Raw genomic sequence first — 72089 nt, forward strand, 5'->3', positions numbered from 1 at the left:
TCTGTCAACTGTTCCACAAAGCCCCCCAGCAACTGTAATTTGCAGCATCTGCCAAACCAAGCTAAGAAGAGGCAAGAGCACTGCCAACCTGAGCATCATAATAAAACAAACCCAAAATGAAAGAAAAAAATCCAATGTTCCTCCACATACTCACAACCACAGTGGGGGAGTATACCAGGAAGACATAATTAAAGAAACAAGGACACTCCTAAAGCCAAGATTAATAAAGCAGAAAAAATGGAGTTCATGTCCGAAAATAGTTGCATCATTTTTTATTCAAATACAAAAAATACCAACAAACATGTAACAATAGATAAAAATTCAAGATAATTTAAAGTGGAGGATTGTAGCACAGACCAAAACACGGTGCAGCACTCAGGCTGATGCCATATACTGGAAGATAAAATGCATAGTGCAAAGTCTAACGCAGGTGTTGAACCGGGGGGCATATGGAGCTATATAAGGAAGTATAGTGAGCCCTGTGCACTGGCTCATATCCACACAAATTCATACCATCATTCCAAAACCCGGATGCTTACCCAAACACTGGCACCAGGACTGGACCACACCGTTGCCCCAACGCGCGTTTCGCGTCGGCTTCGTCAGCAACCACGTCCACTTTGCTGTCCCAGTGCAGTGTTCATTTGTCCCTGCCCCGGACATTTACTAGAAAACAGAAATATCCATCTAGCCACCCACCCACAGGCCCAAACGCTAAACACCTACTTTGCCAGATTGCTAGCCCTGGAAATGCTGCCATTTTGACTTGTGGGAACTGATTTTTTCCGTCACCTCTTGGCAGTAGCAGTCCCATGGTACTTGATTCCCTGCCAACACTGTTTTTCCCTGTGTGCCGTCCTCGCTTTACATAAGCATATGTTACACAATATCAGCCATGCTCTGGCCAACGCAGTTACAGGGAAGGTCCACCTAACCACAGACACGTGGACAAGTTCTTGTGGACAGGGACAATACTTTTCCCTGACTGCACACTGGTTTAACCTGGTGGAGTCTGGGACAGAGTCAGAGGCTGGGACATCACACATCTTACCAACATCAAGAACATCGGGCCCGACTTCCATCAGGGTTTCAGTCTCCTCGTATTTCACTTCCTGTCTCTCCTCCTCCTCTTTAGCGTAATTAGCCTACCCATCACTCTCCAGCTGGGAAATCTGCAGCATGGCCTTGACAAAGCAGCAGCACGCTCTGCTGAAGCTCATCTGTTTAGGTGACATGGCTCACAATGCAGCCAAGCTGTTGAAAGGGAGAAAAGAACAGACTGATCAGTGGCTCTCCCCACTGAACCTCCAACCAACTGGTTGTGTGCGATAATGGTTGTAACTGGCTGGCAGCTTTAAAACTCGGCAAGTTGGTACATGTTCCATGCATGGCCCATGTGCTGAACTTGATTGTACAGCGTTTTTTTTAAAAAACACACCCTGACATGCCTGACCTACTTGCCAAGGTATGCCGTGTCAGTGATTTGTGACTTTCCCACATGCTGAAATTCTATTTTCCATATGTTGGAAAGGCTTAGTGAGCAGCAGAGGGCAGTCTCTGAATTTCAGCTGCTCAGTGCCTGACAGAGCAACACTCAGACCCCCATACAAAACAACTACCAAGTGGCTGTGAATTGCTGACCTATGTGAGGTTCTTCAAAGTACTGAGTACTCTGCACCAAGATGGTGAGCACTGATGATGCTATTATGAGCGTAGCCATCTGTGGAGAAACGGGGTCAGTGGGTGCTCTCGTCCGCTGGCCCGGCTGTCTTTAGCAAGACTGCATGGACCATGGCTCATACCACTGAACACCCGCTCTATCTCCCCGTGGGTGATACACTACACAGACAACACAGGGTTAAGGTAAAACAGTGTGGCAATACTTTATTGAACCACAACACACAATAGCAAACAGAACAATCCCACCATGGCTGTAATTGTTTGATTACATGGGTGCATATAAAATATCACTGTGTCTCCACGTATTTCCAGTATGACATGATGTCAGAGCTCCCAGGGTCACATGGGCGCATATAAAAGATCACTGCGTCTCCATGTATTTCCAGTATGACATGATGTCAGAGCTCCCAGGGTCGCTACTCCATCTGTGGATGAACGCACAGAGAAGGGGTAACGTCAAGCATAGGGAGATGACCAAGAACTGTCCATAGAGTCCATACAAGGTCCAAAACCAGTTGCCACGAAAGTCACCACCTGGCTTATCTGACCATCTCCATGGAACCAGGCGACCAGCGGGTCCCAACCCTGGCTTTCTCCAAACATATCCATGGTTCAGAGATGGTCACTGGATCAGATCTGTGTCCTTCCAACCGGAGCCGACAACCCCTAGGTTGTTTCCTATAGAATCCTAGATCAGTGTCCCTCATGATGGTGCCATGATGAATTGGCTGCAGTCCTTTCTCTTGTCTGTTGGTTGGTTTGCAGAATGTCTGGCTGGTAGCGCTGTATTACTTCAGACTCTCAAGATGTGAACTCTGAGTCATTTTATACCCCAGGCATGTAAGCTATTTTTAGAATTACCCAGGGTCTTTCAGTCCAACATCAAGATAAGGTAAACAATGGTGATGGGATTAAGTAGCACTATTAGCATATAAGCACACATCAATAAACAAAGCTTAACCCACTCAATGTACAGTCACTATTACAGACTTAGGGTACCGTCACACAGTGCCATTTTCATCTCTACGACGGCACGATCCGTGACGTCGCAGCGTCGTATGATTATCGCTCCAGCGTCGTAGACTGCGGTCACACTTTGCAATCACGGCGCTGGAGCGATGCCGAAGTCCCCGGGTAACCAGGGTAAACGTAAAAAAAACAAACAGTACATACTTACATTCCGGTGTCTGTCCCCCGGCGTTCTGCTACTCTGCACTGTGTAAGCACCATAGCCGGAAAGCACAGCGGTGACGTCACCGCTGTGCTCGCTTTCCGGCCGGCAGGCGCTCACAGTGCAGAGAAGCTGAGACGCCGGAGGACAGACACCGGAATGTGAGTATGTACTGTTTGTTTTTTTTACGTTTACGCTGGTAACCAGGGTAAACATCGGGTTACTAAGCGTGGCCCTGCGCTTAGTTACCCGATGTTTACCCTGGTTACAAGCGAACACATCGCTGCATCGGTGTCACACACAACGATACAGCGATGTCAGCGGGTGATCAAGCGACGAAAGAAAGTTCCAAACGATCTGCTACGACGTACGATTCTCAGCAGGGTCCCTGATCGCTGCTGCGTGTCAGACACTGCGATATCGTAACGATATCGTTAGAACGTCACGAATCGTACCATCGTAGCGATGAAAATGGCACTGTGTGACGGTACCCTTACACAGTATGTTAGATAGTATATCAGTGGGCAAGTCTGTCTTCTTGACCCACCAGACATAAACACTTAAGGTACCTTCACACTAAGCAACTTTGCAGTGAGAACGACGACGATCCGTGACGTTGCAGCGTCCTGTATAGCGATCTCATTGTGTTTGACACGCAGCAGCGATCTGGATCCCACTGTGATATCGCTGGTCGGAGCTAGAAGTCCAGAACTTTATTTCGTCGCTAGATCACCCACTGTCATCGCTGGATCGGCGTGTGTGACGCCGATCCAGCGATGTGTTCACTTGTAACCAGGGTAAATATCGGGTTACTAAGCGCAGGGCCGCGCTCAGTAACCCGATATTTACCCTGGTTACCATTGTAAAAGTCAGACTCAGAATGTGAGTATGTACTGTTTTTTTTTTTTACTTTTACAATGGTAACCAGGGTAAATATCGGGTTACTAAGCGCGGCCCTGCACTTAGTAACCCGATATTTACCCTGGTTATCCGGGTGCTGCAGGGGGACTTCGGCATCGTTGAAGACAGTTTCAACGATGCCGAAGTCGTTCCCCTGATCGTTGGTCCCTGGAGAGAGCTGTCTGTGTGACAGCTCCCCAGCGACCACACAACGACTTACCAACGATCACGGCCAGGTCGTATCGCTGGTCGTGATCGTTGGTAAGTCGTTTAGTGTAACGGTACCTTTAAATTCACAAGACAATATACAGTATACAGATAAAAAAGCCCGTTCTTTTGTTTTTGCAAAACATGGTTGTTTGGGAAATTAAGATACAATCTGGTTTCTTCACACCATCCAACTGCTCTGTCTATTAAAATGTTTGCTGCAGAATCTGAAAGAGGAAGCTTTGAATGCCGAGCAGGTGGCTATGAAGAAAGTTTGTACAGTGGCTGATACCACACAGCCCAGCCTCACACAGTATTCTCCAGCCACATTGGGTGACAATGAGGAACAGAAGGAGGATGAAAAGGATTTTTTGCTCTGCGCTACAGAGGGGACTCCGAATTCCAGCTTCATGCCTGTCCAGCATGCATGGCCTGAAGAGGAGGAGAAGGAGGCTATGCATCATGAGGAGTAGAGGATGGTCACTGTTCTTCCATTTTGTCCACCATGAAATACTGGCTGTGCACTTTTTTTGACCCATGGTACAAGGAGAAATTTGCTTCTCTATTGTCGGAAACATACATGTCATTCTCAGTGCATGCATGCCAGAGGGCCGTATTGGAAGACTTGCTCAAGAGATTATTCTCAGACAATGCTGGTGGAAGAGGAATCGGCTCTTTTCACCAACAAGGATTATAGGGAAGGGCCACAAACACCAGGTGCAACTCACTGGGTGGGGGGAATGTCCACCAACTGGGCCATTTTCATAAAACCATCACATCAGCAAGGGCTTTCTATGACAAGGAGGGAGAAGTTGACCAAGATGGTGAAGGACTACTTAAGTGACCATAACAGTGTCCTTCTTGATTCTTTAGTGCCCTTTAACTATTGGTTGTCCAAGCTGCACACTTGGCTCGACCGTTGTATGCCTTGGAGGGGCTGCCATGCCCTGCAGCAAGTGTTTGGTCTGAGTGGGTTTTTAGTTCGGCAGGTGCAATCATAATGGATAGGCGCACACAGCTGTCAACGGAAAATGCAGACAGGCTGACTATTCTAAAATGTAACAAGGGCTGGATTTCCTTTGACTTTGTAAGCCCTACGGATGACAACAACGTTATGTAAATGTTCCATTCGTACCCTTACATGAGGCTCGGTGACAATGTAATGCTGGATGACGGAGGTACGATCAGGTAATTCCGAGAAAACATGTGCATTCTCTTGGACAAATTTTCAAACCTCTCAATGCTGCTGTTTCAAGACAGTGTCTCCTATTTTTCCCTCTGTCTCAGTCTTGTCCTTGGCCGGTGACAGAGGGTTCCCTGTTGGTACAACCGGGGTCGCCTCCGCTACCAAACATTCCCGGTCCTTCCACACTTTCAACAGGCTGACATGATACAGCTGTTCGGGTTTTCTTTTCCTGGGGTCGTAAACTCTGTAGATTACTTCCCCCACTTTTTCCTGAACTTCATATGGCACTTGCCACTTGGCCATAAGCTTGCTTTCAGTGCACCAAGACCAAAACCCAATCTCCTGCTTTAAAGGAGCGGACTGTGGCCTTTTTGTTATACATGCAGCCCTGCACTGCCTGAGCATCCACCAAATGCTCCATTACGATAGGCATGACCGCTCCTGCATATTTGCCACATGTTCTATCACGCTTTTATGTGGCGTATTTTATACTGCAATCACAGCTATGCCTGTGACTGCAATGCTCTCCCGTGGCCTCAATATGCTTCTGTGCACATCCTGGGGGACACATAGCAACCATCGCTTATAACATCGGTTACTGCCTTACAGTCTGTTCACAAATTGTTAGTTAGATAGTGCATACTGTACATGTTAGTTAGTAATTTACATTGTCCGGTGCTGGACAAAGACCATTGCTGACTTTTCCAGGCTCCTAAATGAGACTTTTGTATCTTTATTAACTGTTGCTTCCCTTACATTTTCTAAATTTGGGTCCTTACAAAAAAATGGTGGTGGGGTATTGGCCAGTTTCTGTATATTTTTAGCACGTCTAAGAGACTGGGTTAATACGCTCCACAGACCTATTCAGGCTGCAGCCTTACACATATTGGAACATGGTCATTGCCACGCTAAGGCCTTTACCTGAGCTCTGTAGCCTGGCTAATACACTCCACAGACCTCGACACTCACTCAGACATAACTGTAATTACTCCATTGTTGCTCAAAACCATGCAAAAGAGAAATTCTGCCTGGTTGGGTAGTTTCCAGAAGTGCGTAGGCCTGTGCAGATTGGTCAATGGCACTCCTATCTCTTTCCCTTGAGTAGGCTGCTTCCAAGTAAAATGAGGCTTGTACATGTTCCCAACATAGGTTTCAGGCCTGACAGACTGACCCCAATACAGGTGTAACACCCCAGGTGACCGGTTGCTACACTGATTTTGTCTTCCTTTTGGGGAGGGGGATATCACGCTTGGAGGCAAGGAGGATTCTCTTTACCAGGTAAGGTACTCACATTCAACACAATCTGAATCCAGGCCAGAAGGGGGAGCTCTGGACCCAGATTCAGGGGAGCTTCTCTTAGCTATAGGCTTCCTGGTCTGGAGGAAGAGTTAGCCAGTCTAGAGGAGCGAGTGAGAGGAGAAGGACGTCTGGAACAGACAGATAAGCCGAGCAGCCACGTGGGAGCTGCGACCCCTGGAAAGAGTGAGAATTTGATGGAGTTGAATAGTGGAGGAGCTTAGAGGAAAGAAGCACAGAGGAGGAAGAGGTTCATTAGGGGAACAGCGGAAGGACATCCTAGGAGCTGGAGCGCAGAAACCGGGTACCGGGAGCCCGAGGTCGTGTTGTTCTCCAGGACGCGCGATAGAACCAGAGGGCATAGGACTGTATGTCAATTGCCCACATCAAGTCTGAGGTGAAGCAGTAACCTGAGAGCCCGGGTCGTGATAGAGACCCTATAAACGGACTCGCACTGCCTATCGTACAGACATCTGTCTTAGGAAAGGAGAGAGGGGACTTTGCAACCAAGCTTCAAGTGGCAGGGACCTCGCCAACTAAAGTAGCGCAAGTAGGAAAGTCTTATGGACCTCACCTGGGAGAGGGATCCCCTATCGCCTCCAAGCCGGCAGGACCCCAGCTACCTTGCACTTGGTACCCTGGACTGAGGACTGCTATCATCAGTAGACCAGGTAAAGACTGCAAACCTGTGTCCTCGTTCTTTATCGCACCATTCACCATCTTCACCTATACACCGGGAGCCCTGGGGACCTACTTCACTTGTGGGAAGTTATTCCATCTAGCTGCCATTCATCTCCCCCAGAGGACCTCTTTAAGCAGCGTCTGTCCCTACTGACCGAAAATCACAGGTGGAGTCATGATCATGAACATAGAAAAAAGAAAGACAAAAGGAAACTGCTTCATATAAATGCACACCACAAAGATAAATATGAATAAAAAGGTAAACTTTTATTGACATATCATTAAAACCAATTAAAATGGCATCATACCATCATCCCCACACATGCCCGCCAATGTGATACAACATGGACAGATAAAGGCGCAAATGTACCAGAAACTACTGAATAACCATAGGTAACACAACACATTAATCAATAACCTGTAAGGTGCAACATCAGCCTGTCAGACATGAAAGGTAAAAGGTAATATAAGCACCCCCACAAATTGAATAAACATAGCCAATTGTGAGACAAAAAATAAACCTGTGCACGCTAGTGTAGCGTGTACAGACAAAGGGGTGCCCGTGCACCAGGACCTAGATCCAAAGATGACAAAAAATATATATAATGATAAATACCCAATCGTACTTATGCCCATGTGAAAAGGGTAACAACCACATGGAAGGAAGGTGTATCCAGGTCCCAGGTCTAGCCAGTCAGAACTGAAGGATGTGCTTGGAAAAGAAACCCAATTAAGGGTATGAAGCGCCAAACGGTAAGGCGGGCGTGGGGAGGAAACCCGACGCGTGTCGCCGTCACAGGGACGGCTTCATCAGGGGAAGATGCAATACGATGGCCAATGCCAGTTTAAATACCTTGTGTAAAGAGACGCTGAGGGACGAGCTGCGCCAGAAGCCGGAACCGGAAATGACGACGAGAGGGCGGAAGTGTATGTGATGGCAGACGTCTCTGCCCGTACTGCACAATGCGCATGCGCCGGAACTTTCCAGCGCCGCGCATAATGCAATCCAAATAGGGAATAACGCAATAGCAAAATAGGTGGACAACATAAGGACAGCGCTTGGCCAGAGCCCATGACCATGGTATTGAAGTTGAAAAACATGCTGGATGCATAAGACAACCAAGACATATAACATAAAACACCTGGACAAGACAGATACATGATGGATTACACAAGGGGACATACAACATAATGAAATAGGGTATATTAATACCCAAATGCATACAATATGGGGGACGGATGTACCCATTATAATGTGACAAACAATCAAATGTCACACACCTAGGCGAAACAGAAAAAATGAAAGAAAATTTTTTTTCATAATCATAATACAGACAGACAAACCACATAATTCTGATAGTTTATTACATGTATTGAAACGGAAACCCTGTCCCTCCCGCTCAATATAAAAATCATTGTATAGGAGCACTGCTGACGGGAATTAAAGCAGTAAAAAGAGGGAAAGACCTAGGTAACGTACCACGTATAACGGCATGGCCAATGGGCCTGGATACACAAAAAAAAAAAAAAAAAAGGGAACAAATTATGCATGGCGAAAAACATAATAAAACGATATATATGAGCCAAGAGGTAAGGTACGCCAACTCCAAAAAACGCCCCAAAGGGTACTGAGCCTTTATGGATCTGCCAGATGAGTTTAACCTGGACACCAAAGCCATAGCATGTAATGGCGCTCCGGTCCTCCAAGAGGCATGGACCAGTAGTGGAGAGAAGTCTTATTAGAAATCCAAGCGATCCCTACATTGCTTGTCACCAGAAACAAAGTCCTCATCCAGGAACCCAAGAATATGTATCAGGGGATCCCAAGGACCTCCACTCCTATAGAGCTTCATACTTCAAGGGGTGCAGGTAGCCTCTCACAGGTATATAAAGGATGCAAAGACAATCCCGGTCGTTGTCTGGAGACAATTGAAACATCTGGATTGGACATCTGGAACAGAAAGGCACCATATTAGTTTAACCCAAGAATCCAGTGAAAAGAAGATCTTTATTAATACCAGAAGGAGCCATAGAGTGTAATAGGAAGATCCAACGGGCCTCTGCTTGTAGAAGCCTATTCTCCAGTGATCCCCCTCTGTCAGACCCACGGATATGCTCAAGACCGACTACCTTAGTGCCAGAATATTTACCAGCATGATGTCTCAAAAAGTGGGCTGCCATAGTAGTGAGCATTTTGTTCTTATGGGAGTCAGCCGCGGCCATACCAATGGTGGAAAAATGCTTCTGTATGCGCCGACGCAACTCCTGGGACGTCTGTCCCACGTAAATCAGTGGACAGGGGCATATAATAGCATAAATGACATTTGTGGTCTTACAATTAATATAGCTCTTCAACCGGTGCTCCTTCTGGTCAGTTGGATTACAAAAATAATCCCTGACGGGATATAAAAACTGGCAGACATTACAGTCACCACAGGGGAAGGAACCCCTCAACGAAATGCCCCTGTTCAATTTTACCGTGGGCCTAGCATAGTGGCTCCTTGTGAGAATATCACGGAGATTAGGCGCTCTTCTCGCAGTTATCAATGGTCGCTCACTGACAATCTGGGACGTTGACAAGTCCGTTGTAAGGATGCCCCAGTGTCTCTGCAGAATCTGTCTTACCTGAGACCAATGTGTGTTAAAGCCGGTGATGAAGCGAACAGATCTATCCGATATTTTTTCTCTTGGCTGTAAGAGGGCAACTTGTGACTGCCCCTTAGCCCGTTGGTATGCCCGAGAGATATGTTTATTGGGATAAGTCCTCTTCTTGAATCTCTGGGTCAAATCCTGTGCCTCCCTGTAGAAATCCTCATCTCGCGTGCAGTTCCTCCTGGTTCTGAGGAACTGTCCTACCGGGATGCCTTTTTTCGTGTGGGATGGGTGGAAGCTCCGAAATTCCAACAAGTTGTTAGTGGCCGTAGGTTTACGATATAAACATGTGGATAGAACACCATCCTGGCACATCACATTCAGGTCCAAAAAGGTCACTGAAGAGGAAGAACATGAGGGTGGTGGGAGTCCACTGTTGTTTATAAGTCTGTCTGGTTCTTATCAAGGGTACGATGTTGGCGTAGATACATCGATGATTTGTTTTTCATTTGGACGGGGGATGAGCTTGAGACTTTCATTGGTTTTCTCAACGACAACCCGTATAACATCTTCCTTATCTCCTCATGTTCTTCCTCTTCAGTGACCTTTTTGGACCTGAATGTGATGTGCCAGGATGGTGTTCTATCCACATGTTTATATTGTAAACCTACAGCCACTAACAACTTGTTGGAATTTCGGAGCTTCCACCCGTCCCACACGAAAAAAGGCATCCCAGTAGGACAGTTCCTCAGAACCAGGAGGAACTGCACGCGAGATGAGGATTTCTACAGGGAGGCACAGGATTTGACCCAGAGATTCAAGAAGAGGACTTATCCCAATAAACATATCTCTCGGGCATACCAACGGGCTAAGGGGCAGTCACAAGTTGCCCTCTTACAGCCAAGAGAAAAAATATCGGATAGATCTGTTCGCTTCATCACCGGCTTTAACACACATTGGTCTCAGGTAAGACAGATTCTGCAGAGACACTGGGGCATCCTTACAACGGACTTGTCAACGTCCCAGATTGTCAGTGAGCGACCATTGATAACTGCGAGAAGAGCGCCTAATCTCCGTGATATTCTCACAAGGAGCCACTATGCTAGGCCCACGGTAAAATTGAACAGGGGCATTTCGTTGAGGGGTTCCTTCCCCTGTGGTGACTGTAATGTCTGCCAGTTTTTATATCCCGTCAGGGATTATTTTTGTAATCCAACTGACCAGAAGGAGCACCGGTTGAAGAGCTATATTAATTGTAAGACCACAAATGTCATTTATGCTATTATATGCCCCTGTCCACTGATTTACGTGGGACAGACGTCCCAGGAGTTGCGTCGGCACATACAGAAGCATTTTTCCACCATTGGTATGGCCGCGGCTGACTCCCATAAGAACAAAATGCTCACTACTGTGGCAGCCCACTTTTTGAGACATCATGCTGGTAAATATTCTGGCACTAAGGTAGTCGGTCTTGAGCGTATCCGTGGGTCTGACAGAGGGGGATCACTGGAGAATAGGCTTCTACAAGCAGAGGCCCGTTGGATCTTCCTATTACACTCTATGGCTCCTTCTGGTATTAATGAAGATCTTCTTTTCACTGGATTCTTGGGTTAAACTAATATGGTGCCTTTCTGTTCCAGATGTCCAATCCAGATGTTTCAATTGTCTCCAGACAACGACCGGGATTGTCTTTGCATCCTTTATATACCTGTGAGAGGCTACCTGCACCCCTTGAAGTATGAAGCTCTATAGGAGTGGAGGTCCTTGGGATCCCCTGATATGTATTCTTGGGTTCATGGATGAGGACTTTGTTTCTGGTGACAAGCAATGTAGGGATCGCTTGGATTTCTAATAAGACTTCTCTCCACTACTGGTCCATGCCTCTTGGAGGACCGGAGCGCCATTACATGCTATGGCTTTGGTGTCCAGGTTAAACTCATCTGGCAGATCCATAAAGGCTCAGTACCCTTTGGGGCGTTTTTTGGAGTTGGCGTACCTTACCTCTTGGCTCATATATATCGTTTTATTATGTTTTTCGCCATGCATAATTTGTTCCCTTTTTTTTTTTTTTTTTTTGTGTATCCAGGCCCATTGGCCATGCCGTTATACGTGGTACGTTACCTAGGTCTTTCCCTCTTTTTACTGCTTTAATTCCCGTCAGCAGTGCTCCTATACAATGATTTTTATATTGAGCGGGAGGGACAGGGTTTCCGTTTCAATACATGTAATAAACTATCAGAATTATGTGGTTTGTCTGTCTGTATTATGATTATGAAAAAAATTTTTCTTTCATTTTTTCTGTTTCGCCTAGGTGTGTGACATTTGATTGTTTGTCACATTATAATGGGTACATCCGTCCCCCATATTGTATGCATTTGGGTATTAATATACCCTATTTCATTATGTTGTATGTCCCCTTGTGTAATCCGTCATGTATCTGTCTTGTCCAGGTGTTTTATGTTATATGTCTTGGTTGTCTTATGCATCCAGCATGTTTTTCAACTTCAATACCATGGTCATGGGCTCTGGCCAAGCGCTCTCCTTATGTTGTCCACCTATTTTGCTATTGCGTTATTCCCTATTTGGATTGCATTATGCCCGGCGCTGGAAAGTTCCGGCGCATGCGCATTGTGCAGTACGGGCAGAGACGCCTGCCATCACATACACTTCCGCCCTCTCGTCGTCATTTCCGGTTCCGGCTTCTGGCGCAGCTCGTCCCTCAGCGTCTCTTTACACAAGGTATTTAAACTGGCATTGGCCATCGTATTGCATCTTCCCCTGATGAAGCCGTCCCTGTGACGGCGACACGCGTCGGGTTTCCTCCCCACGCCCGCCTTACCGTTTGGCGCTTCATACCCTTAATTGGGTTTCTTTTCCAAGCACATCCTTCAGTTCTGACTGGCTAGACCTGGGACCTGGATACACCTTCCTTCCATGTGGTTGTTACCCTTTTCACATGGGCATAAGTACGATTGGGTATTTATCATTATATATATTTTTTGTCATCTTTGGATCTAGGTCCTGGTGCACGGGCACCCCTTTGTCTGTACACGCTACACTAGCGTGCACAGGTTTATTTTTTGTCTCACAATTGGCTATGTTTATTCAATTTGTGGGGGTGCTTATATTACCTTTTACCTTTCATGTCTGACAGGCTGATGTTGCACCTTACAGGTTATTGATTAATGTGTTGTGTTACCTATGGTTATTCAGTAGTTTCTGGTACATTTGCGCCTTTATCTGTCCATGTTGTATCACATTGGCGGGCATGTGTGGGGATGATGGTATGATGCCATTTTAATTGGTTTTAATGATATGTCAATAAAAGTTTACCTTTTTATTCATATTTATCTTTGTGGTGTGCATTTATATGAAGCAGTTTCCTTTTGTCTTTCTTTTTTCCATGGTTTTGTACTGCTTCTTTTGCACCCCTTACATATATTTTTCTATATTTGTAGTGCGCTGGTATACATTCATTAATATTACATGATCATGAACATAGACATTACAAATCCCCTTAAAGACCTTCCCCTTTAATTGGGCACCCAGGGCTACGGACCGGGTCACAGCCACTGTGACGTCCCCTTTAATTACCGGACCCGGTACCGAGTACCCCACGGCCCTGGCGAGCGACTCATAGGCCCTTGCTTGCATATACTATATTCTGAATTTAATTCTAATGCTTTTGGTGTCTGGTAGAATCCAATTTACTGACACTGAGCATACAGCTTCCACATCTCCTGTATGATATTCACCTTACAGCGGCTTCACCCGTTATGACAGTGGTTCCATTGAGATTCGGTGGCAATAATAAACTGTAGACCTTACACAACGCAGGTTTCACAGCACCTGGTAGTCCTCTGAAAATTAAGTGATAATGACATGGTAGTGGACATGGTGGTGGGCAAAGCACAATATTCAAATGGGCATGTTTGAAATGGCACTGAAAAGTGATGAGGAATATGTATTCCACTATCTGGCTAATTATTTGACATGAGGGAGGAACTTCTTGAATGCAGGAGTGAGAGGTCTCCCAAATGTATGATACAGGGCCCCTTGAGGGCCCTTTCCGAACTCAGGTTTCATGGCACCTGCTCACACTCTGCTAATTGTCAACAAGGGCTGCATAATGACATGGCGGTAGATATGGTGATGATGGCAGGCAAAGCACATTATTCAAATGGGCATGTTTTAGCTGGCATTGTAAGGTGTTGGGGTATATGTATTCCACTATCTGGCTAACTATTTGGCATGAGGGAGGGACCCTGAATGTAGCAGTGAGAGCTCTCACAAATGTTAAAGTACAAAATAAAGCCAAAATGTTGTGAACATATGCTAAAGGGGAGGTATAATTTTTTTTTATTTTGCGTTATATACATGTAATTATGAAGGACATTAGCAATTTTTCCTTTAACCCCTTTCCTACATCGGGCATACATTTACGCAGATGTCAGACTCCATCTTTCCCGATACATGTCAGCTGTTTTGAACAGCTGACATGTGCCCAGAACAGCCGCAGGTGGAATTGGGATCCACCTGCGACTATTAACCTGTTAAATGCTGCTGTCAAATGCTGACAGTGGCATTTAACTCGCGCTTCAGGCTATCGGGCCGGAAATCCACCCAACAGTGACCGCCATCATGTGATTCCAGGTCACCGGTTCATTGGCATGACAACCAGAGGTCTCCTGGAGACCTCTATGGTTGTCACTGCCAGCTTGCTGTGAGCACCACCCGGTGGTCGGCACTCGTAGCAAGTGAGTAATTCTACTACATAGAGGTGATCTGATCATCGCCTCTATGTAGCAGAGCCGATCGGGTTGTGGCAGCTTCTATTGAGGACTATTGAAGCATGCCAAAAGTAAAAAAAATGTTTTTAAAACTATAAAAAATATATAAAAATTAAAATCACCCCCCCTTTCGCCCCATTTAAAATAAAACAATAAAAAAAATCAAACACACACATATTCGGTATTGCCCCTTTCAGAATCGCCAGATCTATCAATAAAAAAAAGGATTAACCTGATCGCTAAACAGCGTAGCAAGTTAAAACACCAGAATAACTTTTTTTGGTTGCTGTGACATTGCATTAAAATGCAATAACGGGGGATCAAAAGATCGTATCTGCACTAAAATGGTATCATTAAAATCATCTGCTCGGCTCGCAAAAAATAAGCCCTCACCCAAGCCGACATCAAGAAAAATGGAGATGCTACGGGTATCGGAATATGGCTTTTTAACAAAGTTTGGAAACATTTTTCACCACTTAGATAAAAAAGAACCTAGACATATTTGGTGTCTATAAACTCATAATGACCTGTAGAATCATAATGGCAGGTCAGTTTTAGCATTCAGTAAACCTAGTAAAAAAAAGCATTTTTTTTGCAGTTTCGCCGCATTTGGAATTTTTTCCCCTGTTTTATAGTACAACACATGGCAAAACTAATGGTGTCGTTCAAAAGTAGAACTCGGCCCACAAAAAACGTGCCCTCACATGGCCATTTTGACCAAAAAATAAAAAAGTTATGGCTCTCGGAAGAAGGGGAGCAAAAAATTAAAATGCAAAGCCAAAAGTATCTCTGGTCGTTAAGGGGTTAAAATAAAATTACCCGTATATACTCGAGTATAAGCCGACCCGAGAATAAGCTGACCCCCCTAATTTTGCCACAAAAAACTGGGAAAACTTAAGGACTCGAGTATAAGCCTAGGGTGGAAAATGCAGCAGCTACCGGTAAATTTCAAAAGTAAAAATAGATACCAATAAAAGTAAAATTAATTGCGACATCAGTAGGTTAAGTGTTTTTGAATATCCATATTGAATCAGGAGCCCCATACAATGCTCCATAAAGTTTGATGGGCCCCATTAGATGCTCCATGTTAAAATATGCCCCATATAATCCTGCATAAAGGGTAATAAGGGCCCCATAAGATGCTCCATAGAGATATTTGCCCTATATAGTGCTGCACAAACGTTATGGACCATAAGATGCTCCATACAGACACTTGCCCCATATAATGCTGCAGAAACATTATGGCCCCATAAGATCATCCATACAGTCACTTGCCCCATATATTGCTGCACAAGTGTTATGGTCCCATAAGATGCTCCGTACAGTCACTTGCCCCATATAATGCCGCACAATCGTTATGGCCCCATAAGATGCTCCATACAGTCACTGCTAGGGTTGAGCGAAACGGGTCGTTCATTTTCATAAGTCGCCGACTTTTGGCAAAGTCGGCGTCTCATGAAACCCGACCCGATCCCTGTGCGGGGTCGGCCATGCGGTACGCGATCTTGGCGCCAAAGTCGCGTTTCGTATGACGCGTTTAGCGCCATTTTTTCAGCCAATGTATGAGCGTGGGCAGAGTGATGACATAGGTCTTAGGGGAGTGAACGCCTATCGTCATGTTATCGCTTGTGCGCAGTAGGGATTTGGAATGTGCAATACGAAATTTTCTGTGCTGGGACGGAGGGGGAGAGAGAGAGAGAGAGAGAGATAAAAAAAATATAATAATTTCCTTCATTGGTTTCGTGTTTCGGCCGAAACCCGACTTTTCACGGTGGTCGGCCGATTTCACTCGACTCGACTTTTAAGACAGTCGGGTTTCACAAAACCTGACTCGACCCTAAAAAACTAAAGGTCGCTCAACCCTAGTCACTGCCCCTTATAGTGCTGCACAATCGTTATGGCCCCATACAGATGCTCCGTACAGTCACTGCCCCTTATAGTGCTGCACAATCGTTATGGCCCCATAAGATGCTCCGTACAGTCACTGCCCCTTATAGTGCTGCACAATCATTATGGCCCCATACAGATGCTCCGTACAGTCACTGCCCCTTATAGTGCTGCACAATCATTATGGCCCCATACAGATGCTCCGTACAGTCACTGCCCCTTATAGTGCTGCACAATCGTTATGGCCCCATACGATGCTGCGTACAGTCACTGCCCCTTATAGTGCTGCACAATCGTTATGGCCCCATACAGATGCTCCGTACAGTCACTGCCCCTTATAGTGCTGCACAATCGTTATGGCCCCATACAGATGCTCCGTACAGTCACTGCCCCTTATAGTGCTGCACAATCGTTATGGCCCCATACAGATGCTCCGTGCAGTCACTGCCCCATATAATGCTGCACAATCGTTATGGCCCCATGCAGATGCTCCGTGCAGTCACTTGCCCCATATAATGCTGCACAATCGTTATGGCCCCATACAGATGCTCCGTACAGTCACTGTCCCTTATAATGCTGCACAATCGTTATGGCCCTATACAGATGCTCCGTACAGTCACTGCCCCTTATAGTGCTGCACAATTGTTATGGCCCCATACAGATGATCCATACAGTCACTGCCCCTTATAGTGCTGCACAATCGTTATGGCCCCTGTTATGGTTCTCAATGGCAAGAGAACATAGCCCAGCAAACATACGAACTAGCTCTTGGAAGGATGGAAACTAAACTGACCATGAACTAAACCTGCCGCACAACTAACAGTAGCCGGGTAGCGTAGCCTGCGTTTTATCCCTAGACGCCCAGCGCCGGCCGGAGGACTAACTAATCCTGGCAGAGGAAAATATAGTCCTGGCTCACCTCTAGAGAAATTTCCCCGAAAGGCAGACAGAGGCCCCCACAAATATTGGCGGTGATTTTAGATGAAATGACAAACGTAGTATGAAAATAGGTTTAGCAAAATTGAGGTCCGCTTACTAGATAGCAGGAAGACAGAAAGGGCACTTTCATGGTCAGCTGAAAACCCTATCAAAATACCATCCTGAAATTACTTTAAGGCCATGTGCACACGTTCAGGATTGTTAGCGTTTTTTTCGCGTTTTTTTCGCTATAAAAACGTGATAAAAACGCGAAAAAAACGCTAACATATGCCTCCTATTATTTACAAGGTATTCCGCATTTTTTGTGCAAATGTTGCGATTTTTTCCGCGAAAAAATCGCATAGCGGAAAAAAAAGCAACATGTTCATTAAAAATGCGGAATTGCGGGGATTCCGCACACCTAGGGGTCCATTGATCTGCTTACTTCCCGCACGGGGCTGTGCCCACGATGCGGGAAGTAAGCAGATTATGTGCGGTTGGTACCCAGGGTGGAGGAGAGGAGACTCTCCTCCACGCACTGGGCACCATATAATTGGTAAAAAAATAAGAAATAAAATAAAAAACAGTCCTATACTCACCCTCGATGTCCGGCGCTGTGTTCCCGCCTCTGTGCTGCACGCTGGCTGGTTCCTGTAGCTGGTGTGCGCTGAAGGACCTCGCCGAATGACGTCACTGTCCTGTGATTGGTCGTGAGCGGTCATGTGACCGCTCACGTGACCGGACCGTGACGTCACGGAAGGTCCTGTGCGCACACGCCAGCTAGAGAAAGAGGAACGGACGCCGCTGAGGAGATGTCTGGGTGAGTATAAGCATTTTTTTATTTTTTTTATTATTTTTAAACATTCTATCTTTTACTATAGATGCTGCATAAGCTGCATCTATAGTAAAAAGTTGGTCACACTTGTCAAACGCTATGTTTGACAAGTGTGACCAACCTGTCAGTCAGTTTTCCAAGCGATGCTACAGATCGCTTGGAAAACTTTAGCATTCTGCAAGCTAATTACGCTTGCAGAATGCTAAAAAAACGCGAAAAAAACGCAAAAAAAACGCAAAAAAAAAAATGCGGATTTCTTGCAGAAAATTTCAGGTTTTCTTCAGGAATTTTCTGCAAGAAATCCGCAACGTGTGCACATACCCTAAGACTCTAGTATTAACTCATAACATCAGAGTGGCAATTTCAGATCACAAGAGCTTTCCAGACACAGAAACGAAACTACAGCTGTGAACTGGAACAAAATGCAAAAACAAACAAGGACTAAGTCCAACTTAGCTGGGAGTTGTCTAGCAGCAGGAACATGCACAGAAAGGCTTCTGATTACAATGTTGACCGGCATGGAAGTGACAGAGGAGCAAGGCTAAATAGCGACTCCCACATCCTGATGGAAACAGGTGAACAGAGAGGATGATGCACACCAGTTCAATTCCACCAGTGGCCACCGGGGGAGCCCAAAATCCAATTTCACAACAGTACCCCCCCCTCAAGGAGGGGGCACCGAACCCTCACCAGAACCACCAGGGCGATCAGGATGAGCCCTATGAAAGGCACGGACCAAATCGGAGGCATGAACATCAGAGGCAGTCACCCAAGAATTATCCTCCTGACCGTATCCCTTCCATTTGACCAGATACTGGAGTTTCCGTCTGGAAACACGGGAGTCCAAGATTTTTTCCACAACGTACTCCAACTCGCCCTCAACCAACACCGGAGCAGGAGGCTCAACGGAAGGCACAACCGGTACCTCATACCTGCGCAATAATGACCGATGAAAAACATTATGAATAGAAAAAGATGCAGGGAGGTCCAAACGGAAGGACACAGGGTTAAGAATCTCCAATATCCTGTACGGGCCAATGAACCGAGGCTTAAACTTGGGAGAAGAAACCCTCATAGGGACAAAACGAGAAGACAACCACACCAAGTCCCCAACACAAAGCCGAGGACCAACCCGACGCCGGCGGTTGGCAAAAAGCTGAGTCTTCTCCTGGGACAACTTCAAATTGTCCACTACCTGCCCCCAAATCTGATGCAACCTCTCCACCACAGCATCCACTCCAGGACAATCCGAAGATTCCACCTGACCAGAAGAAAATCGAGGATGAAACCCCGAATTACAGAAAAAGGGAGACACCAAGGTGGCAGAACTGGCCCGATTATTGAGGGCAAACTCCGCTAAAGGCAAAAAAGCAACCCAATCATCCTGATCTGCAGACACAAAACACCTCAAATATGTCTCCAAGGTCTGATTCGTCCGCTCGGTCTGGCCATTAGTCTGAGGATGGAAAGCAGACGAGAAAGACAAATCTATGCCCATCCTAGCACAGAATGCTCGCCAAAATCTAGACACGAATTGGGTACCTCTGTCAGAAACGATATTCTCCGGAATACCATGCAAACGGACCACATTTTGAAAAAACAGAGGAACCAACTCGGAAGAAGAAGGCAACTTAGGCAGGGGAACCAAATGGACCATCTTAGAGAAACGATCACACACCACCCAGATGACAGACATCTTCTGAGAAAAAGGAAGATCCGAAATAAAATCCATCGAGATGTGCGTCCAGGGCCTCTTCGGGATAGGCAAGGGCAACAACAATCCACTAGCCCGAGAACAACAAGGCTTGGCCCGAGCACAAACGTCACAAGACTGCACGAAGCCTCGCACATCTCGAGACAGGGAAGGCCACCAGAAGGACCTTGCCACCAAATCCCTGGTACCAAAGATTCCAGGATGACCTGCCAACGCAGAAGAATGAACCTCAGAAATGACTTTACTGGTCCAATCATCAGGAACAAACAGTCTACCAGGTGGGCAACGATCAGGTCTATCCGCCTGAAACTCCTGCAAGGCCCGCCGCAGGTCTGGAGAAACGGCAGACAATATCACTCCATCCTTAAGGATACCTGTAGGTTCAGAATTACCAGGGGAGTCAGGCTCAAAACTCCTAGAAAGGGCATCCGCCTTAACATTCTTAGAACCCGGCAGGTAGGACACCACAAAAATAAACCGAGAGAAAAACAACGACCAGCGCACCTGTCTAGGATTCAGGCGTCTGGCGGACTCAAGATAAATTAGATTTTTGTGGTCAGTCAATACCACCACCTGATGTCTAGCCCCCTCAAGCCAATGACGCCACTCCTCAAAAGCCCACTTCATGGCCAAAAGCTCCCGATTCCCAACATCATAATTCCGCTCGGCGGGCGAAAACTTACGCGAGAAAAAAGCACAAGGTCTCATCACGGAGCAATCGGAACTTCTCTGCGACAAAACCGCCCCAGCTCCGATTTCAGAAGCGTCGACCTCAACCTGAAAAGGAAGAGCAACATCAGGCTGACGCAACACAGGGGCGGAAGAAAAGCGGCGCTTAAGCTCCCGAAAGGCCTCCACAGCAGCAGGGGACCAATCAGCAACATCAGCACCCTTCTTAGTCAAATCAGTCAATGGTTTAACAACATCAGAAAAACCAGCAATAAATCGACGATAAAAGTTAGCAAAGCCCAAAAATTTCTGAAGACTCTTAAGAGAAGAGGATTGCGTCCAATCACAAATAGCCTGAACCTTGACAGGATCCATCTCGATGGAAGAGGGGGAAAAAATATATCCCAAAAAGGAAATCTTTTGAACCCCAAAAACGCACTTAGAACCCTTCACACACAAGGAATTAGACCGCAAAACCTGAAAAACCCTCCTGACCTGCTGGACATGAGAGTCCCAGTCATCCGAAAAAATCTAAATATCATCCAGATACACAATCATAAATTTATCCAAATAATCACGGAAAATGTCATGCATAAAGGACTGAAATACTGAAGGGGCATTTGAAAGACCAAAAGGCATCACCAAATACTCAAAGTGGCCCTCGGGCGTATTAAATGCGGTTTTCCACTCATCCCCCTGCTTAATTCGCACCAAATTATACGCCCCACGAAGATCTATCTTAGAGAACCACTTGGCCCCCTTTATGCGAGCAAACAAATCAGTCAGCAGTGGCAACGGATATTGATATTTAACCGTGATTTTATTCAAAAGCCGATAATCAATGCACGGCCTCAAAGAGCCATCTTTCTTAGCCACAAAGAAAAAACCGGCTCCTAAGGGAGATGACGAAGGACGAATATGTCCCTTTTCCAAGGACTCCTTTATATATTCTCGCATAGCAGCATGTTCAGGCACAGACAGATTAAATAAACGACCCTTAGGGTATTTACTACCCGGAATCAAATCTATGGCACAATCGCACTCCCGGTGCGGAGGTAATGAACCAAGCTTAGGTTCTTCAAAAACGTCACGATATTCAGTCAAGAATTCAGGAATCTCAGAGGGAATAGATGATGAAATGGAAACCACAGGTACGTCCCCATGCGTCCCCTTACATCCCCAGCTTAACACAGACATAGCTTTCCAGTCAAGGACTGGGTTATGAGATTGCAGCCATGGCAATCCAAGCACCAACACATCATGTAGGTTATACAGCACAAGAAAGCGAATAATCTCCTGGTGATCCGGATTAATCCGCATAGTTGTCCAGTATTGTGGTTTATTGCTAGCCAATGGGGTGGAGTCAATCCCCTTCAGGGGTATAGGAGTTTCAAGAGGCTCCAGATCATACCCACAGCGTTTGGCAAAGGACCAATCCATAAGACTCAAAGCGGCGCCAGAGTCGACATAGGCATCCGCGGTAATAGATGATAAAGAACAAATCAGGGTCACAGATAGAATAAACTTAGACTGTAAAGTGCCAATTGAAACAGACTTATCAAGCTTCTTAGTACGCTTAGAGCATGCTGATATAACATGAGTTGAATCACCGCAATAGAAGCACAACCCATTTTTTCGTCTAAAATTCTGCCGTTCACTTCTGGACAGAATTCTATCACATTGCATATTCTCTGGCGTCTTCTCAGTAGACACCGCCAAATGGTGCACAGGTTTGCGCTCCCGCAGATGCCTATCGATCTGGATAGCCATTGTCATGGACTCATTCAGACCCGCAGGCACAGGGAACCCCACCATAACATCCTTAATGGCATCAGAGAGACCCTCTCTGAAATTCGCCGCCAGGGCGCACTCATTCCACTGAGTAAGCACAGCCCATTTACGGAATTTCTGGCAGTATATTTCAGCTTCGTCTTGCCCCTGAGATAGGGACATCAAGGCCTTTTCCGCCTGAAGTTCTAACTGAGGTTCCTCATAAAGCAACCCCAAGGCCAGAAAAAACGCATCCACATTGAGCAACGCAGGATCCCCTGGAGCCAATGCAAAAGCCCAATCCTGAGGGTCGCCCCGGAGCAAAGAAATCACAATCCTGACCTGCTGAGCAGGATCTCCAGCAGAGCGAGATTTCAGGGACAAAAACAACTTGCAATTATTTTTGAAATTTTGAAAGCAAGATCTATTCCCCGAGAAAAATTCAGGCAAAGGAATTCTAGGTTCAGATATAGGAACATGAACAACAAAATCTTGTAAGTTTTGAACTTTCGTGGTGAGATTATTCAAACCTGCAGCTAAACTCTGAATATCCATTTTAAACAGGTGAACACAGAGCCATTCCAGGATTAGAAGGAGAGAGAGAGAGAAAGGCTGCAATATAGGCAGACTTGCAAGAGATGCAATTACAAGCACACTCAAAACTGAGAAAAAAAAAAAAAAAATCTTCAGCAGACTTCTCTTTTCTCTCCTTTCTCTGTCAATTAATTTAACCCTTTTAGGCCGGTCAAACTGTTATGGTTCTCAATGGCAAGAGAACATAGCCCAGCAAACATATGAACTAGCTCTTGGAAGGATGGAAACTAAACTGACCATGAACTAAACCTGCCGCACAACTAACAGTAGCCGGGTAGTGTAGCCTGCGTTTTATCCCTAGACGCCCAGCGCCGGCCGGAGGACTAACTAATCCTGGCAGAGGAAAATATAGTCCTGGCTCACCTCTAGAGAAATTTCCCCGAAAGGCAGACAGAGGCCCCCACAAATATTGGCGGTGATTTTAGATGAAATGACAAACGTAGTATGAAAATAGGTTTAGCAAAATTGAGGTCCGCTTACTAGATAGCAGAAGACAGAAAGGGCACTTTCATGGTCAGCTGAAAACCCTATCAAAATACCATCCTGAAATTACTTTAAGACTCTAGTATTAACTCATAACATCAGAGTGGCAATTTCAGATCACAAGAGCTTTCCAGACACAGAAACGAAACTACAGCTGTGAACTGGAACAAAATGCAAAAACAAACAAGGACTAAGTCCAACTTAGCTGGGAGTTGTCTAGCAGCAGGAACATGCACAGAAAGGCTTCTGATTACAATGTTGACCGGCATGGAAGTGACAGAGGAGCAAGGCTAAATAGCGACTCCCACATCCTGATGGAAACAGGTGAACAGAGAGGATGATGCACACCAGTTCAATTCCACCAGTGGCCACCGGGGGAGCCCAAAATCCAATTTCACAACAGGCCCCATAAGATGCTCCATACAGACACTTGCCCCTTATAGTGCTGCACACACGTTATGGCCCCATACAGATGCTCCATATAGACACTTGCCCCATATAGTGCTGCACAATCGTTATGGCCCCATACAGATGCTCCGTACAGTCACTGCCCCTTATAGTGCTGCACAATCGTTATGGCCCCATAAGATGCTCCATACAGACACTTGCCCCTTATAGTGCTGCACACACGTTATGGCCCCATACAGATGCTCCATATAGACACTTGCCCCATATAGTGCTGCACAATCGTTATGGCCCCATACAGATGCTCCGTACAGTCACTGCTCCTTATAATGCTGCACAATCGTTATGGCCCCATACAGATGCGCCGTACAGTCACTGCCCCTTATAGTGCTGCACAATCATTATGGCTCCATACAGATGCTCCGTACAGTCACTGCCCCTTATAGTGCTGCACAATCGTTATGGCCCCATGCAGATGCTCCGTATAGTCACTGCCCCTTATAGTGCTGCACATTCGTTATGGCCCCATACAGATGCTCCGTACAATCACTGCTCCTTATAATGCTGCACAATCGTTATGGCCCTATACAGATGCTCCGTACAGTCACTGCCCCTTATAGTGCTGCACAATCGTTATGGCCCCATACAGATGCTCCGTACAGTCACTGCCCCATATGCTTTTGCTGCGATAAAAAAAAAAATCACATACTCACCTCTCTTCGCTCAGGACCCCCGGCACTTTCAATATTTATCTGCTCCTCGTGCGGCTCCATCTTCAGCACTGGAACGAGGAGCGGTAAATATCGCGCAGAGCTGCGCAGCGCTGTATGCTCACCTACTGCTGGCGCTGCGCAGTCCCTGCTTCTTCCAGCGCTGCATCTTCTTCCTGTATTGAGCGGTCACAGTTACCGCTCATTACCGAAATGAATATGCGGCTCCACCTCTATGGGAGGTGGAGTCGCATATTCATTACTGTAATGAGCGGGACCATGTGACCGCTCAGTACAGGAATAATATGCAGCGCTGGAAGAAGCAGGGACTGCACAGCGCCAGCAGTAGGTGAGTATAATTAGAAAGCCCCCGCCCCCCTCCCCTGCCGACCCCCGGGTATGACTCGAGTATAAGCCGAGAGGGGGACTTTCAGCCCCCAAAAATGGCTGAAAATCTCGGCTTATACTCGAGTATATACGGTAGGTTTGGTTTGGTAGGTCTTTTTAAAAATCCGTAAAACCAGCACAATAGTCTGACAACATTATTCCCAGATACCATATGTGAATCAGAAAGGAATGCAGCTATCTTCTCCATGCTGGTCCCATTTAGTTTTAGCTCTTTCCCATCCATTTCAGCTTTTTTCTCAGGCCCCCAGACCTGTTTGAGTCCAGCAGAAAAATATTCGGCTTTCCTAGTGACTTGCATTAGATTAGTTTCACTATACGATCATCACTAGTGTTGAGCGATACCGTCCGATACTTGAAAGTATCGGTATCAGAAAGTATCGGCCGATACCGGCAAAGTATCGGATCCAATCCGATACCGATACCCGATACCAATACAAGTCAATGGGACTCATGTATCGGACGGTATTCCTGATGGTTCCCAGGGTCTGAAGGAGAGGAAACTCTCCTTCAGGCCCTGGGAACCATATTAATGTGTAAAAGAAAGAATTAAAATAAAAAATATTGCTATACTCACCTCTCCGACGCAGCCTGCACCTTACCGAGGGAAGCGGCAGCGTTCTTTGTTTAAAATTCGCGCTTTTCTTTCCTTTACTGAAGTCCCGGCTTGTGATTGGTCGCGTGCCGACCATGTGGCCGGGACGCAACCAATCACAGCAAGCCGTGACGTAATTTCAGGTCCTTCAGGATTTTAAAATTACGTTCCGGCGTTGTGATTGGTTGCGTCGCAGTCACATGGGCAACGCAACCAATCACAGCAAGCCGTGACGTAATTTCAGGTCCTTAAGGATTTTAAAATTACGTCCCGGCTTTGTGATTGGTTGCGTCGCAGTCACATGGGAGACGCAACCAATCACAAGCCGTGACGTCACGGGAGGCTGGATACGCGCGCATTTTAAAATGGGCGCGTGTTTAGCCTCCCGTGACGTCCCGGCTTGTGATTGGTTGTGTCGCGATCAACCAATCACAAGCCGGGAGGCTGGACACGCGCGCATTTTAAAATTTTAAAATGCGCGCGTGTCCAGCCTCCCGGCTTGTGATTGGTTGACCGCGACGCAACCAATCACAAGCCGGGACGTCACGGGAGGCTGGACACGCGCCCATTTTAAAATGCGCGCGTGTCCAGCCTCCCGTGACGTCACGGCTTGTGATTGGTTGCGTCTCCCATGTGACTGCGACGCAACCAATCACAAAGCCGGGACGTAATTTTAAAATCCTTAAGGACCTGAAATTACGTCACGGCTTGCTGTGATTGGTTGCGTTGCCCATGTGACTGCGACGCAACCAATCACAACGCTGGAACGTAATTTTAAAATCCTGAAGGACCTGAAATTACGTCACGGCTTGCTGTGATTGGTTGCGTCCCGGCCACATGGTCGGCACGCGACCAATCACAAGCCGGGACTTCAGTAAAGGAAAGAAAAGTGCGAATTTTAAACAAAGAACGCTGCCGCTTCCCTCGGTAAGGTGCAGGCTGCGTCGGAGAGGTGAGTATAGCAATATTTTTTATTTTAATTCTTTCTTTTACACATTTTTACATTAATGTTGTTTCGATACCGATACCCGATACCACAAAAATATCGGATCTCGGTATCGGAATTCCGATACAGCAAGTATCGGCCGATACCCGATACTTGCAGTATCGGAATGCTCAACACTAATCATCACTAGTTGTTTTACTACAGCATCTGGGTTCTTTTTTTTTTTTCTTGCAAACTGGTAGTTGAGGCCACAATATAAAGAATATATCAGCGGAATATGTGTATACTATATATCTATCACACACATTCTGCTGTTATACTCTAAACCAGGCTTCTAGCATACAGTGGGGAAAAAAAGTATTTAGTCAGCCCCGACTGACTCTGCACGAAGATACGCCACCCCACAGCACAGAGCCCTGACGCTGCACGAAGAGGAGCCGCCGCCCCACAGCACAGCACCCACGTGGCACAAAGAGGAGCAGCCGCCGCCACTTCCCAGCACAGAGACCCCACGCTGCAGCTACAATGAGGTAATGGGGGATACTCCACTCACACTTTCCTGTGAGATGCCCCCTCTTCGTCATCGGGACCACTCCCCCCCACCCACCATATACACATTGGTGTCTGCACCAGGCGTACAAGACGACACCCGGCATATAAGACTACCCCCGACTTTTAAGAAGATTTTCAGGGGTTAAAAAGTCATCTTATACGCCGAAAAATACGGTATTACTTGATCTGTATGGGAGCATTTAAGGATCACAATTAGTGTTGAGCATTCCGATACCGCAAGTATCGGGTATCGGCCGATATTTGCTGTATCGGAATTCCGATACCTAGTTCCGATATTTTTTGTGATATCGGAAATCGGAATCGGAAGTTCCCAGTGTATGGTTCCCAGGGTCTGGAGGAGAGGAGAGTCTCCTTCAGGCCCTGGGATCCATATTCATGTAAAAAATAAAGAATTAAAATAAAAAATATGGATATACTCACCCCTCCGGCGGACCCTGGACCTTAGCGATGTAACCGGCAGCCTCCGTTCCTAAGAATGCAGAGAGTTTAGGACCTGCGATGACGTCGCGGCTTGTGATTGGTCGCGTGAGCGGTCACATGAGTGTTGTGAATTTATCTTTTTGGCTCCCTCTAGTGGTTACTAGTGATTTGACTCTGGGAATGTCTGCTATCCCTTGTATGCTCACCTGGGTCGTTAGGTCAGGGGTGTTGCTATATAAGCTCCCTGGACCTTCAGTTCAATGCCTGGCAACGTTGTAATCAGAGCTAATCTGTTGTGCTCTTGTCTACTGATCCTGGTTCCTGCTAAATTAAGCTAAGTCTGCTTTCTTGCTTTTTGCTATTTGTTTTGTTTGCATTTTTGTCCAGCTTGTACATAATCTTTATCCTAACCTTGCTGGAAGCTCTAGGGAGGCTGGAGTTCTCCCCCCGGGCCGTTAGATGGTTCGGGGGTTCTTGAATCTCCAGTGTGGATTTTTGTTAGGGTTTTCGTTGACCATATAAGTTATCTTACTACATTCTGCTATTAGTAAGTGGGCCTCTCTTTGCTAAACCTAGTTCATCTCTGTGTTTGTCATTTCCTCTTACCTCACCGTTATTATTTGTGGGGGGCTTGTATCCTACTTTTGGGGTCTATTCTCTGGAGGCAAGAGAGGTCTTTGTTTTCCTCTTCTAGGGGTAGTTAGTCCTCCGGCTGGCGCGAGACATCTAGCGACCAACGTAGGCATGTTCCCCGGCTACTTCTAGTGTTGGCGTTAGGAGTAGATATATGGTCAACCCAGTTACCACTGCCCTATGAGCTGGGTTTTTGTACGTCGCAGACTTACTTGTTTCTCTGAGACCCTCGCCATTGGGGTCATAACAGTTTGCCAGGCCAGTATTAAATGTTAAATGCATTGCAGAAGCGGGATTATAAGAAAGAAAGTTCTGAGTTTTTTTTTTTCTCTCTCTCATTTTTTTTTTTCTTTTCCCCTTTACCTCTGAGTGGCTTGTGTTTGCTGCAGACATGAATGTCCAGACCTTGATTACAAGTGTGGACCAGCTTGCTGCTCGTGTGCAGGGCATACAAGATTATGTTATCAGAAGTCCTATGTCAGAACCTAAGATACCGATTCCTGAACCGTTTTCCGGAGACCGATTTAAATTTAGAAATTTCAGGAATAATTGTAAATTGTTTTTGTCCCTGAAACCCTGTTCATCTGGAGACTCCGCTCAGCAAGTAAAAATTGTTATTTCTTTTTTACGGGGCGACCCTCAGGATTGGGCCTTCTCGCTGGCGCCAGGAGATCCGGCATTGGCTGACATTGATGCGTTTTTTCTGGCGCTCGGTTTGCTTTATGAGGAACCCAATCTTGAGATTCAGGCAGAAAAAGCCTTGCTGGCGATGTCTCAGGGCCAGGACGAGGCTGAAGTGTATTGCCAAAAATTTCGGAAATGGTCCGTGCTGACCCAGTGGAACGAGTGTGCATTGACTGCAAATTTTAGAAATGGCCTTTCTGAAGCCATTAAGAATGTGATGGTGGGTTTTCCCATTCCCACAGGTCTGAATGATTCTGGCCCTGGCTATTCAAATCGACCGGCGGTTGCGGGAGCGCAAAACCGCAAATTCCCTCATGGTGTTGTCTGAACAGGCACCTGATTTGATGCAATGTGATAGAATACTGACTAGAAATGAGCGGAAAATTCATAGACGCCAGAATGGCTTGTGTTACTACTGTGGTGATTCTACACATGTTATCTCAGCATGCTCTAAGCGTCTTACTAAGGTTGTTAGTCCGGTCGCCATTGGTAATTTGCAACCTAAATTTATTCTATCTGTAACTTTGATTTGCTCACTGTCATCGTATGCTGTCATGGCGTTTGTGGACTCGGGTGCTGCCCTGAGCCTTATGGATCTGTCATTTGCCAAGCGCTGCGGATTTGTTCTTGAGCCATTGGAAAATCCTATCCCTCTTAGGGGTATTGATTCTACGCCATTGGCAAAAAATAAACCGCAGTTTTGGACACAGGTTACCATGTGCATGACTCCCGAACATCGGGAGGTAATACGTTTTCTTGTTCTGCATAAAATGCATGATTTGGTTGTTTTGGGTTTGCCATGGTTACAGACCCATAATCCAGTCTTGGACTGGAAGGCTATGTCAGTGTCAAGTTGGGGCTGCCATGGAATTCATGGATATTCCCTGCCCTTGTCTATTGCTTCTTCTACGCCTTCGGAAGTTCCGGCGTATTTGTCTGATTATCAGGATGTCTTCAGCGAGTCTAAGTCCAGTGCACTGCCTCCTCATAGGGAATGTGACTGTGCAATAGATTTGATTCCTGGCAGTAAGTTCCCCAAGGGGAGACTGTTTAATCTGTCGGTACCTGAACATACCGCGATGCGTTCATATATCAAGGAGTCTCTTGAGAAGGGGCATATCCGTCCTTCTTCTTCCCCTCTTGGTGCGGGATTCTTTTTTGTGGCCAAAAAGGACGGATCTTTGAGGCCTTGTATTGACTATCGGCTTTTAAATAAGATCACTGTCAAATTTCAGTATCCTTTGCCGCTGTTGTCAGATTTGTTTGCCCGGATTAAAGGTGCCAAGTGGTTCACCAAGATAGACCTTCGTGGTGCGTACAACCTTGTGCGCATTAGGCAGGGCGATGAATGGAAAACCGCTTTCAATACGTCCGAAGGTCATTTTGAGTACTTGGTGATGCCATTTGGGCTCTCTAATGCACCTTCAGTTTTTCAGTCCTTCATGCATGACATTTTCCGGAAGTATCTGGATAAATTTTTGATTGTTTATCTGGATGATATTCTGTTTTTTTCTGATGATTGGGACTCGCATGTGGAGCAGGTCAGGATGGTTTTTGAGATTCTGCGTGAAAATTCTTTGTTTGTAAAAGGCTCAAAGTGTCTCTTTGGTGTACAGAAGGTTCCCTTTTGGGGTTCATTTTTTCCCCTTCTGCTGTGGAGATGGATCCAGTCAAGGTCCGAGCTATTCATGATTGGACTCAACCCTCGTCAGTTAAGAGTCTTCAGAAGTTCTTGGGTTTTGCTAACTTCTACCGTCGTTTTATCGCAAATTTCTCTAGCGTTGTTAAACCGCTGACGGATATGACCAAGAAAGGCTCTGATGTAGCTAACTGGGCTCCTGCTGCCGTGGAGGCTTTCCAGGAGTTGAAACGCCGGTTTACTTCGGCGCCTGTTTTGTGCCAGCCTGACGTCTCACTTCCCTTTCAGGTTGAGGTGGATGCTTCGGAGATTGGGGCAGGGGCCGTTTTGTCGCAGAGAGGCCCTGGTTGCTCTACTATGAGACCTTGTGCCTTTTTCTCTAGGAAGTTTTCGCCGGCAGAGCGAAATTATGATGTGGGCAATCGGGAGTTGTTGGCCATGAAGTGGGCATTTGAGGAGTGGCGTCATTGGCTCGAGGGTGCTAAGCATCGTGTGGTGGTCTTGACTGATCACAAAAATCTGATGTATCTCGAGTCTGCTAAACGCCTGAATCCTAGACAGGCCCGCTGGTCATTGTTTTTCTCCCGTTTTGACTTTGTGGTCTCGTATTTATCAGGTTCTAAGAATGTGAAGGCCGATGCTCTGTCTAGGAGCTTTGTGCCTGATGCTCCTGGAGTCGCTAAACCTGTGGGTATTCTTAAGGAAGGAGTTATCGTGTCTGCTATTTCTCCAGATCTGCGACGTGTGTTGCAGAGATTTCAGGCTGGTAGGCCTGACTCTTGTCCACCTGACAGATTGTTTGTGCCTGCTAGATGGACCAGCAGAGTCATTTCCGAGGTTCATTCCTCGGTGTTGGCAGGGCACCCGGGAATTTTTGGCACCAGAGATCTGGTGGCCAGGTCCTTTTGGTGGCCTTCCTTGTCAAGGGATGTGCGGTCATTTGTGCAGTCCTGTGGTACTTGTGCCCGAGCTAAGCCTTCCTGCTCTCATGCCAGCGGGTTGCTCTTGCCCTTGCCTGTCCCGAAGAGACCTTGGACACACATCTCTATGGATTTCATTTCTGATCTTCCAGTGTCTCAGGGCATGTCTGTCATCTGGGTGATATGTGATCGTTTCTCCAAGATGGTCCATTTGGTTCCTTTGCCTAAGCTGCCCTCCTCTTCTGATCTGGTTCCTGTGTTCTTCCAGAACGTGGTTCGTTTGCACGGCATTCCTGAGAATATTGTGTCGGACAGAGGATCCCAGTTTGTTTCCAGGTTCTGGCGATCCTTTTGTGGTAGGATGGGCATTGAGTTGTCGTTTTCATCCGCTTTCCATCCCCAGACTAACGGACAAACGGAGCGAACTAATCAGACTCTGGAGGCTTATTTGAGGTGTTTTGTCTCTTCTGATCAGGATGATTGGGTGACCTTCTTGCCGTTGGCTGAATTTGCCCTTAATAATCGGGCTAGTTCCGCCACCTTGGTTTCGCCATTTTTCTGCAACTCTGGTTTCCATCCTCGTTTTTCCTCGGGACATGTGGAGCCTTCTGACTGTCCTGGGGTGGATTCCGTGGTGGATAGGTTGCAGCGGATCTGGAGTCATGTGGTGGACAACTTGAAGTTGTCACAGGAGAAGGCTCAGCGTTTTGCCAACCGCCGCCGCGGTGTGGGTCCTCGACTTCGCGTTGGGGATTTGGTATGGCTGTCTTCTCGATTTGTTCCTATGAAGGTCTCCTCTCCCAAATTTAAACCTCGCTTCATTGGTCCTTACAAGATATTGGAAATCATTAATCCTGTATCCTTTCGCCTGGATCTTCCGGTGTCGTTTGCCATTCACAACGTATTTCATAGGTCCTTGTTGCGGCGGTACGTTGTGCCTGTGGTTCCTTCTGCTGAGCCTCCTGCTCCGGTGTTGGTTGAGGGCGAGTTGGAGTACGTGGTGGAGAAGATCTTAGATTCTTGTCTCTCCAGGCGGAGGCTTCAGTACCTGGTCAAGTGGAAGGGCTATGGTCAGGAGGATAATTCCTGGGTGGTCGCCTCTGATGTGCATGCGGCCGATTTGGTTTGTGCCTTTCACACCGCTCATCCTGATCGCCCTGGTGGTCTTGGTGAGGGTTCGGTGACCCCTCACTAAGGGGGGGGTACTGTTGTGAATTTATCTTTTTGGCTCCCTCTAGTGGTTACTAGTGATTTGACTCTGGGAATGTCTGCTATCCCTTGTATGCTCACCTGGGTCGTTAGGTCAGGGGTGTTGCTATATAAGCTCCCTGGACCTTCAGTTTAATGCCTGGCAACGTTGTAATCAGAGCTAATCTGTTGTGCTCTTGTCTACTGATCCTGGTTCCTGCTAAATTAAGCTAAGTCTGCTTTCTTGCTTTTTGCTATTTGTTTTGTTTGCATTTTTGTCCAGCTTGTACATAATCTTTATCCTAACCTTGCTGGAAGCTCTAGGGAGGCTGGAGTTCTCCCCCCGGGCCGTTAGACGGTTCGGGGGTTCTTGAATCTCCAGTGTGGATTTTTGTTAGGGTTTTCGTTGACCATATAAGTTATCTTACTACATTCTGCTATTAGTAAGTGGGCCTCTCTTTGCTAAACCTAGTTCATCTCTGTGTTTGTCATTTCCTCTTACCTCACCGTTATTATTTGTGGGGGGCTTGTATCCTACTTTTGGGGTCTATTCTCTGGAGGCAAGAGAGGTCTTTGTTTTCCTCTTCTAGGGGTAGTTAGTCCTCCGGCTGGCGCGAGAGATCTAGCGACCAACGTAGGCATGTTCCCCGGCTACTTCTAGTGTTGGCGTTAGGAGTAGATATATGGTCAACCCAGTTACCACTGCCCTATGAGCTGGGTTTTTGTACGTCGCAGACTTACTTGTTTCTCTGAGACCCTCGCCATTGGGGTCATAACACATGAGTGGTCACGCGACCAATCACAAGCCGCGACGTCATCGAAGGTCCTTAACTCTGCATTCTTAAGAACGGATGCACCGCTAAGAGCAGGGGCCGCCGGAGGGGTGAGTACAGGGCCGGACTGGGACTAAAATTCAGCCCTGGCATTTGAAGTTACACAGGCCCACTTGTCACATGGTGACTGTATAATATCTTTGTACACTTGTAGGCTACAAGAAGTGAGGGGAGTGTAACACGACTATATAACATATCATTACAGCTGTATCCAGCATTACAGCTCAGCCCCCATAGAATGTAATACAGCACAGCCCCCATAGAATGTAATACAGCCAGCCCCCATAGACTATAATACAGCACAGCCCCATAGAATGTAATGCTGCACAGCCCCCATAGAATGTAATACAGCACAGCCCCCATAGAATGTAATACAGCCAGCCCCCATAGACTATAATACAGCACAGCCCCATAGAATGTAATGCTGCACAGCCCCCATAGAATGTAATGCAGCACAGCCCCCATAGAATGTAATGCAGCACAGCCCCATAGAATGTAATACAGCCAGCCCCCATAGAATGTAATACAGCCAGCGCCCATAGAATGTAATACAGCCAGCCCCCATAGAATGTAATGCAGCACAGCCCCCATAGAATGTAATGCAGCACAGCCCCCATAGAATGTAATGCAGCCAGCCCCCATAGAATGTAATGCAGCACAGCCCCCATAGAATGTAATGCAGCACAGCCCCCATAGAATGTAATGCAGCCAGCCACCATAGAATGTAATACAGCCAGCCACCATACAATATAATGCAGCACAGCCCCATAGAATGTAATGCAGCACAGCCCCCATACAATATAATGCAGCACAGCCCCATAGAATGTAATGCAGCACAGCCCCATAGAATGTAATGCAGCACAGCCCCATAGAATGTAATGCAGCACAGCCCCCATACAATATAATGCAGCACAGGCCCATAGAATGGAATGCAGCACAGCCCCATAGAATATAATGCAGCACAGGCCCATAGAATATAATGCAGCACAGGCCCATAGAATATAATGCAGCACAGCCCCATAGAATATAATGCAGCACAGGCCCATAGAATATAATGCAGCACAGGCCCATAGAATATAATGCAGCACAGGCCCATAGAATGGAATGCAGCACAGCCCCATAGAATATAATGCAGCACAGGCCCATAGAATACAATTCAGCACAGGCCCATAGAATATAATGCAGCACAGGCCCATAGAATATAATGCAGCACAGCCCCATAGAATATAATGCAGCACAGCCCCATAGAATATAATGCAGCACAGGCCCATAGAATATAATGCAACACAGGCCCATAGAATGGAATGCAGCACAGCCCCATAGAATATAATGCTGCACAGGCCCATAGAATATAATGAGGCACAGGCCCATAGAATACAATGCAGCACAGGCCCATAGAATATAATGCAGCACAGCTCCACAGAATGGAATGCAGCACAGGCCCATAGAATGGAATGCAGCACAGGCCCATAGAATACAATGCAGCACAGGCCCATAGAATATAATGCAGCACAGGCCAATAGAATGGAATGCAGCACAGCCCCATAGAATATAATGCAGCACAGGCCCATAGAATGGAATGCAGCACAGGCCCATAGAATGGAATGCAGCACAGCCCCATAGAATATAATGCTGCACAGGCCCATAGAATATAATGAGGCACAGGCCCATAGAATACAATGCAGCACAGGCCCATAGAATATAATGCAGCACAGCTCCACAGAATGGAATGCAGCACAGGCCCATAGAATGGAATGCAGCACAGGCCCATAGAATACAATGCAGCACAGGCCCATAGAATATAATGCAGCACAGGCCAATAGAATGGAATGCAGCACAGCCCCATAGAATATAATGCAGCACAGGCCCATAGAATGGAATGCAGCACAGGCCCATAGAATGGAATGCAGCACAGGCCCATAGAATACAATGCAGCACAGGCCCATAGAATATAATGCAGCACAGGCCCATAGAATGGAATGCAGCACAGCCCCATAGAATATAATGCAGCACAGCCCCATAGAATATAATGCAGCACAGCCCCATAGAATATAATGCAGCACAGGCCCATAGAATATAATGCAGCACAGGCCCATAGAATATAATGCAGCACAGGCCCATAGAATATAATGCAGCACAGGCCCATAGAATGGAATGCAGCACAGCCCCATAGAATATAATGCAGCACAGGCCCATAGAATATAATGCAGCACAGGCCCATAGAATATAATGCAGCACAGCCCCATAGAATATAATACAGCACAGGTCCATAGAATGGAATGCAGCACAGCCCCATAGAATGGAATGCAGCACAGGCCCATAGAATGGAATGCAGCACAGGCCCATAGAATGGAATGCAGCACAGGCCCATAGAATACAATGCAGCACAGGCCCATAGAATATAATGCAGCACAGGCCCATAGAATGGAATGCAGCACAGCCCCATAGAATATAATGCAGCACAACCCCATAGAATATAATGCAGCACAGCCCCATAGAATATAATGCAGCACAGCCCCATAGAATATAATGCAGCACAGGCCCATAGAATATAATGCAGCACAGGCCCATAGAATATAATGCAGCACAGGCCAGGCCCATAGAATGGAATGCAGCACAGCCCCATAGAATATAATGCAGCACAGGCCCATAGAATATAATGCAGCACAGGCCCATAGAATATAATGCAGCACAGCCCCATAGAATGGAATGCAGCACAGGCCCATAGAATACAATGCAGCACAGACCCATAGAATATAATGCAGCACAGGCCCATAGAATGGAATGCAGCCAGCCCCATAGAATATAATGCAGCAGAGGCCCATAGAATGGAATGCAGCACAGCCCCATAGAATATAATGCAGCAGAGGCCCATAGAATGGAATGCAGCACAGCCCCCCCCCCATAGCTCCACAATCCAGTCATCACTCATTGATAAAAAAAAAACAAAAAAACACTCTACTCACCTTTCCTCCTGCCCCGCGCTGCTCTGGCTCTGGTCTCAGCAGTCGCTGTCTGCCCGCCCGGTCACACAGCAGGTGCGCGATGATATGACGTCATCGCGCACCCGCAGTATCAGCGGCAGGCAGAGCAGGGAATGATGGGAGAGGAAGCGTCAGCAGACGCTCTCTCCTCCATCATTGCATACAACTGTACCGGCGTCTATGACGCCAGTATAGTTGAATGCGGGGCCGGGAGTGCGCCGACAGCGGGGAGAGTGTGCCGACAGCGGCACACTCGAGCGGCCCACTACTGCCACCGGCCCTTCTGGCATTTGCCAGAACTGCCCGATGGCCAGTCCGGCCCTGGGGGAGTATATCAATATTTTTTATTTTTATTCTTTATTTTATACATGAATATGGATCCCAGGGCCTGAAGGAGAGTTTCCTCTACTTCAGACCCTGGGAACCATTCCGATATTTTGTGTCCCATTGATATGCATTGGTATCGGGTATCGGTATCGGTATCGGTATCGGCATCGGCGAGATCCGATATTTTGCCGGTATCGGCCGATCCAATCTGATACCGATACCTTTGCATATCGGAAGGTATCGCTCAACACTAATCACAATACTGCATTATGCACTTTATTTAACTGGTGAACCTGAATATTCCATATGCACACTTAATTAACTGAGATTTATATAGCTAAAACCAGTGTATATCAGTGAGATCCTCTATGTGGTTCAACTATATAGTTTGCCATGGGTATTCAGAAGGTTAAGTGCTGCTACAACTCTTTACACACTATTTAATAGCTAAGTGCAACTTAGTAACCCTCACTGCACAAGCACACCTATACCATCGTATATTATGTGGGGACTTTGTAGGCTACTCACCTTGTTAAAGTTCAATCTTGAATTACTGTGATGTTTATTCTTATGTGTGGAGGCCTATTACAGCCACAATATACCAACTTTTGAAAGTCTGCGCCCTGGTTTAACTCATTTCATCTTGTGCAAGGAGGTGATACATGGAACTATGCTGATAATTAGAGTTGAGGGATGTATATGATGATTTAAATTATTTATGGGTGCGCTATAGTATTGGGCAGTTGTATGTGTATTGTATCTCCATTTTTATATGGTCTTGTACCATTTTAGATTTTTTCTAATAAAATTGATCTATTTTACCGTATGGCATTGGCTTCTCTTTTCTGTTTGGATTTTGGATTGCTTTAGAAGCGCCTGTGATTAAGCCTTTCATTTGTAGGATTATAAAATGTTGTTTTAGCCCAAAGTTTTTAATTTTTCTAAAAGCTAAAAGAATTTTTTTTCACAACAAATTGAGTGCGCCAATACCCTACCTGTAATCGGGAAATATTTTTCAGGCACAGTGCAAAGCTCAAAAGGCAAAGAGCGCCGGATTTTACTGTTATGGTTTGCAGGTGCCAAGACCCACTGGGAGAGCCCATGAAGTGCCAAATCAGCAGAATCCCCCATAAGTAATGCCATTTTGCGAGCTACACCTAACAAAGAATTCATCTAGGGGTGCAGTGATCATATTGACACCATGGGTGTGTCACAAAATTTTATAACATTGGCAGTAAAGTCAAAATAACGGCATTTTTAAGACCAAAATTTTGTTTTAGCTAAAGATTTTACATTTTCACACAATAAGTGGGTAAAAATAACACCAACATTTTTCACACAATTTCTACTGAATGAGGCAATACCCCATATGTGGCTGTACAGTACTACCTAGCCATACAGAGAGACTCGGGAGGAATGGAGCGCTATTTGCTTATTCAAGTGAATGGGTCTGTGCACATGTCAGTGTGTTTCCACTATGCCTTCTCTATTCAGAGGACCCAGCTGAGATACTTGTGAATACCTAAAGGACTTTGGTGAGACCTTTCCTATTATTCTCCAATATAAGTGGTATAACTGCATCTGACTGTCACGTGGATTGATATTAGGCAAGTTAAAGGGAGTGTGAGGGAAGGCCAGGGCTGTAGTCGTGGTTGAGATTATTAGCAGGTCTTGCACACCTTGGCCTCCCTTCACATGCAGATAATGTCCCGTTGTCAATGTACTTGCCTCTTTATTGCTTGCACCGTCTGGGCCTTTTCTCCATTGCCTAAGGTCCCCTCCGGTCATTTGCGTACAAACAGAGGCACCATCCAGTTGCAACTTGAAACTTAAAACTTTACTTTTCTTCTTTGCACAGCACATCCTTAACAGACACAGAAATTGCATAGGGTTCCTTACGGCTCACACTTTCCAGTTTCCCTTCACTCTTCCCTTGGTCCTTCAGTATGTACCTGGATCATACCGCCTCTTGCGGTAATGTAGCATCCTCCCTGTCCAAATTCTCTGAGCTTGGGGGTTCCCTCATCCGTTTCACGACAGATCTGAGGGCATCAGCCCTGCGATGATCTGCCACATATTGAGCGACCTGCATCCCCATACTGCTGTGGACCCCCTGCTACTTCTGCTTCACCACTGCTGTACCCTGTGCTGGTTCAGCTGCACTTCTGTCCTCCAAGCCCTAGATGGCTGGGTCCTTCCCTTTAACATTATGGGGCTTCTGGATGGCTCAGGCTCACAGCCCACCCGAGCTGTACGGGCTCTGAACTAACTAGGGAATTGTTCCTGCCTTATCCCCAGTTAACCCCTCCTGCAGTTAACTATTTACACCACTTATTATAATAAGGCGTTATGGGCCCCATCTAGTGGGCCGAACAAGGTACTACTCTTTCCCTATGTTAATCATTATATGTTAACAAAACATATACACTGCTCAAAAAAATAAACGGAATACTAAAATCCCACATCCTAGATATCCCTGAATGACATATTTCAGTTGTAATACATTACATAGTGGAATGTGTTGAGAACAATAAAACCTAAAAATTATCAACGTTAATCATAGCTAATATAACACAGCGGTCTGGAGTTGGAATGATGCTCAAAATCAAAGTGGAAAATGAAGTTACTGGCTGATCCAACTTCAGTGGAAATGCCTCAAGACTAGGAAATGATGCTCAGTAGTGTGTGTGGCCTCCACGTACCTGTATGACCTCCAAACAATGCCTGGGCATGCTCCTGATGAGGCGGCGGATGGTCTCCTGAGGGACCTCCATCCAGACCAGGACTAAAGCATCTGCCAACTCCTGGAAGTCTGTGATGCAACGTGACGTTGGTGGTTGGTGCAAGACATGATGTCTCAGATGTGTTCAATCGGACTCAGGTCTGGGGAATGGGCGGGCCAGTCCATAGCTTCAATGCCTTCATCTTGCAGCAACTGCTGACACACTCCAGCCACATGAGGTCTTGCATTGTCCTGCATTAGAAGGAACTCAGGGCCAACCGCATCAGCATATGGTCTCACAAGGGTCTGAGGTTCTCATCTCGGTGCCTAATGGCAGTCAGGCTATCTCTGGTGTGCACATGGAAGGCTGTGGCCAAACAAAGAAATGCCACCCCACACCATTACTGACCCACTGCCAAACCAGTCATGCTGAAGGATGTTGCAGGCAGCAGATCGCTCTCTACGGCATTTCCAGACTCTGTCACGACTGTCACATGTGCTCAGTGTGAACCTGCTTTCATCTGTAAAGAGCACAGGGTACCAGTGGTGAATTTGCCAATCCTGGTGTTCTGTGGCAAATGTCAAGTGTCCTGCATGGTGTTGGGCTGTGAGCACAACCCCCATCTGTGGACATTGGACACTCAGACCATCCTCATGGAGTCGGTTTCTAACCGTTTGTGCAGACATATGCACATTTATGGCCTGCTGGGGGTCATTTTGCAGGGCTCTGGCAGTGCTCCTCCTGTTCTTCCTTGCATAAAGGCTAAGGTAGCTGTCCTGCAGCTGGGTTGTTGCCCTCCTACGGCCCCCTCCACATCTCCTGGTGTACTGGCCTGTCTCCTGGTAGCACCTCCAGCCTCTCGACACTATGCTGACAGACACAGCAAACCTTCTTGCCACAGCTCGCATTGTTGTGCCATCCTGGATGAGCTGCACTATGTGAGCCACTTGTGTGGGTTGTAGAGTCTGTCTCATGCTACCATGAGTTTGAAAGTACAGCCAATATTCAAAAGTGACCAAAATATCAGCCAGAAAGCATTGGTACCGAGATGTGGTCTGTGGTCCCCACCTGCAGAACTGTCATGTTCCCAATGGCAGGGAATTAAACACATAACACGGGCAAAAACAGGACGAGCTCTAGGGTGATGGAACCTGAGCTGACCGCGATCCTGAACCTCAACACTCAACTAACAGCAGCCGGGGAACGTTCCTGGGGGGACTCTAGACATCTCGCGCCAGCCGGAGATCTAGCTACCCCTATCAGAAGAATCACAGACCTATCTTGCCTCCAGAGAAATATTCCCACAGAAATAGCAGCCCCCCACATATAATGACGGTGAAATGAGAGGAAGGCACAAACGTAGCTATGAAAACAGATTCAGCAAAATGAGGCCCGCTTAAGCTAGATAGCAGAGGATACAAAAGGTGAACTGCGCGGTCAGCTTAAAACCCTTCAAAATACCATCCTGAAATTACTTGAACTCATGTGCCAACTCATGGTACATGAGTGGTAATTTCAGCCCACTAGAGCAACCAGCAGCAGAGAATTACATATCTGCAAGCTGGACTAAAAACATGAAAGCAAACATGAAACAGGGAAATCCAGACTTAGCTTGTCTTGAAGGCCTAGGAGCAGGTAGCAAAGGTAACAGAGACACACTGATACATTGATAGCCAGCAAGGGAATGACAGGAAAGCCAGGTTAAATAGGAAACACCCAGCCTCTGATGGACAGGTGGAAACCAGAGACCGCAACCCACCAAAGTCACCCAGTACCAGTTGTAACCACCAGAGGGAGCCCAAAAACAGAATCCACAACAGTAGCCCCCCCTTGAGGAGGGGTCACCGAACCCTCATGAGAACCCCCCCAGGGCGATCAGGATGAGCTCTATGGAAGGCGCGGACCAAATCAGTCGCATGAACATCAGAGGCGACCACCCAGGAATTATCCTCCTGACCATAACCCTTCCACTTAACCAAATACTGGAGTTTACGTCTGGAAATACGAGAATCCAAGATCTTCTCAACAACATACTCCAATTCTCCCTCCACCAGCACCGGAGCAGGAGGCTCAACCGAAGGAACAACGGGCACCTCATACCTCCGCAATAACGACCGATGGAACACATTATGAATAGCAAACGATGCTGGGAGATCCAAACGAAAAGATACAGGGTTAAGAATCTCCAAGATCTTATAAGGACCGATGAACCGAGGCTTGAACTTAGGAGAAGTGTTATGGTTCTCAATGGCAAGAGAACATAGCCCAGCAAACATACGAACTAGCTCTTGGAAGGATGGAAACTAAACTGACCATGAACTAAACCTGCCGCACAACTAACAGTAGCCGGGTAGCGTAGCCTGCGTTTTATCCCTAGACGCCCAGCGCCGGCCGGAGGACTAACTAATCCTGGCAGAGGAAAATATAGTCCTGGCTCACCTCTAGAGAAATTTCCCCGAAAGGCAGACAGAGGCCCCCACAAATATTGGCGGTGATTTTAGATGAAATGACAAACGTAGTATGAAAATAGGTTTAGCAAAATTGAGGTCCGCTTACTAGATAGCAGGAAGACAGAAAGGGCACTTTCATGGTCAGCTGAAAACCCTATCAAAATACCATCCTGAAATTACTTTAAGACTCTAGTATTAACTCATAACATCAGAGTGGCAATTTCAGATCACAAGAGCTTTCCAGACACAGAAACGAAACTACAGCTGTGAACTGGAACAAAATGCAAAAACAAACAAGGACTAAGTCCAACTTAGCTGGGAGTTGTCTAGCAGCAGGAACATGCACAGAAAGGCTTCTGATTACAATGTTGACCGGCATGGAAGTGACAGAGGAGCAAGGCTAAATAGCGACTCCCACATCCTGATGGAAACAGGTGAACAGAGAGGATGATGCACACCAGTTCAATTCCACCAGTGGCCACCGGGGGAGCCCAAAATCCAATTTCACAACAGTACCCCCCCCTCAAGGAGGGGGCACCGAACCCTCACCAGAACCACCAGGGCGATCAGGATGAGCCCTATGAAAGGCACGGACCAAATCGGAGGCATGAACATCAGAGGCAGTCACCCAAGAATTATCCTCCTGACCGTATCCCTTCCATTTGACCAGATACTGGAGTTTCCGTCTGGAAACACGGGAGTCCAAGATTTTTTCCACAACGTACTCCAACTCGCCCTCAACCAACACCGGAGCAGGAGGCTCAACGGAAGGCACAACCGGTACCTCATACCTGCGCAATAATGACCGATGAAAAACATTATGAATAGAAAAAGATGCAGGGAGGTCCAAACGGAAGGACACAGGGTTAAGAATCTCCAATATCTTGTACGGGCCGATGAACCGAGGCTTAAACTTGGGAGAAGAAACCCTCATAGGGACAAAACGAGAAGACAACCACACCAAGTCCCCAACACAAAGCCGAGGACCAACCCGACGCCGGCGGTTGGCAAAAAGCTGAGTCTTCCCCTGGGACAACTTCAAATTGTCCACTACCTGCCCCCAAATCTGATGCAACCTCTCCACCACATCATCCACTCCAGGACAATCCGAAGATTCCACCTGACCAGAAGAAAATCGAGGATGAAACCCCGAATTACAGAAAAAGGGAGACACCAAGGTGGCAGAACTGGCCCGATTATTGAGGGCAAACTCCGCTAAAGGCAAAAAAGCAACCCAATCATCCTGATCTGCAGACACAAAACACCTCAAATATGTCTCCAAGGTCTGATTCGTCCGCTCGGTCTGGCCATTAGTCTGAGGATGGAAAGCAGACGAGAAAGACAAATCTATGCCCATCCTAGCACAGAATGCTCGCCAAAATCTAGACACGAATTGGGTACCTCTGTCAGAAACGATATTCTCCGGAATACCATGCAAACGGACCACATTTTGAAAAAACAGAGGAACCAACTCGGAAGAAGAAGGCAACTTAGGCAGGGGAACCAAATGGACCATCTTAGAGAAACGATCACACACCACCCAGATGACAGACATCTTCTGAGAAACAGGAAGATCCGAAATAAAATCCATCGAGATGTGCGTCCAGGGCCTCTTCGGGATAGGCAAGGGCAACAACAATCCACTAGCCCGAGAACAACAAGGCTTGGCCCGAGCACAAACGTCACAAGACTGCACGAAGCCTCGCACATCTCGAGACAGGGAAGGCCACCAGAAGGACCTTGCCACCAAATCCCTGGTACCAAAGATTCCAGGATGACCTGCCAACGCAGAAGAATGAACCTCAGAAATGACTTTACTGGTCCAATCATCAGGAACAAACAGTCTACCAGGTGGGCAACGATCAGGTCTATCCGCCTGAAACTCCTGCAAAGCCCGCCGCAGGTCTGGAGAAACGGCAGACAATATCACTCCATCCTTAAGGATACCTGTAGGTTCAGAATTACCAGGGGAGTCAGGCTCAAAACTCCTAGAAAGGGCATCCGCCTTAACATTCTTAGAACCCGGCAGGTAGGACACCACAAAATTAAACCGAGAGAAAAACAACGACCAGCGCGCCTGTCTAGGATTCAGGCGTCTGGCGGACTCAAGATAAATTAGATTTTTGTGGTCAGTCAATACCACCACCTGATGTCTAGCCCCCTCAAGCCAATGACGCCACTCCTCAAAAGCCCACTTCATGGCCAAAAGCTCCCGATTCCCAACATCATAATTACGCTCGGCGGGCGAAAATTTACGCGAGAAAAAAGCACAAGGTCTCATCACGGAGCAATCGGAACTTCTCTGCGACAAAACCGCCCCAGCTCCGATTTCAGAAGCGTCGACCTCAACCTGAAAAGGAAGAGCAACATCAGGCTGACGCAACACAGGGGCGGAAGAAAAGCGGCGCTTAAGCTCCCGAAAGGCCTCCACAGCAGCAGGGGACCAATCAGCAACATCAGCACCCTTCTTAGTCAAATCAGTCAATGGTTTAACAACATCAGAAAAACCAGCAATAAATCGACGATAAAAGTTAGCAAAGCCCAAAAATTTCTGAAGACTCTTAAGAGAAGAGGGTTGCGTCCAATCACAAATAGCCTGAACCTTGACAGGATCCATCTCGATGGAAGAGGGGGAAAAAATATATCCCAAAAAGGAAATCTTTTGAACCCCAAAAACGCACTTAGAACCCTTCACACACAAGGAATTAGACCGCAAAACCTGAAAAACCCTCCTGACCTGCTGGACATGAGAGTCCCAGTCATCCGAAAAAATCAAAATATCATCCAGATACACAATCATAAATTTATCCAAATAATCACGGAAAATGTCATGCATAAAGGACTGAAAGACTGAAGGGGCATTTGAAAGACCAAAAGGCATCACCAAATACTCAAAGTGGCCCTCGGGCGTATTAAATGCGGTTTTCCACTCATCCCCCTGCTTAATTCGCACCAAATTATACGCCCCACGAAGATCTATCTTAGAGAACCACTTGGCCCCCTTTATGCGAGCAAACAAATCAGTCAGCAGTGGCAACGGATATTGATATTTAACCGTGATTTTATTCAAAAGCCGATAATCAATGCACGGCCTCAAAGAGCCATCTTTCTTAGCCACAAAGAAAAAACCGGCTCCTAAGGGAGATGACGAAGGACGAATATGTCCCTTTTCCAAGGACTCCTTTTTATATTCTCGCATAGCAGCATGTTCAGGCACAGACAGATTAAATAAACGACCCTTAGGGTATTTACTACCCGGAATCAAATCTATGGCACAATCGCACTCCCGGTGCGGAGGTAATGAACCAAGCTTAGGTTCTTCAAAAACGTCACGATATTCAGTCAAGAATTCAGGAATCTCAGAGGGAATAGATGATGAAATGGAAACCACAGGTACGTCCCCATACGTCCCCTTACATCCCCAGCTTAACACAGACATAGCTTTCCAGTCAAGGACTGGGTTATGAGATTGCAGCCATGGCAATCCAAGCACCAACACATCATGTAGGTTATACAGCACAAGAAAGCGAATAATCTCCTGGTGATCCGGATTAATCCGCATAGTTACTTGTGTCCAGTATTGTGGTTTATTGCTAGCCAATGGGGTGGAGTCAATCCCCTTCAGGGGTATAGGAGTTTCAAGAGGCTCCAGATCATACCCACAGCGTTTGGCAAAGGACCAATCCATAAGACTCAAAGCGGCGCCAGAGTCGACATAGGCATCCGCGGTAATAGATGATAAAGAACAAATCAGGGTCACAGATAGAATAAACTTAGACTGTAAAGTGCCAATTGAAACAGACTTATCAAGCTTCTTAGTACGCTTAGAGCATGCTGATATAACATGAGTTGAATCACCGCAATAGAAGCACAACCCATTTTTTCGTCTAAAATTCTGCCGTTCACTTCTGGACAGAATTCTATCACATTGCATATTCTCTGGCGTCTTCTCAGTAGACACCGCCAAATGGTGCACAGGTTTGCGCTCCCGCAGATGCCTATCGATCTGGATAGCCATTGTCATGGACTCATTCAGACCCGCAGGCACAGGGAACCCCACCATAACATCCTTAATGGCATCAGAGAGACCCTCTCTGAAATTCGCCGCCAGGGCGCACTCATTCCACTGAGTAAGCACAGCCCATTTACGGAATTTCTGGCAGTATATTTCAGCTTCGTCTTGCCCCTGAGATAGGGACATCAAGGCCTTTTCCGCCTGAAGTTCTAACTGAGGTTCCTCATAAAGCAACCCCAAGGCCAGAAAAAACGCATCCACATTGAGCAACGCAGGATCCCCTGGAGCCAATGCAAAAGCCCAATCCTGAGGGTCGCCCCGGAGCAAAGAAATCACAATCCTGACCTGCTGAGCAGGATCTCCAGCAGAGCGAGATTTCAGGGACAAAAACAACTTGCAATTATTTTTGAAATTTTGAAAGCAAGATCTATTCCCCGAGAAAAATTCAGGCAAAGGAATTCTAGGTTCAGATATAGGAACATGAACAACAAAATCTTGTAAGTTTTGAACTTTCGTGGTGAGATTATTCAAACCTGCAGCTAAACTCTGAATATCCATTTTAAACAGGTAAACACAGAGCCATTCCAGGATTAGAAGGAGAGAGAGAGAGAGAAAGGCTGCAATATAGGCAGACTTGCAAGAGATTCAATTACAAGCACACTCAGAACTGAGAAAAAAAAAAAATAAAATCTTCAGCAGACTTCTCTTTTCTCTCCTTTCTCTGTCAATTAATTTAACCCTTTTAGGCCGGTCAAACTGTTATGGTTCTCAATGGCAAGAGAACATAGCCCAGCAAACATACGAACTAGCTCTTGGAAGGATGGAAACTAAACTGACCATGAACTAAACCTGCCGCACAACTAACAGTAGCCGGGTAGCGTAGCCTGCGTTTTATCCCTAGACGCCCAGCGCCGGCCGGAGGACTAACTAATCCTGGCAGAGGAAAATATAGTCCTGGCTCACCTCTAGAGAAATTTCCCCGAAAGGCAGACAGAGGCCCCCACAAATATTGGCGGTGATTTTAGATGAAATGACAAACGTAGTATGAAAATAGGTTTAGCAAAATTGAGGTCCGCTTACTAGATAGCAGGAAGACAGAAAGGGCACTTTCATGGTCAGCTGAAAACCCTATCAAAATACCATCCTGAAATTACTTTAAGACTCTAGTATTAACTCATAACATCAGAGTGGCAATTTCAGATCACAAGAGCTTTCCAGACACAGAAACGAAACTACAGCTGTGAACTGGAACAAAAATGCAAAAACAAACAAGGACTAAGTCCAACTTAGCTGGGAGTTGTCTAGCAGCAGGAACATGCACAGAAAGGCTTCTGATTACAATGTTGACCGGCATGGAAGTGACAGAGGAGCAAGGCTAAATAGCGACTCCCACATCCTGATGGAAACAGGTGAACAGAGAGGATGATGCACACCAGTTCAATTCCACCAGTGGCCACCGGGGGGAGCCCAAAATCCAATTTCACAACAGAGAAGAGACCTTCATAGGGACAAAACGAGAAGACAACCACACCAAGTCCCCAACAAGAAGTCGGGGACCCACGCGGCGACGGCGATTAGCAAACTGCTGAGTCTTCTCCTGAGACAACTTCAAATTGTCCACCACCTGATTCCAAATCTGATGTAGCCTGTCCACCACCACGTCCACTCCAGGACAATCCGAAGGCTCCACCTGACCAGAGGAAAAACGAGGATGAAACCCCGAATTACAAAAGAAAGGAGAAACCAAAGTAGCAGAACTAGCCCAATTATTAAGGGCAAATTCGGCCAGTGGCAAAAAGGCAACCCAGTCATCTTGATCAGCAGAAACAAAACACCTTAAATAAGTTTCCAAGGTCTGATTAGTTCGTCCGTCTGGCCATTCGTCTGAGGATGGAATGCAGATGAGAAAGACAAATCAATGCCCATCTTAGCACAAAACGTCCGCCAAAATCTAGACACAAACTGGGATCCCCTGTCAGAAACGATATTCTCCGGAATCCCATGCAAACGAACCACGTTCTGAAAAAATAAAGGGACCAACTCAGAGGAGGAAGGCAACTTAGGCAAGGGTACCAAATGAACCATCTTGGAAAAGCGGTCACACACAACCCAGATAACGGACATTTTCTGTGAGACAGGGAGATCTGAAATAAAATCCATGGAAATGTGCGTCCAAGGCCTCTTCGGGATAGGCAAGGATAACAACAACCCACTGGCCCGAGAACAGCAAGGCTTAGCCCGAGCACACACTTCACAAGACTGCACAAAGGTGCGCACATCCCTTGACAAGGAAGGCCACCAAAAAGACCTGGCCACCAAGTCTCTAGTACCAAATATTCCAGGATGACCAGCCAAAACAGAAGAATGGACCTCAGAGATGACTCTACTGGTCCAATCATCCGGAACAAACAGTCTTTCTGGTGGACAACGATCAGGTTTATCCGCCTGAAACTCCTGCAATGCACGTCGCAAGTCTGGGGAGACGGCGGACAATATTACCCCATCCCTAAGGATACCAGTAGGCCCAGAGTCTCCAGGAGAGTCAGGCACAAAACTCCTGGAAAGAGCATCTGCCTTCACATTCTTTGAACCTGGCAGGTATGAAACCACAAAATTGAAACGAGAAAAAAACAACGACCAACGAGCCTGTCTAGGATTCAGACGCCTGGCAGACTCAAGGTAAATCAGATTTTTGTGATCAGTCAAGACCACCACACAATGTCTAGCACCCTCAAGCCAATGACGCCACTCCTCAAATGCCTACTTCATGGCCAAAAGCTCCCGATTACCCACATCATAATTGCGCTCGGCGGGCGAGAATTTTCTAGAAAAGAACGCACATGGCTTCATCACCGAGCCATCGGAACTTCTCTGTGACAAAACCGCCCCCGCTCCAATCTCGGAAGCATCAACCTCAACCTGAAAAGGAAGTGAAACATCTGGTTGACATAACACAGGAGCAGAAGAAAACCGGCGCTTAAGTTCCTGAAAGGCCTCCACAGCCGTAGGAGACCAATTAGCAACATCAGCACCCTTTTTAGTCAAATCAGTCAAAGGTTTAACAACACTGGAAAAATGAGTAATGAACCGACGATAAAAATTAGCAAAACCCAAGAACTTCTGAAGACTCTTAACAGATGTAGGTTGTGTCCAGTCACAAATCGCCTGAACCTTGATGGGATCCATCTCAATATTAGAAGGAGAAAAAATGTACCCCAAAAAAGAAATCTTCTGGACTCCGAAGAGACATTTTGAGCCCTTCACAAACAGAGAATTGGCCCGCAGGACTTGAAACACCTTCCTGACCTGTAGAACATGAGACTCCCAGTCATCAGAAAACACCAAAATATCATCCAAATACACAATCATAAACTTATCCAGATATTCACGGAAAATATTGTGCATAAAGGACTGAAAGACTGAAGGAGCATTAGAAAGTCCAAAAGGCATTACCAAATACTCAAAATGGCCCTCAGGCGTATTAAATGCGGTTTTCCACTCATCACCCTGCTTTATCCGCACAAGATTATACGCACCGCGAAGATCTATCTTAGTGAACCACCTAGCCCCCTTAATGCGAGCAAACAAATCAGTCAATAATGGCAATGGATACTGATATTTGACTGTAATCTTATTCAGAAGGCGATAATCTATACAAGGCCTCAGGGAACCATCTTTTTTTGCCACGAAAAAAAAACCTGCTCCCAGAGGGGACGAAGATGGACGAATATGTCCCTTTTCCAAGGACTCCTTAATATAATTCCGCATAGCAGTATGCTCTGGCACTGACAGATTAAATAAACGACCCTTAGGGTACTTACTGCCAGGAATTAATTCTATAGCACAGTCACAATCCCTATGAGGAGGGAGCGAATTGAGCTTAGGCTCCTCAAAAACATCCCGATAGTCAGACAAAAACGCAGGGACCTCAGAAGGAGTAGATGAAGCGATTGAAATCAGAGGTGCATCATCATGAACCCCCTGACATCCCCAGCTTAACACAGACATTGTTTTCCAATCCAGGACTGGATTATGAGTTTGTAACTATGGCAGACCAAGCACTAGTACATCATGTAAATTATACAGTACAAGGAAGCGAATCACCTCCTGATGAACGGGAGTCATGCGCATGGTCACTTGTGTCCAGTACTGCGGTTTATTCATAGCCAATGGTGTAGAGTCAATTCCCTTCAAAGGAATAGGAACTTCCAGAGGCTCCAGACTAAAACCGCAGCGTTTGGCAAATGACCAATCCATAAGACTCAGGGCAGCGCCCGAATCCACATAGGCATCGACGGAAATGGATGACAGTGAACAAATCAGAGTTACAGACAAAATGAACTTAGACTGCAGAGTACTAATGGCAAAAGATTTATCAACCTTTTTTGTGCGTTTAGAGCATGCTGATATAACATGAGCTGAATCACCACAATAAAAACACAATCCATTTTTCCGCCTATAATTTTGCCGTTCACTTCTGGACTGAATTCTATCACATTGCATAGTCTCAGGTGCCTGTTCAGAAGACACCGCCAACTGGTGCACAGGTTTGCGCTCCCGTAAACGCCGATCAATCTGAATGGCCATAGCCATAGACTCATTCAGACCTGTAGGCGCAGGGAACCAAACCATAATATCCTTAATGGCCTCAGAAAGACCATCTCTGGAGTTTGCAGCCAGGGCGCACTCATTCCACTGAGTAAGCACCGAACATTTCCGAAATTTTTGACAATATACTTCCGCTTCATCATGCCCCTGAGAGAGGGCTAATAAAGCCTTTTCAGCCTGAATCTCCAGGTTAGGTTCCTCATAGAGCAATCCCAGTGGCAGAAAAAACACATCCACACTGAGCAATGCAGGATCCCCTGGTGCCAATGCAAATGCCCAATTCTGAGGGTCGCCCCGCAGGAAAGATATTACAATCTTGACCTGCTGAGCAGGGTCTCCAGAGGAGCGAGATTTCAAAGAAAGAAACAATTTGCAATTGTTTCTGAAATTCAGGAAGGTAGATCTATCTCCAGAAAAAAACTCTGGAATAGGAATTCTAGGTTCAGACATAGGAGTGTGAACAACAAAATCCTGTATGTTTTGAACTTTTGCAGCAAGATTATTCAGGCTGGAAGCCAAACTCTGGACATCCATGTTAAACAGCTAAGGTCAGAGCCATTCAAGGGTTAAGAGGAGGTAAGAAGCAGCTAGACAGCAATTAAGGGCTAGGCAGCAAAACTCCGAGGGAAAAAAAAAAATTCCCTTCAACACTTCTTTTTGTCCTGCTTCAGCCCAAACAATTAACACTTTGTGGGCCGGCTATACTGTCATGTTCCCAATGGCAGGGAATTAAACACATAACACGGGCAAAAACAGGACGAGCTCTAAGGTGATGGAACCTGAGCTGACCGCGATCCTGAACCTCAACACTCAACTAACAGCAGCCGGGGAACGTTCCTGGGGGGACTCTAGACGTCTCGCGCCAGCCGGAGATCTAGCTACCCCTATCAGAAGAATCACAGACCTATCTTGCCTCCAGAGAAATATTCCCACAGAAATAGCAGCCCCCCACATATAATGACGGTGAAATGAGAGGAAGGCACAAACGTAGTTATGAAAACAGATTCAGCAAAATGAGGCCCGCTTAAGCTAGATAGCAGAGGATACAAAAGGTGAACTGCGCGGTCAGCTTAAAACCCTTCAAAATACCATCCTGAAATTACTTGAACTCATGTGCCAACTCATGGTACATGAGTGGTAATTTCAGCCCACTAGAGCAACCAGCAGCAGAGAATTACATATCTGCAAGCTGGACTAAAAACATGAAAGCAAACATGAAACAGGGAAATCCAGACTTAGCTTGTCTTGAAGGCCTAGGAGCAGGTAGCAAAGGTAACAGAGACACACTGATACATTGATAGCCGGCAAGGGAATGACAGGAAAGCCAGGTTAAATAGGAAACACCCAGCCTCTGATGGACAGGTGGAAACCAGAGACCGCAACCCACCAAAGTCACCCAGTACCAGTTGTAACCACCAGAGGGAGCCCAAAAACAGAATCCACAACACAGAACCATTCCTTTATTGAGTGGTCTTGATGATTGCCAATAATTTCCATCTGTTGTCTATTCCATTTGCACAACAGCATGTGAAATTGATTGTCAAACAGTGTTGCTTCCTAAGTGGACAGTTTGATTTCACAGAAGTTTGATTTACATGGAGTTATATTCTGTTGTTTAAGTGTTCCCTTTATTTTTTTGAGCAGTGTATATATACATACACAGTTTTATGTACAGGTGACATTATATAGAGCAGCAGGATGCAGAAACATGACAATATATACAGAGTAAAACATGCATGACAATTCACGTTTATACATTGCATTAACTTGAAAAAGGGGAAGGGTACAAGTCAGTCCTGGTACAGCACGAACAGGCAGGTAATTGCAACTTACCTGCCTGTTGTGCACAGCGCCGTTCTTCCCCGAAACAGAGCGATTACAGACCTCTCCTGCCGGGGATTTCACTGCCTCTGCTGACGCAACGGGCTGGGACTTCCGAGGTCGTTCTGATTAACAGCCGGCTCCCTCAGTTAGGCTGTCAATCAGAATGACTTCAAAAGTACCGCCCCGTCTACAGAGTGGATGAGAAAAGAAGCCTCTGCTCTGTAGACGTGACGTAAGTAGAGGCTTCTAAATTTCCGGAGGGAGCGCCTGTGGACTGTTCGATGCCAGGGAAGAATGGAGCCGTGCATAAGAGGCAGGTAAACAGCAACTACGTGCCTTTTAGTGCTTACATACTTTTTTGCTTTTTTGTAAAGTCCCGGATATACCATTTAAGTTTACAAAATTGACAGACTAGTGAAGTTTATAAAATTGTAAGCATAAAGTACATGCTGTTTTTGTGACCTACTCACTATACAATTTAGAGTTCGGAGATCCCCAGGTTTTGTTTTGTGCTTTTATTGCAGTGTGTGTCTTTGTATCTGTTAGTGTGCTATGTTTTAATTCCCCAATTTTTGCTATAGCTCAAGCCCTGAAAGTAACTATACTGAAAAGTGGCAGTCTGAATACAGCTGGAAAATCCAAAGGGTGCGGTAGGTAGCTCAAAGTGGTAACCATGAGGCAGCACAGGCAAAGTGGGCTGGAGATGCAGGTGTAGACCAGACCTAGGAGTTTTAGGGAACAAATACTGAGCTTACCAGATGGGATATACAAGCTATGCATGCTGTGCTATCCCAAAATAATGTCATTAACAAGTGATGTGATGCCACGTGTTACTAACTTTGTACCTCTGTGTAATGCAGATGGGGACAAGATTTGTACCTGCTACATACTGTACATATGTTTCATCAGCTCCAACAATAAAGAATTTTCTATTTCAATATGGACTGACTCCTTACTTGCTAGTCCTTTACATTTGGGTTTCCTGTGTCAACTGATGGTATGCACACTTTGTGAGAAACATGAAGGGAAAAACAACACACAGACATTCAGAGAAACCTGTTTCACTGGTGTTTTGGGTTGTAATAGAACAATTCCGCCAATGCGACTCTTACACTTACTTTTTGCAGTCCATAGGACTGTTCATAAAATAAGCAGTATCTATGGTTTTTAGTTACTGAACAGATGGAGGAAACATTTCAAAGAAAACTTCAACAAGTTCCACCACGATAACTTCAACAAGTTGCATCAAGTTCACCCTCAATATCTCAAATTCCCAAATACATATTCTGGATATGACCACATACATCAAAAACAATACAATACAAGCATGAATTTACCATAAACACACAGGATGTCCGGCTTACCTTAGATGGACCAGCTTTTATCGAAGACAAACAAAATAGCCCAACATCTATAGTCAAGTTCTGAGGTACTATCATCTGTTTAGCTTAGAGTCTTTGAAACCTTCATCCTTGAATGATCTCAGCAATTCAGTCGTGACCACTCCCCTCTCCTATATATACTCGCCTCTAGCAATTTGAATTCCCAATCTTAGTATTGTACTGCCTGGCATGGAGTGGAGGTGTCAGTTGTTGGTAGAGGCGTTTGGAGTGTTGATCTGCAATTGTTGCTTCATGTTTCTGCTGTATGCAATTCCTCATCCTCTCCTATTTTATTTTACCTTTCTTATCTCCCATGTGTTCTGTTCTCTTGTCTATGAGTGCATATTTGTAAATTTGGTATTATAATTTATCCCTATACGTCATCCCTAAAAAAAAACTTGGTTCCAAAGTAATTTTTTTCTGAAAAAAGTGAAATGTTTATTTTTTTCCTTCAATATTGCTTTAAAAAAACATAACTATAGGGAGTAGAAAGGGAACGTTAAGGAATTTTTAATTGATATACACTAGACAAATGTTTAGTTTATAAAAGTAATGTAGAGATCGTACGCACTCAGGTACAGCAGGAGGAAGACAGGAAGCGCATTTCTTTAAAAAAAAGTCCATGCGGGTTTTTGCTCCATAAACCTTTAAGCAACAACAAAAGGTAAATGGCCTTTAAAGCAGGCAAAACAACACAAAATGTCCTTAGTTGGGCTCTGCTCCCTCAGGCCTGTGGGCACACAGGCTGGTCAATGTCCAGCACACAGGCTCACTCTGGAGCCATACACACAGGAGGGCTTTTCCCTTCCCAGACACAGACCATGTGCCAAACAGCCTCCATTATGTAGGCTGTAAGCACACCCACAGGTGAGGTATGTGGGTAGACAGACCAGTCCATCTCTCATAGCTACCCGCAACCCAGACCCAGGTGCACCAAACAACATCCTAGTGCTAATGTGCACTAAAGAAAAATACTACAGGTTACATCACAGGGAGCACGCCATCCCTGTGACACATACCTCCCATTGATTACATGGCCATTAGCCTCCTTACAGTAAATAGATATTTAATATGGCATTCACCTTTTGTTTTGGGTTACTCTTTTATAGTCATAGATTTATAATTATCATATGCACGCATTGAATTAATTTTGAAAACAGCATCTAAGCTGTCACTAATTGTCAAAGAAGGGAGTTACCAGGTCCAGGACATGCATTAGGCTAACCAATTTCTGGCTTAAGAACCTTCAGTTTGTATTGATCAAAGGGCTGCTGTGCATCTGCATGTATACTCATCAATCACTGCTGACAGAGTTGAGAATGAGTACTGGAAATGAGAACTCTCATCAAGAATAGAGCACATAACTCCCTATTGTTTGATGTTTTAATGGCATCTATCATCTAGTTAAGTCAACTATTGTATTTGATGCTGTTTATTACCAATAGTATAGTGGCATTGTCCCTGAAATGGGGCAATATGGTTTCAGATCCACTTTGAAATTCAGATTTGACATAAACTTATTTCTGACATACTCTTTTTAATGACTAGCTTCTACTAAAACAATTATTAAATGCCTATCTTCTTTATTTTACCTGTCAAGTAACATTTCAGACAACCAAGGTGCATCAGAGAAAAAGGCCTTCCTCTGCAATTGTTTGGCAGTAAAGTGTAAAATGACCCTGTGTTCTGCACAGGGGAGAGAAGAGAAGACTCCAACACACTTCAGACCATTCTGGCTTGAGCTGACTAATTAGGAAGCACATAGTAGAAGCTCCACATCTAAGGTGCACACAGCTCCCAGTTTGGGTAAGGCTGGCATTGTCAGGCCATGGGTACACTGTGGGAGTTGAAAGCCTCATACTGTGGGATGCTATTATGTTTAATTAGAGGCTAAATGGCATTGGGTTTCATTGTTGTACTATGATGTGACTTCTTTAGCTGTGTGACAAGAAAAAAAAGCTGGTAAGGGACAGTCTTAAAAATAAACTGTCATATGAAAAAAACGCTATTGACCTGCAGATATGGGGTTAATCTCTAGGTTAATAACATTCTGACCCTGCCTGGCGCATCACGCTTTGAGTCCCACTGCCAGGAGTAAATTAGTTTTATTACTTCCAGCAGCATTGGAGTTTCAGCCATGAGGATCGCACCGGCACGATTTCAGTCATGCTATGTGTATAGAGAGTGGTGGCTGTAACCGTGCCCCTGGCAGTGACTGACAGCCAGCCCTAATGATGAGCCTGCTGTCAGCCAGTATGGGGGGCATGGTTACAGTTCCCTTTCAATATGCCCCTATGACTAAAACATGAATGCAGCCGGGAAGAATAAAGTTAATTTCCTCCAGGCAGCGGAGCTCAAATGCAGTTGTCATATGTGAAGAGTAATAACATTTTTTTCATATGACAGGTTCCCTTTAAATAAGAATTCTTCATGTGGGAGTTAAATTGTTAATGTTCCAACCACCTTACTGATGACATAGTGTTGTGTAGTGTTGAGCATTCCGATACCGCAAGTATCGGGTATCGGCCGATACTTGCGGTATCGGAATTCCGATACCGAGATCCGATACTTGCCGCGTATCGGATACCGGAATTGGAAGTTCCCAGGATTCAAACTGCACGAATTCAGCCAATGAGGAATGATTCTGAGTGTGGGCACATCCTGTTCAGCATGGTGGGCATGAAACTACTGGCAAAGCTGTGATTGGCTGCTGAAATGATGTCATGCTGCAGTTTAAAAGTCGCTGGCGCCATTTTGCGCTCACTCTGCTGTGAATTCAGTTAGTGACAGGACGCTGTTTGCTGACTGAGGGCCAGTTGAGATAGCGATTTGCTTTATTGTTCTTTTCCAAGGCTAATTTAGCAACCGCTGTGTTCACCTACTAATCACCTTGCTTTTGCCTTGCAGCGCTGTTTTCACAGCGACCTGCAAGGTCTCTGTGTGTGTGTGTGTGTGCAGCCCACTCTCTAGTCTGTGTGCAGCCATAGGCCATAGCTGGTTGTATTCAGTTCAGGGAGGGTGGTTCACTGCCTCATATTGTTCTATTTTTTTTTTTCTTTTTCAAGTAGTGCAGGCTGCTGCACATTTTTTCAAAAAATTCCTATAAGTGTCTTTCCACCCGTATCCAGCTAAATTGTGGAAAAACACTACATAGGATAACGTAGAGGAGGTTTTTGTGGCCTTGCAGCGCCGTTTACGGCTGTCTGCACGGTCTCCGTGTGACTGCAGCTCGCCCTGTTGTCAGTTCAGCCCCCCAAAAATAAATAAATAATAAAGTTCACCAAGCACACAATTTTACAGTTGTGTAGGCCACATTAGCTGATATTAAAGTCTAGTCCACACTTTAGAAAATTATTGTTTCTTATACCTGTTAGGAGCTGTTCAGGAATAAGCACACAAAGCTGTTAGTACTTTTCTGCTTATCTTTATCAGTCAACCAAGATGAAGAAGGCAGGGAGTAAGGCACGTGGGCGTGGGCGCGGAGCAGGGAGAGGACATGGGGATTTTGAGCCTGCTGCGGGCACCGGTGACTCATCAGCACCCAGTTTCACCAGGGAACAGTCCTTCATGCGCAGCTTTGTCGTAGAGCGCCGTACACCGCTGCTGCGTGAAGAACAAATTGAAGCCATTGTCGGATGGATGGCAGATAATGCATCGACTTCAATTAGTGCCACATCCTCTCAGACACAGAGCACTGGAGAGCACCCATCTGTCTCTTCACCACCTGCCAAATTGCCTAGGCAGACAGAGAGCCCAGGACAGGAGCCGTCTCTACTTCTGTTCTCTGAATCTCTTGGCTTGGAAACAGGGGGCCAGCCAAGCAGCATTGGAGAAATGGAAGAAGAGGCAGTGTGCAGTGATGCCCAACAGCTTTTTCTCTCTGAGTCTGAAGAGGCGGGTGGGCCAGTGCCTCCGGTCACCACACCGCAGAATGCATCCGCTGATGACACTCAGGTGCCACTTTCTGGTGCGTGCTCTGCTGCTGAGACTACCCAGGAGGAGCAGTTGGTGGCAGAGGGTAGTGTAGATGATGAGGTCCTTGACCCATCGTGGCGTGAGGGACAGGAAGGTGGTGGGAGCAGCTCTGAGGAAGAGATTCCCCGAACGGGCCAAAGAGGGAGAGGGAGGGGGAAGACTGCGGATTCTGTAGCCTCCACTTTGGCACCCGTTAGGAGCGTGTCTCTTCCAACAGCCAAAAAGGGCGCTCCCAAGACTTGCAGTGCCTGGTCCTTTTTTGACACAGTTGCAGATGACATTTGCTATGTCAAATGTAAGGTGTGTCATCACAAAGTCAAAAGAGGGAGAAATGTCAGCAACCTCAATACCTCCAACATGTGGAAACATGTGCGGACCAGGCACGCGGCGGAGTTACAGAAACGCACTGAAGAGCTAGGCCAACCAACAGCGGCAGCTACCACCTCTTCAGCTCGTGTTCCCTCTTCCTCCAGCTCACACGCAGCTGGTTTGGCTTCCTCCCAGGATCGCCATGGAAGAACCTCTGGCACTGTTGTCCAGAGACCCACTGTAATTCCACCCGCAGCACCACGTTCCCAGTTATCCTCACACTCCCAGGCCAGTCTACAGCCATCGGTAGTACAGGCATGGGAGAAAAGGCGGCCTTTCTCGGCAAACCACCCATGAGCACAGGCTCTGACTGCAGGCATTGCCAAACTTCTGTCACTGGAAATGCTGTCATTCAGGCTGGTGGAGACTGACAGCTTCCGTGACTTGATGTCATTGGCAGTCCCACAGTACAATGTGCCCAGCCGCTTTTATTTCAGCAGGCAAGCCGTCCCTGCCCTGCACAAGCATGTGGAGGATAAATGTAAATATAATTTGGCCTGCACTCTAAATTTAGATCGGGGTGCTGGTGAGACAGACCGTAAGGTCTAGTATCAGTATTATTGAAATCCACCGCACTCCCTGTGTGGAATATCTTAGAAACAAAAGGATTTTTTGAAATTTGCTAATTTATTCAAGTGAAAAACAGAAAATCAAATGTGACAGATCAAATAGTAGGCAGTATAAGCGACTGAGTGATTTGACGTTTCGACCCTCCCGGGTCTTACTCTAAAGTCGCACTTAATCCAGGATTTATAAGTGGCTCTTATGGTAGTGAGGATGTTATCCCTGTAGTGTCAAGGGGCAGGTACAGTCTTTTTGATACCAAGTATGGCCTGATAGTTGATTTCTCTCTGAGTATGACCTTGCTGAGGAATAGCAGCGGTGCATCAGCGTCTTGCTGCTGTTTGCATACGCGATTCAAATAGAAAGTTGGTATGTCACTGGAGACAACCTTTCTTGCAGGTGCCAATGTATCAGCCTTAAATTGCTGGTAAGTTGTATGTGGTTTAATGGATTTGCCAGTTCTGGATAAAGCCTTGTAGTGGGGTAACAGCGGCGCAACTGCGTCTTGCTGGTGGACATGTAGGCTTAGTACCCTTAGTGGATGGGGGATAGCGCTCCTGCGTCCTGTGGGAAGGCATGTGCCTTCCCACAGGACGCAGGAGCGCTATCCCCCATCCACTAAGGGTACTAAGCCTACATGTCCACCAGCAAGACGCAGTTGCGCCGCTGTTACCCCACTACAAGGCTTTATCCAGAACTGGCAAATCCATTAAACCACATACAACTTACCAGCAATTTAAGGCTGATACATTGGCACCTGCAAGAAAGGTTGTCTCCAGTGACATACCAACTTTCTATTTGAATCGCGTATGCAAACAGCAGCAAGACGCTGATGCACCGCTGCTATTCCTCAGCAAGGTCATACTCAGAGAGAAATCAACTATCAGGCCATACTTGGTATCAAAAAGACTGTACCTGCCCCTTGACACTACAGGGATAACATCCTCACTACCATAAGAGCCACTTATAAATCCTGGATTAAGTGCGACTTTAGAGTAAGACCCGGGAGGGTCGAAACGTCAAATCACTCAGTCGCTTATACTGCCTACTATTTGATCTGTCACATTTGATTTTCTGTTTTTCACTTGAATAAATTAGCAAGCATGTGGAGGGACACATAAAACACGCGCTACTGAACGCCGTCAGTAGCAAGGTCCACCTCACCACCGATGCGTGGACTAGTCAACATGGACAGGGGCGATACCTTTCCCTCACTGCCCATTGGGTTAATGTTGTTGAGCCGGGTACAGATCGTGCGAGTGGCGCAGGACGTGTCCTGCCCACTCCAAGGATTGCAGGAATCCAGTCTGTACGCATTGACTCCTCCTCTTACACAAGTTCCTCAGAATCATCGCTGCAGGAGCCGTCACAGTCCACCTCCACATGGACCCGTGACCGTTTACCTGTTACGACCGACATGAGCACAGCCGTGGCCAAACGTCAACAGGCCATCTTGAAATTAATTTCTTTGGGGAATCGAAGCCACACAGCGCAGGAGCTCTGGAATGCCATCAAGCAGGAGAGCGATGTGTGGTTTGTGGCAGCGAATATCCAGCCAGGCATGGTAGTGTGTGATAATGGCCGAAATCTGGTGGCAGCTCTGGGCCTCGGCAACCTCACTCACATCCCATGTCTGGCACATGTGCTCAATTTGGTCGTGCAGAGATTTTTGAGGGACTATCCGGATCTTGATGCACTGCTGCACAAGGCCCGCCTAGAGTGTGCTCACTTGCGGCGTTCCAGCACGGCAAAATCGTGCATTGCGGCTCTGCAGCGTCGATTCCGCCTTCCGGAACATCGCATCATATGTGACCTACCTACCAGGTGGAATTCCACGTTACATATGTTGGAGAGATTGTGTGAGCAGTAGCAAGCAGTAATGGAGTACCAGCTGCATCAGGCGCAAAGAAGTCGCACTCCGCGCCGTTCAGACTTCACAACCACAGAGTGGGCCACTATGAAGGACGTCTGCCAGGTTTTGCATCCCTTCGATTATTCCACACGGATGGCGAGTGCAGATAATGCACTAGTCAGCATGACTGTCCCCCTTATCTGCCTGCTTGAAAAATCACTGCAAGCGCTAAGGGATGATGTTGTGGAAGAGGTGGAGGATGAGGATTCACCATTTCCATCATCTTCTGGACAGTCAGCGCCACGTGGTTCCTTACAAACGCGTAGGCAGGGGACACTTTGTGAGGAGGATGAGGAGGAGTCAATGGAGGAGGAAGACATCCGTCCAGAGGAGGGAGTTACACAATTGTCCAGTAGTCAGTGTGTACAACGAGGGTGGGGTGATGACGAGCGGGCAGAGATCACGCCTCAAGCAGGGGACAGCATTTCTTGGCCAGTTGGCAGTCTGCAGCACATGGTGGATTACATGCTGCAGTGTCTGAGAAACGACCGCCGCATCGCCCACATTCTCAACATGTCTGATTATTGGGTGTTCACCCTCCTCGATCCTCGCTACCGGGACAACGTAGAAAGCCTCATCACACTGTTGAACCGGGAGTGAAAAATGCGGTAGTACCAAGACACACTGGTGAATTCCATCATCTTCTCCAGTCCAACTGAGAGAAGTGCTGCTAGTGCATTACAAAGCAGCTCAGTGCGTCCAGGCAGTGGAGGAGGCTCTGCACAAAGAGGGAGCAGAAGCAGTGCCTCTGCCCAAGGCAAGAGCAGTATGGCACAACTGTGGCACAGTTTTGTGTGCCCGCCACAAAGGTCTACACTAGGGTTGAGCGAAACGGGTCGTTCATTTTCAAAAGTCGCCGACTTTTGGCAAAGTCGGCGTCTCATGAAACCGAGCCGATCCCAGCGTTGCATCGGCCATGCGGTACGCGACTTTCGCGCCAAAGTCACGTTTCAATGACGCGAAAAGCGCCATTTCTCAGCCAATAAAGGTGAACGCAGAGTGTGGGCAGCGTGATGACATAGGTCCTGGTCCCCACCATCTTAGAGAAGGGCATTGCAGTGATTGGCTTGCTGTCTGCGGTGTCACAGGGGCTATAAAGGGGCGTTCCCGCCGACCGCCATCTCACTGCTGCTGATCTGAGCTTAGGGAGAGGTTGCTGCCGCTTCATTAGAAGCAGGGAGAGCGTTAGGCAGGGTCCATTAACCACCAAACCGCTTGTGCTGTAGCGATTTCCACTGTCCAACACCACCTTCGGTGTGCAGGGACAGTGGAAGCTACTTTTTTTTTTTCTCTCAGCGCTGTAGCTCATTGGGCTGCCCTAGAAGGCTCCCTGATAGCTGTATTGCTGTGTGTACGCCACTGTGCAAACCAACTGCTTTTTTCAAAACACATATCCTCTTGTTCCTTCCTTTCTGCACAGCTATCTTTTTTGTTTGTCCACACTTTTTATTTAATTTGTGCATCAGTCCACTCCTTATTGCTGCCTGCCATACCTGGCTGAGATTACTGCAGGGAGATAGTAATTGTAGGACAGTCCCTGTTTTTTTTTTTGTGGGAGATTAAGATTGGCATTTCTGCTAGAGTGCCATCCCTGTGTGTGCCATCTCTCACTCAGTGGGCCATAGAAAGCCTATTAATTTTTTTGCTTGATTTGGGTTCTAAAATCTACCTGAAAAAAAATCACTACATCAATCAGTGGGAGATTAATATTGCCCTTTCTGCTTGTGTGCCACTCCTGACTCCTGTGTGTGCCATCTCTCACTCAGTGGGCCATAGAAAGCCTATTTATTTTTTATTATTTGGTTTCTAAAGTCTCCCTGAAAAAGAAAAAAAAAAGAAAACAGTGGGAGATTAATATTGCCCTTTCTGCTTGTGTGCCACTCCTGACTCCTGTGTGTGCCATCTCTCACTCAGTGGGCCATAGAAAGCCTATTTATTTTTTATTATTTTTTTTCTAAAGTCTCCCTGAAAAAGAAAAAAAAAATAAAACAGTGGGAGATTAATATTGCCCTTTCTGCTTGTGTGCCACTCGTGACTCCTGTGTGTGCCATCTCTCACTCAGTGGGCCATAGAAAGCCTATTAATTTTTTTGCTTGATTTGGGTTCTAAAATCTACCTAAAAAAAATCACTACATCAATCAGTGGGAGAAAAATATTGGCCTCAGTCAGGGCTTGTGTGCCACTCCTGACTCCTGTGTGTGCCATCTCTCACTCAGTGGGCCATAGAAAGCCTATTAATTTTTTTGCTTGATTTGGGTTCTAAAATCTACCTAAAAAAAATCACTACATCAATCAGTGGGAGAAAAATATTGGCCTCAGTCAGGGCTTGTGTGCCACTCCTGACTCCTGTGTGTGCCATCTCTCACTCAGTGGGCCATAGAAAGCCTATTAATTTTTTTGATTGATTTGGGTTCTAAAATCTACCTGAAAAAAAATCACTACATCAATCAGTGGGAGAAAAATATTGGCCTCAGTCAGGGCTTGTGTGCCACTCCTGAATCCTGTGTGTGCCATCTCTCACTCAGTGGGTCATAGATAGCCTATTTATTTTTTATTATTTGGTTTCTAAAGTCTCCCTGAAAAAGAAAAAAAAAATAAAACAGTGGGAGATTAATATTGCCCTTTCTGCTTGTGTGCCACTCCTGACTCCTGTGTGTGCCATCTCTCACTCAGTGGGCCATAGAAAGCCTATTTATTTTTTATTATTTGGTTTCTAAAGTCTCCCTGAAAAAGAAAAAAAAATAAAACAGTGGGAGTATTAATATTGCCCTTTCTGCTTGTGTGCCACTCGTGACTCCTGTGTGTGCCATCTCTCACTCAGTGGGCCATAGAAAGCCTATTAATTTTTTTGCTTGATTTGGGTTCTAAAATCTACCTGAAAAAAAATCACTACATCAATCAGTGGGAGAAAAATATTGGCCTCAGTCAGGGCTTGTGTGCCACTCGTAACTCCTGTGTGTGCCATCTCTCACTCAGTGGGCCATAGAAAGCCCATTAATTTTTTTGCTTGATTTGGGTTCTAAAATCTACCTGAAAAAAAATCACTACGTCAATCAGAGGGAGAAAAATATTGGCCTCAGTCAGGGCTTGTGTGCCACTCCTGACTCCTGTGTGTGCCATCTCTCACTCAGTGGGCCATAGAAAGCCTATTAATTTTTTTGCTTGATTTGGGTTCTAAAATCTACCTGAAAAAAAATCACTACATCAATCAGTGGGAGATTAATATTGCCCTTTCTGCTTGTGTGCCACTCCTGACTCCTGTGTGTGCCATCTCTCACTCAGTGGGCCATAGAAAGCCTATTTATTTTTTATTATTTGGTTTCTAAAGTCTCCCTGAAAAAGAAAAAAAAAGAAAACAGTGGGAGATTAATATTGCCCTTTCTGCTTGTGTGCCACTCCTGACTCCTGTGTGTGCCATCTCTCACTCAGTGGGCCATAGAAAGCCTATTAATTTTTTTGCTTGATTTGGGTTCTAAAATCTACCTGAAAAAAAATCACTACATCAATCAGTGGGAGAAAAATATTGGCCTCAGTCAGGGCTTGTGTGCCACTCGTGACTCCTGTGTGTGCCATCTCTCACTCAGTGGGCCATAGAAAGCCTATTAATTTTTTTGCTTGATTTGGGTTCTAAAATCTACCTGAAAAAAAATCACTACATCAATCAGTGGGAGATTAATATTGCCCTTTCTGCTTGTGTGCCACTCCTGACTCCTGTGTGTGCCATCTCTCACTCAGTGGGCCATAGAAAGCCTATTTATTTTTTATTATTTGGTTTCTAAAGTCTCCCTGAAAAAGAAAAAAAAAAGAAAACAGTGGGAGATTAATATTGCCCTTTCTGCTTGTGTGCCACTCCTGACTCCTGTGTGTGCCATCTCTCACTCAGTGGGCCATAGAAAGCCTATTAATTTTTTTGCTTGATTTGGGTTCTAAAATCTACCTGAAAAAAAATCACTACATCAATCAGTGGGAGAAAAATATTGGCCTCAGTCAGGGCTTGTGTGCCACTCGTGACTCCTGTGTGTGCCATCTCTCACTCAGTGGGCCATAGAAAGCCTATTAATTTTTTTGCTTGATTTGGGTTCTAAAATCTACCTGAAAAAAAATCACTACATCAATCAGTGGGAGAAAAATATTGGCCTCAGTCAGGGCTTGTGTGCCACTCCTGACTCCTGTGTGTGCCATCTCTCACTCAGTGGGCCATAGAAAGCCTATTAATTTTTTTGCTTGATTTGGGTTCTAAAATCTACCTGAAAAAAATCACTACATCAATCAGTGGGAGAAAAATATTGGCCTCAGTCAGGGCTTGTGTGCCACTCCTGACTCCTGTGTGTGCCATCTCTCACTCAGTGGGCCATAGAAAGCCTATTAATTTTTTTGCTTGATTTGGGTTCTAAAATCTACCTGAAAAAAAATCACTACATCAATCAGTGGGATAAAAATATTGGCCTCAGTCAGGGCTTGTGTGCCACTCCTGACTCCTGTGTGTGCCATCTCTCACTCAGTGGGCCATAGAAAGCCTATTTATTTTTTATTATTTGGTTTCTAAAGTCTCCCTGAAAAATAAAAAAAAATAAAACAGTGGGAGAATAATATTGCCCTTTCTGCTTGTGTGCCACTCCTGACTCCTGTGTGTGCCATCTCTCACTCAGTGGGCCATAGAAAGCCTATTTATTTTTTATTATTTGGTTTCTAAAGTCTCCCTGAAAAAGAAAAAATAAATAAAACAGTGGGAGATTAATATTGCTCTTTCTGCTTGTGTGCCACTTGTGACTCCTGTGTGTGCCATCTCTCACTCAGTGGGCCATAGAAAGCCTATTAATTTTTTTGCTTGATTTGGGTTCTAAAATCTACCTGAAAAAAAATCACTACATCAATCAGTGGGAGAAAAATATTGGCCTCAGTCAGGGCTTGTGTGCCACTCCTGACTCCTGTGTGTGCCATCTCTCACTCAGTGGGCCATAGAAAGCCTATTTATTTTTTATTATTTGGTTTCTAAAGTCTCCCTGAAAAAGAAAAAAAAAAGAAAACAGTGGGAGATTAATATTGCCCTTTCTGCTTGTGTGCCACTCCTGACTCCTGTGTGTGCCATCTCTCACTCAGTGGGCTGTCATGATCTCTGCAGGCAGAGATCATAGCAAGCCTATAGAGGGACAAGCTCTCGGAAGATGGAACTATACTGACCATGAACTAAGCCTGCCGCGCAACTAGAAATAGCCAGGTAGCATTTCCTATTTATTGCTAGATGCCCAGCTCTGGCCTAAGACCTAAATAGCTAGCAGAGGGAAATATAAGACCTGGCTCACCTCTAGAGAAATATTCCAAAGAAGACAGTAGCCCCCCACATATAATGACGGTGAATTCAGATGAAACAACAAACGCAGCAGGAAAATAGTCTTAGCAAATTTGAGGTCCGCTTACTAGATAGCAGAAGACAGATAGTATACTTTCATGGTCAGCAGAAAAGCACTAACAAAACACCATCCAGAGATTACCTTAAACTCTGGCATTAACTCATAACGCCAGAGTAGCAATCCCTGATCAACGAGAGCTTTCCAGACACAGTAACAAAACTTCAGCTGTGAACTGGAACAAATAGGCAAAACGAAACATGGACAAAAGTCCAACTTATCTAGTAGTTGTCAGAAGCAGGAACAAACACTGAGAGGCATCAGATAACATTGTTGACCGGCAAGAAACCACCAGAGAAATGAGCTTAAATAGCGACACCCACTACTGATGGAACCAGGTGAAACAGGAAAGAGGATGACAAGTCCAATTCTACAAGCGGCCACCGGGGGAGCCCAGAATCCAAATTCACAACAGTACCCCCCCCTCAAGGAGGGGGCACCGAACCCTCACCAGATCCACCAGGGCGACCAGGATGAGCCCTATGGAAGGCACGAACAAGATCAGAAGCATGAACATCAGATGCATTGACCCAAGAATTATCCTCCTGGCCGTAACCCTTCCAGTTGACCAGATACTGGAGTCTCCGTCTGGAAACACGAGAGTCCAAAATTTTCTCCACAACGTACTCCAACTCACCCTCAACCAACACCGGAGCAGGAGGCTCAACTGAAGGTACAACAGGTACCTCATACCTGCGCAATAACGACCGATGAAAAACGTTATGAATGGAAAAGGACGCAGGGAGGTCCAAACGGAAAGAAACAGGATTAAGAATCTCCAATATTCTATAAGGGCCGATGAACCGAGGTTTAAACTTAGGAGAAGAGACCCTCATAGGGACAAAACGAGAAGACAACCACACCAAATCTCCAACACAAAGCCGAGAACCAACACGACGATGACGGTTGGCAAAACGCTGAGTCTTCTCCTGGGACAACTTCAAATTGTCCATAACCTGCCCCCAGATGTGATGCAATCTCTCCACCACCGCATCCACTCCAGGACAATCCGAGGATTCCACCTGACCGGAGGAAAATCGAGGGTGAAACCCCGAATTACAGAAAAACGGGGACACCAAGGTGGAAGAGCTGGCCCGATTATTGAGGGCGAACTCTGCCAATGGCAAAAAAGCAACCCAATCATCCTGGTCAGCAGAGACAAAACACCTCAGATATGTCTCCAGGGTCTGATTAGTCCGCTCGGTCTGGCCATTAGTCTGAGGGTGAAAAGCAGATGAAAAAGACAAATCTATGACCATCCTAGCACAGAATGCCCGCCAAAATCTAGACACAAATTGGGTACCTCTGTCAGAAACAATATTCTCAGGAATACCGTGCAATCGGACAACATTCTGAAAAAACAGAGGAACCAACTCAGAAGAAGAAGGCAACTTGGGCAGAGGAACCAAATGGACCATTTTAGAGAAACGGTCACAGACCACCCAGATGACAGACATCTTCTGGGAAACAGGCAGATCTGAAATAAAATCCATCGAGATGTGTGTCCAAGGTCTCTTAGGAATAGGCAAGGGCAACAGCAGTCCGCTAGCCCGAGAACTACAAGACTTGGCCCGAGCACAAATGTCACATGACTGCACAAAGACTCGCACATCTCGTGACAGGGAAGGCCACCAGAAGGATCTTGCCACCAAATCCCTGGTACCAAAAATTCCGGGATGACCTGCCAATGCAGAAGAATGTACCTCAGAGATGACTCTACTGGTCCAATCATCCGGAACAAACAGTCTATCAGGCGGACAACGATCCGGTCTATCCGCCTGAAACTCTTGCAAGGACCGCCGCAGATCAGGAGAAACGGCCGACAAAATTACTCCCTCCCTAAGGATACCTGTGGGTTCAGCATTACCAGGAGAGTCCGGGTCAAAACTCCTAGAAAGGGCATCTGCCTTAACATTCTTAGAACCCGGCAGGTATGACACCACAAAATTAAAGCGAGAAAAAAATAAAGACCAGCGCGCCTGTCTAGGATTCAGGCGCCTGGCAGTCTCAAGATAAATCAAATTTTTGTGGTCAGTCAATACCACCACCTGATGCTTAGCCCCCTCTAGCCAATGGCGCCACTCCTCAAACGCCCACTTCATGGCCAAAAGCTCCCTATTCCCAACATCATAATTCCGCTCTGCGGGCGAAAATTTGCGAGAAAAGAAGGCACAAGGCCTAATGACGGAGCAGTCGGAACCTTTCTGCGACAACACTGCCCCAGCTCCGATCTCCGAAGCGTCAACCTCAACCTGAAAAGGCAGATTCACATCAGGCTGACGTAACACAGGGGCAGAGGCAAAACGGTGCTTAAGCTCCTGAAAGGCCTCTACAGCATGAGGGGACCAATTAGCAACATCAGCGCCATGTCTGGTCAAATCAGTCAGTGGTTTAACGACATCCGAAAAACCAGCAATAAATCGGCGGTAAAAGTTGGCAAAGCCCAAAAATCTCTGAAGACCCTTAAGAGAGGAGGGCTGAGTCCAGTCACAAATAGCTTGCACCTTGACGGGATCCATCTCAATGGAAGAGGGAGAAAAAATATACCCCAAAAAGGAAATTTTCTGGACCCCAAAAACGCACTTAGACCCCTTCACACATAAAGAATTAGACCGCAGAACCTGAAAAACTCTCCTGACCTGCTGGACATGAGAGTCCCAGTCATCAGAAAAAATCAGAATATCATCCAGATATATTATCATAAATTTATCCAGAAAATCGCGGAAAATATCATGCATAAAAGACTGGAAAACTGAAGGGGCATTAGAAAGACCAAAAGGCATGACCAAATACTCAAAGTGGCCCTCGGGCGTATTAAATGCGGTCTTCCACTCATCCCCCTGCCTGATCCGCACCAAATTATATGCCCCACGAAGATCAATTTTAGAGAACCACTTAGCACCCTCTATACGAGCAAACAAATCAGTAAGCAATGGCAATGGGTATTGGTACTTAACAGTGATCTTATTCAGAAGCCGATAATCAATACATGGTCTCAAAGAGCCGTCCTTTTTTGAGACAAAAAAAAACCCAGCTCCCAAGGGAGAAGAAGATGGACGAATATGTCCCTTTTCCAAAGACTCCTTTATATATTCCCGCATAGCAGCATGTTCCGGCACAGACAGATTAAACAAACGACCCTTTGGATATTTGCAACCCGGTATCAAATCTATGGCACAATCGCACTCACGGTGCGGAGGTAACGACCCAAGCTTGGGTTCGTCAAAGACGTCTTGATAATCAGAGAGGAACTCAGGGACTTCAGAGGGAATGGACGACGAAATAGAAACCAAAGGTAAGTCCCCATGAATACCCTTACATCCCCAGCTCAACACAGACATTGCTCTCCAGTCCAAGACTGGATTGTGAGACTGCAACCATGGCAATCCCAGTACCAAATCGTCATGTAAATTATACAGCACCAGGAAACGAATAATCTCCTGGTGATCCGGATTGATACGCATGGTTACTTGTGTCCAGTATTGTGGTTTATTATTAGCCAATGGGGTGGAGTCAATCCCCTTCAGAGGAATAAGAGTCTCCAAAGGCTCTAAATCAAAACCACAACGATTGGCAAAGGACCAATCCATAAGACTCAGAGCGGCGCCAGAGTCAACATAGGCGTCCGTGGCAATGGATGACAAAGAGCAAATCAGGGTTACAGACAAAATAAACTTAGACTGAATGGTGCCAATGGAAACAGACTTATCAAGCTTCTTTGTACGCCTAGAGCATGCTGATATAACATGAGTAGAATCCCCACAATAGAAGCACAATCCATTCTTCCGTCTAAAATTCTGTCGCTCGCTCCTGGACAGAATTCTATCACACTGCATACCTTCTGGCGTCTTTTCCATAGACACCGCCAGATGGTGCACCGGTTTGCGCTCCCGCAGACGCCTATCAATCTGAATAGCCATTGTCATGGACTCATTCAGACCTGCAGGCACAGGGAACCCCACCATAACATCCTTAACGGCATCAGAGAGACCTTCTCTGAAAGTTGCCGCCAAGGCGCACTCATTCCACTGAGTAAGCACAGACCATTTACGGAATTTTTGGCAGTAAACCTCAGCTTCGTCTTGCCCCTGAGATAGTGCCATCAAAGTTTTTTCTGCCTGAAGTTCCAAATGAGGTTCCTCATAAAGCAAGCCCAAGGCCAGAAAAAACGCATCCACATCGCGCAACGCAGGATCCCCTGCTGGCAATGAGAAGGCCCAATCTTGAGGGTCACCCCTGAGCAAGGAAATCACAATCCTAACCTGCTGAGCAGGGTCTCCAGCTGAACGAGACTTCAGGGACAAATAAAGCTTACAATTATTTCGGAAATTCTGGAAGCTAGCTCTATTCCCTGTGAAGAACTCCGGCAAAGGAATTCTCGGCTCAGATACTGGAGCATGTACCACAAAATCTTGTAAATTTTGTACTTTCGTGATGAGATTATTCAAACCCGCAGTTACACTCTGAAGATCCATTATTGTCAGGTGCACACAGAGCCATACAGAGATTAGGAGGAGAGAGAGAAAAAAGACTGCAGCAAGGCAAACTGGAGGAAAAAAAAAAAAAAAAAAATTCCAGCAGACTTCTTATAACTCTCCTTTCTCAACCTGGGTCTTTAACACTTTATAGGCCGGTCAAACTGTCATGATCTCTGCAGGCAGAGATCATAGCAAGCCTATAGAGGGACAAGCTCTCGGAAGATGGAACTATACTGACCATGAACTAAGCCTGCCGCGCAACTAGAAATAGCCAGGTAGCATTTCCTATTTATTGCTAGATGCCCAGCTCTGGCCTAAGACCTAAATAGCTAGCAGAGGGAAATATAAGACCTGGCTCACCTCTAGAGAAATATTCCAAAGAAGACAGTAGCCCCCCACATATAATGACGGTGAATTCAGATGAAACAACAAACGCAGCAGGAAAATAGTCTTAGCAAATTTGAGGTCCGCTTACTAGTAGTGTTGAGCGATACTTTCCGATATCGGAAAGTATCGGAATCGGAAAGTATCGGCCGATACCGTCACAGTATCGGAATCCAATCCGATACCGATACCCGATCCCAATGCAAGTCAATGGGACGAAAATATCGGAATTAAAATAAACCCTTTATACACTTGTAGGTTCATTCTACATGAAGGAAAACAACTAAGAATAATGTAGGATGTATTGGGGGACGTGGCGGAGACATTAAAGGCACAGAGGTTTAGCCCAATCTAATAGAATAGCAGGATTTTTTTTTTTTTTTTATGACGTTCGGCGTTAGAAAGAATTTGACTATGTTATTTTTTTTTTTTATGTCAGATATTGATGTTTCACTACTTCCACGCCCTTCACCTTCTTTTTTACTTCTCCCACGCTTTCTTCTTCATTATCCTCATCATCAGCTTCTTTGACATCAACTTCTTCACCTTCTTCATCTTCTTCTTCATCTTCTACCTATTATTTTTTGGGTTACATTGTTCATATTCTTTTTATTTTACTATTATCTTCATCATATTCTACTTCTTCATCATATTCTTATTTGTGACAGGCATTCCCGTAGTTGTTATCTATAAAAGTTTGAAGATTACACCTTCCGTTCTGCCTGTCACAAAACAGTTACATTTGTCCGCGTTCAGTTTGGCCTGCAGCATCAGGCTTTATCCAGGGGCACCACGAGGAGGAACGGACTCACCCCCATACACTGCTTAGTCTTCTTCTGCTTATAATTTACATAATATTTTTTGCTCTGATATTTTGTGTTATGCTTAATGTCCTTCTGCTCTTTGTTCTGCAGCCTCTTGTTCTTCTGCTTCTCGGTCTTCCAGGTCGTCGTCGTCTCCAGGGTCGTCGTCTCCGGGGTCGTCGTCATCGGGGTCGTCTCCGGGGTCGTCGTCATCGGGGTGGTCTTCAGGGTCATCGTCTCCAGGGTCGTCGTCATCACGGTGGTTGTCGTCTCTGGTGTCGTCGTCATCTTAGGGGTGGTCTTCCGGGTCATCGTGTTTAGTCTCTTGAACTTGGAAATGCAGCAGAAGGTACAAGAAGGCTGAGAGAATGCCGAGAACCAGCTGATGGAACTGGAGCTCAGATGGCTACCCGAAGGTCCAAGAGCCAATGGAACGACCGAGGACCAGCTGACGTTACTGGAACCCGGTTACTAAGCAGGAGGTACCCGTGCTGAAAGCACTACCAAGGACCACCTGACGTTGGTGGAACTCAGATACCCAGAGGGAGGCACCTAAGCC

The sequence above is a fragment of the Ranitomeya variabilis genome, chromosome 2, assembly GCF_051348905.1.
Source record: "Ranitomeya variabilis isolate aRanVar5 chromosome 2, aRanVar5.hap1, whole genome shotgun sequence".
NCBI lineage: Eukaryota > Metazoa > Chordata > Amphibia > Anura > Dendrobatidae > Ranitomeya > Ranitomeya variabilis.